We start from the raw sequence: 72,089 nt of genomic DNA on the forward strand, positions 1-72,089 counted from the left end.
CTTGAGAATGGACTTGAGTTTATGGGGAGGGGGAAGGGTAAGCTGTGACAAAGCGAAAGAGAGGCATGGACATATATACACTACCAAACGTAAGGTAGATAGATAGTGGGAAGCAGCCGCATAGCACAGGGAGATCAGCTCGGTGCTTTGTGACCGCCTGGAGGGGTGGGATGGGGAAGGTGGGAGGGAGGGAGATGCATGATGCAAGGAATGTGGGAACAGATGTATATGTATGACTGATTCACTTTGTTATAAAGCAGAAACTATTAAAAAAAAAAAGAAACCCCAACTAAACAAATTAAAAAAATAAAAAAATAAAAAAACAAAAAAACCATATGATCATTTCAATAGACACAGGAAAAGAATTAGACAAAATTCAACATCCATCTATGATAAAAACTCTCAGCAAAGTGGTCATAGAGAAAACATATATCAATATAATAAAAGCCATTTATGACAAACCCACAGCCAGTATAATACTCAATGGTGAAAAGCTGAAATGCTTCCTGCTAAATTCAGGGAAAAGACAAGGCTGCTCACTCTCACCACTTCTATTCAACATAGTATTGGAAATCCTAGCCACAGCAATCAGACAAGAAAAAGAAATAAAAGGTATCCAAATTGGACGGGAAGATGTAAAATTGTCATAATATGCAGATGACATGATACTCTATATAGGAAACCCTAAAGACTCCACACAAAACTTACTAGGGCTGATAAACAAATTCAGCAAGGTAGCAGGATACAAGATTAATATACAGAAATCTGTTGCATTTCTTTACACTAACAATAAAATATCAGAAAGAGAAAGTTTAAAAAAAAATCCTGTTTAAAATTGTGTTGGAAAAAACCCTAGGAATAAACCTGACTAAGGAGGTGAGGTTTACATGCTGAGAACTATAAAACATTGATAAAGTCAATTGAAGATGATGAAAGAAATGGAAAGATATCTCATGCTCTTGAATTAGAAGAATTAATATTGTTAAAATGGTTATACTACCAAAAGCAATCTACAGATTTGGTGTGATCCCTATCAGAATACACATGACATTTTCTACAAAACCAGTAAAAATAATCCTAAAATTTATATGGCCCCGAAATGCCAAAGCAATCCTGAGGAAAAAGAACAAAGCCAGAGGGGGCTTCCCTGGTGGCACAGTGGTTGAGAGTCCACTTGCCAATGCAAGGGACACGTGTTTGTGCCCTGGTCCGGGAAGATTCCACATGCCACGGAGTGGCTGGGCCCGTGAGCCAAGGCTGCTGAGCCTGCATGTCCGGAGCCTGTGCTCCACAATGAGAGAGGCCACAACAGTAAGAGGCCCACGTTTCGCAAAAAAAAAAAAGAACAAAGCCAGAGGCAAAACAACTCCCACACCTTAGACTATACTACAAAGCTACAGTAGTCAAAACAGCATGATATTGGCACAGAAACAGCCATACAGATCAAGGGAACAGAGTAGAGAGCCCAGAGATAAACCACACACCTATGGCCAATTAATCTACAACAAAGGAGGCAAGAATATACAATGGAGAAAAGACAGTCTCTTCAACAAGTGGTGTTGGGAAAGCTGGACACCTATATGTAAATCAATAAAATTAGAACACTCCTTCACATCATATACAAAAATAAACTCAAAATGACTTAAACACTTAAATATAAGTCATGACACCATAAAATTCCTAGAAGAGAACACAGGCAAAACATTCTCAGACATAAATCGTAGCAATATTTTCTTAGATCAGTCTCCCAAGGCAAAAGAACTAAAAGCAAAAACAAACAGGACATAGTCAAACTCAGAAGCTTTTGCACAGCAAAGGAAACCATCAACAAAATGAAAAGACAGCCTCCGGAACGGGAGAAAATATTTGCAAATAATGTAACCAACAAGGGGTTAATATTAAAAAATATACAAACAACTTATACAACTCAATATTAGAAAAAAATCAAACAATGGGCAGAAGACCTAAATAGAGTTTTTTCCAAAGAAGATAAATAGATGGCCAACAGGCACATGAAAAGATACTCAACATTGCTAATTATTAGAAAAGTGCAAATCAAAACCACAATGAGGTACCACCTCACACTGGTCAGAATGGCTATCATCAAAAAGTCTACAAATAATAAATGCTGGAGAGGGTGTGGAGAAAAGGGAACCCTCATGCACTGTTGGTGGGAATGTGAATTGGTACAGCCACTATGGAGAACAGTATGGAGGTTCCTTAAAATAAAAATAGAGCTACAATATGTTCCAGGATTCCCACTCCTCAGTATATATCTGGAAAAAACAAAAATTTCTAATTTGAAAAGATACATGCATCCCAGTGTTCATAGCAGCACTATTTACAATAGCCAAGACATGGAAGCAACTCAGGTACCTATCAAGAGGATTGGCTTGAGAAGATGTGGTATATACACACAATGGAATATTACTCAGACATTAAAAAATGAAATATTGCCACTTGCAGCAACATAGATGGACCTAGAGAATATTATACTTAGTGAAGTAAGTCAAACAGAGAAAGGCAAGTAATATATGATATCACTTATATATGGAATCTAAAAATAACACAAATGAATCTGTATATAAAACAGAAACAGACTCACAGATATAGAAAACAAACTTATGGTTATGAAAGGGAAGAGGGAGGGAGAGACAAATTAGGAGTATGGCATTAGCAGATGCAAACTACAATACATAAAACAGATAAACAAAAAGATGTACTGTATAGCACAGGGAATTATATTCAATATCTTGTAATAATCTATAATAGAATATAATCTGAGAAAAATACTTGAATAACTTTGCTGTACACCTAAAACTAACACAATATTGTAAATCAACTATACCTCAAAAATTTTTTTTTAATTAGAAAACCTGAATAGTCATATATAATTTATGTTTTGCTACTAAAAACTTGATATACCCTACACAATTATATTTTATTCTATACAGAAATAAACAGTTTTCTGCAAATAAGCTCTAGGCCCCAATGTCTTCATAATAAAAAATAAAGAAATTGTCTAACTTGTTTTGTAAAGCTGGCATAACTCTGACATCATATTCCCTGAATATACTACATATGTCTATAATAAAGTATACTTTATTTAAAGTATATATAGTTTTTATATATAAATATTTTATATACATTAAAGTTTATATATGGTTTATTTATATAAATATATTATATACATTTGTATATATGTATATTTGTGTGTAAATAATATATAAGTAGCAGAGCTGATATCTGACAAGGTTATTTCAAGAAAAGGAAATTATAAGTCAATTCCACCCATACAAATAGATGCAAATAAAAAGAAAGCAAAAAGAATCCAGCAATATTTTAAAAGAATAGTACATCACAACCAAATCTCATTTATTACAGGAATGTGAAGTTGGTTTAACATTTGAGATCTGATTATTATAACTGACCATATTAAAAATCCAAGGAGGAAGAGCACATAATTGTCAATAAGGAAAGACAAAAAGCATGTAATAAAATTCTGTTTTATTCATTATTTTTAAAAAAACAAATGACACTTCACAAACTAGGAAATAAAGTTACTTAATATGATAAAGTACATCTAAAAAATATAAGATAATTATCGTATTTTATGCTGAATTGTTAAGCCCTTTATCCCAAGTTTGGGATCAAGAAAGGATACTAGCTATCACTATTTCTATTATATATAGGAATAAAGGCTCTACTCAGGGATGAAAAATAATAAACTATAAAAAAAGATTAGAAAGGAAGCAATAAAAGTATCGTGATTTTTAGACAATGTAATTGTGTGTGAAGAAAATCCAAAGATATCTTGAGATAAACATTATTTTAAATATACAAATTTAGCAAGGTCACTGTGTACAAGATCAATACATGCACACCCATGTATATGAAACAAAGATACATCAAATTAAAATAGAAAATGAAATATCTTTTAAAATGCAAAATAAAAGTCAAATATCTAGGCATAACCCTACAAAAGTTAACACAATACTTCTACACAGAAAACCCTATATCATTTTTGAGAGAAACTAAAAGATCTATAATAGAGAAATAAATCTTGTTTATGAATTGGAAAATCCAATACTGTAAAGATGTAAATTCTCCCCAAATTGATCCATAGGTTAAAAACAACTGCAATACACACAACTGTCTGTGTGTGTGTGTGTGCGCACGTGTAAATTGAAAAGCTGATTTAAAATTTCATGTGAAATGCAAAGGCCTCAAAATATTCAAGAACTATAATTTCCCAAAAGAAGTCAAAGAACCTATGCAATCATATATACAAACTTATAAAGATACAGTAATTAAGACATGGCAGTGTGGAAGGAAAGATAAGAAGACCAATGAAAAAAAATAGGTTATCCAAAAATAGATCCAAATACAAATGAAGAAAAGATCAGGTTTTCAGTAAATGGTATTGGGTCCACTGGATAGCCATAAGGAAAAAGAAATGAATCTTGACTATTATGTCATATAAAATTAATTTCATTTAGATTGCAGATAATAAATAAAAGTAAAATAGTAAAGCTTCCAAATGTTAACATAAGAAAATATCTTTTTAACTCTTGGGCAGGAAAGCATTTATCAAACAGAACCACTCTAAGCACCAATCATGAAAAATAAGATTGAAAATTGGTTTCTCTTCATCAACAGCCACCATTAACAGAATAAAACGGTGTTAGAGGTTGTTTAATGTTACTGTGGCAATCAAATTGCAATATAAATGTATCAAATTAATATGTTGTACCCCTTAAACTTATACAATGTTGTATGTCAAATATAACTCAATATACAAAAAGGAAAAAAAAGAAAGAAAACAAAGAAAAAGCAAGCTGCAAAGTGGGAAAGTTCATGTAACTGACAAGGGACATTTGTCCAGTTGCTATTGCTGTGTAACAAATTACCCCATAATTATTTAAATTGTATAAAATAGCCATTTTAATATACTAATGTATTTGGCTGTTAAAAATTTAGGAGTAACACAGTGGGAATGGCCTGTGCCTGATCCTCAGAGTCTGGGACCACGTCTGGGAAGACTCAAAGGCAGAAAGTGACTTGTGACCTCTCCACGCTTATAGATGTCTCCTACAGCATCTGATCAAGACAGCAGAACTTCTTACACGGTGGCTCAGGGCTTCAGCATCAATGTTCCAGCAAACAAAGTGGAAGCTGTATCATTATTTATAACCTAGCCTTGGAAGTCACATGGTATTATTTTTTAGCATATTATATTGGTTGAAGCAAGTACAAGCTCACCTAGAATCAAGGGTAGAAAACAAAGATCTCATCTCAAGAGAGGAGAAATGTCGATGAATTTTGTGGTCATTCATTTAAGTCATCCCAGACTCATATAGAGAATGTATAAAATGCTTCTTGTATATCATTATGACAAAGACAGACAATCCAGTAGAAAGAAAATAGCCCAAAGACTTGAAATTATAAGAGGGAAAATTAATGTTATACTCTGTCTGAACTCTATTAACCTACTTCTATATTCAGATATTTTTGAAAAGATATTAGACAATAAATAATTTTAAAGTGTTAATGGAGGAGACTGTTAAGTGAGCTGGACCTTAAGAATGAATAGAATTTGGAGAGGTTGGAAAACGGAACTAATTTAATGTCTAACCTCTCCTCCCAGTAAAGATGGGTCTTTGCAGCTATGACTGGTGCTTGGGAATTAAGGTTGAGTGAGTACTGATAACAATAAAGGACATCTATTAAGCCGTGCAACTAGACTTCATGATTTCCCCTTTCTGGAAAAGGCTCCATTTTGGGGGGTGGGGATACCCCATATATACAGTTATAGCAGAAGCAGTCATGTCCATATAACACTACTGTCCCCTACTAAAAATGCTAGATTTAAAGTGGGCCCAATATTTAAACTAGGACAATCATCTCTTCCTCTAGCTGGACCAAATGGCTCTTCTGAATTGGGCTTGTATGTAATCTTCCTTTGTCTGGTTGAGCAGACTGGGAGCCAGGAAACTCACAGGCTACTAACAGCCATATATTTCCCACTCTGTAGATTCAGAAGCAGAGAAAGTCAGCCTGAAAATATGAAGAATAGTGAAGCAGATGTAAATAATGGAGCAAAAAATGAAAGACATGGAAAGAAAATTGAAAGCCATCAAATCTGTGGGTCCATCTTTTGCTTCATCACAGAATATTTTCCTACTGAGCGAAAGATTATTGTATACTTATAATACATTGTCCTTCTTGTTTAATTGGGTTTCTGAAACTATAATCCAAATCAGTTTGACTAATGCAAGAACAAAGGGGAACTGAATACTCCATCCCAGGCAATGGTAGGCTCCATAGGAAAGCATATTGGTGGCAACATTTATTGAGGATTTACCTTGTCAGTTGCTACTTCATTTGATCCTCCCAAATGATCATCCATGTAAGCAATATCCCATATTAGAGATGAGAAAACTGAAGTTTAGGGAACTTAGGTAATAGGTTAGGCTCCAAAGCCACTGCTTTCACTAGTATGCTCTACTGCCTTCATCAAAGCCAAAAGAATAAATAACAAACAAGAACTAGATTTGAAATGAAAGATAGAACAAGTTGTAGCCTGGAGAGATTCTTGAATCCAAACATACACTTTATAAGAGAGCTGTGAACAAGACCTGGGGCAGAAGGAGCTATTAAACATGCCAGTCCTGATTAGATGTTTCAAATCAATGACTCTAAAAGTATTTTTAGGCAGGGCAAAAGACTTACTCTGCCTGTTACCACTTTTGTGGGAAAAAATAATTATGTACCAATGTACAATTTTAAAGTTTGTATGCACTTGACTTGGAAATAGGGGTATGTGGATTCATATTTTAACTGCAACTCATATAATGTCTTAAAACTTAGTAATTTAATAACTATAAGCCAACATTTTTGGTGATATCAAAATACATCACTACATACTGTAGGGTTAATGAATCCACTAACAACAAGCTAAATTAAGTAGGATAGAGCTAAATTAACACTGATTTAGAGGTAAAAGCAAACATTCCTGCAATTGAAAATGAAAACCATGAGAAAATAACATTCATGTTATACGTAAAACAACAACCACCAAATTCTTCTGTAATATTCTGAGCATTACTACACTCTGTTTCATATGAAGTAGAAACTTTACAATGTTGACATATGTAGCATTCTTAATAAAATAATAAACAATAATAAAATAATGTATAATTATTCCTAGCAAACTACAGTAAGTTTCTCATTTTTTGTTTAGGAATTCAAATTACAGTAATTCTGGATAGCTCAACTATTTTGTAGTGACTCTAAGTAAGATGAAAATTAAAGAAAAAAATGTCTGGAAATGGGCATCATTTATCCAAAAGAAACAAAGAAAGGACTTACATTTTGGGGAAATCATAGGCTATCAGATGATTATGAGTAGACCTTGGTTTGAAACTCAAGTATTGCTATGTCAGATGTAGATACTGTTATGACTAAGGCACAAGGTAGAAATAAACATGAAGGTGGCCTAACTAAAGTAGACACTGTGTATTGGAAATGAGTGGGGAATTAAATTGTTTTGGTAAAAAGGGAACCGATCATGAAAGGGCTAACTATAGTTGGATGAGCTTTGATTTGATGCATTGGGCTTTGGCAACCATAGAGAGTTCTTAATCAGAAAAGTAATGGGATGGAAGTTGTATGTTAAGGAGACATGTAGGGGCAGCAGAGTGCAGGCTGAGTGGGAACAGGACAGAGTTAAGGCACTGAGACCATGTAGAAAGCCTTCCAGTGGAATGGCCACAGTGTGAGAAGTATCTGGAGCACATGACCACACAGGGCCTGGGGAGATGCAGTCTAATCTGAGGGGCTTGACAGAAATAAATGAGGGAAAAGAAAAACGAAAGGGTCAAGATCTAGCAGAGGGAGAGAACAGTGGTTCTATTCATCTATACATGTAAACGAAGTAAGAAAATGATTACAAATGGAATCGTGCTTTCAGGCAAAGTGTTACATTTGAGGCAACTATGGAAAACCAAATAAACATATACTTTAAGCTAGTAAGATAAGTAACTGAATGAGGACTAGGTAAGGGTTCAAGGCTGGAGATATAGACTGGAGAATTAGATAATGATAGAGATGTTCATTGAATACCTGAAAAGTAAATATAATAGATTGAATGTAGACAGGAAAGAAGAGATTGGAGCACATACATTTGGGGGCCTTTATTCTTAGTAGATAGGAGAAAAGCAGGGGCTCTTGAAAAAGAGACTTAGAAAGAAGGGCCAGGGTTGCAAAGAGAAAGGAGAAAGGATGTACGTGTAGAAGCCTAAAGAGAAAAGCATTTCAGAAAAGAGGTGGATGGTCACTGATGCCAAATGTTAGAGTTCAAGGAAAATAAAGTCTGAGGAAAAGACACTGCATCAATAGAAAGGACATTTTTAATATCTTGTAAGTGAAATATTTGAGCAAAGTGTGGAAACAGGAGATTGAATATAGGGTCTTCAGGAAATAAGTAGGTAGGAGATGGAGGCAGAGGTATAGCTGGAAAGTTCAAGGGGTTGGCAATAAAAAGAGGCAGTCTAAACAGGAGTGATAGAGATGGAGCAGTACCAAACAAATACTGTATTAAGAAAAGTTATCCTCTAAACACAAAGAGTGCTTCAGTAGAAAGAAGTGCTTTGGTAATTATGCTATGTAGTGTCCTATTTTTGTCAATAAGAGTTTTCATGAAACAATTGATGAATAGCATCTTGACATTTTAAAGTTCAGAAACTGATGCTTTCTCTTTAAGACAAGATAAAAATATTATCTGCTGGAAAAGATATTCCTTCATGACATACTTAGTAAAATGTTATCTTATTAACAGCTTCATTAATCTATGCATCCAACCATCCTGCAGAATCTATCTCAGTTTTTGTCATTCTAAATGAGGGCATCTGTTAATTTCTGCCATCACCGAAACATTTTATATTGGTACTATATGGATTTTATCTTCTTGGTTTTAACTAATTTCTCAAATTTAATCAGGGTATAATGTATGTTGATTCAAACTCACATCATGTTACAAGGCCCTTATACTTGTTCCATCTGTAAATTATGCTTTTCATATTCCTTTACTTGATTCTATGAGTTGTTAATGAAGTATTCATTAATATTATATTTAGAGGTATCTGATTAGAGACAATAAAACATGTCCCTCCAGATTGACAGTGGCCTATCAACGGTTCCTAGAAGGGGTATGTTAAATTATTTTTCAGTGGTACAATTCAAATGGCTGTCATTTCTTTCCAATCAGCATTGTTACTTTCCTTCTGTTAATTCTGTTAGACCTGCATCTCATTTATTCATTAGATTTCCATTTTTGGCACTGGGAAAACTATCACCTTATTTGGCCTAATTTATTTGCCTCACACATATTTGGCTTCACCATGATAGCAGATGGGTATAAAAATACATGCATGTATACACTTTGGCTCTCTTCCTGGCAAGTGAATTAGTCCACAACATTTTCTGTAGCCTATCTCACATTTAATGTCACAGAAGAGATTCGTCTTTTGGCAATGAGCATTAGTAGCCTGAAGAAAGGGGGTCATAAATCCCATTTTCATTTTTTATTAAAATCATACAATGTCAGGGTGTAATTTTCATTTTTTGATACAGTGTAATTTATTCAGTGACCTTGGACTGTGTTCCTCTGCTAATCTGAAATGCTGAATCAGTGTACTAACGATTTCTGCAACTTCACACAGTTTCCTCTAATATAAGACTTTAAAAAGCTTAGTTTTTAGCTGAACACTCACTGATGGAAAGAACAATGTTGGTGACTTTTAAGAGGAAAAGCAGAGGCCAGTGCAAATTTTTAAAAAATGAAACAAAATCCATGAGTTACCCAGAAAAATAAATGTTTAAGTTTTACCTTTTATGACTCCACTGTCTTCCAACTGAATTATCATTCTAGTACAACCTCATTTAATATCTTAAGCCTCTCACATTTAATCATCAATCATTTTACTGTAACTAATTCCTGAACAAACATGAAAAACAGATTCAGGCCAATGTATAAATAAGTAAAATGGTTAAACCTAATAGTTTTAGGTAATAATTTCAGTCTTCTTTCTAAACATTTAACCATTACCAATATTTTTTTTTCCTAAACCCATCCTTTTAACATAGGTTCTGATAGAAAATAGTTTGAACGGATGAAGAGAAATGGTAGCCACTTTGGTGGCTGAGGGTGATAGTTGTAATGGCTCCAAACTGTGTCCATCTTCTGCTACACGTTTGTTGCCACTAATACTTTCTACCACATCCAGCCCTGATTAAATTCAAAGTTCAACCACCTTCAGTCAATCCCTTGCTTTGTTTTATGTCATTCTTATCTATTTGGCAATACCCCAAAACCAGATTAATCCTTCAGCCAGCTTTCCCTTCTAATCTCAAGCAACTGATCCCTGGTAGAGAAAATTATATACACTACACCATAGATCTATAGTCTCATTATAAAAATAAACCAAAAACCTAAAATTAGATACTTGTGTGGGTATGTATATATGTTATCAAAGTTATGTTTTTAAAGTTATAGGTCAAACTATTAGTATGTTATGCAATTAGTTTAGTAGTTAAGACATGCATTTTTATTTTTAGCAAAATATATGAGGAAAGGAGAAATCATACTGTCTTATTTGTAGTAAACCAAAGTATTATTTCCTAAAACATGTTTCAGTTATGTGTGTGCATCATGAGCTGTACTGTAAAATGAAACTCTTACTGTGGTTCATAATCAAAATAGTTCACTGATCTAGAACTACCTAGGATATTGGTGAGAATGTGAAGTAAATGAAATGCTCATTCACTGCTGGTGGAAATGTAAAACAGTTTTGCCTCTTTGGAGAAAACTATAGTTTCTTATAAAGTTAAACATAGACTTGCCATATGACCTAGTAATTCCACTTCTAAGTATTTACACAAGGAAAATGAAACCATATGATGACAAAAAGATTTGTACTTGAATGCTCATAGGTGCCTTATTCGTAACAGCCAAAGCACTGGAAATGACCCAAATGTCCATTGACTGATGAACTGATAAACAATTGTAGTAGATCCATACAGTGGAATACCTTTTGGCAATTAACATTCTAACTACTGATACATGCAACAAAATAGTTGAATCTGTAAAGCATCATGCTACGTGAAAAAAGACAGCCAAAACCCACAATATGTTGTATTACTTCACTTATATGAAATTCTAGAAAAGGCAAACAACATAGTGACAGAAACATCAGTGGTTGTCAGGAACTGGGGGTGAGAGAAGGTTTCTGTCTACAAAAGGGCATAAGGCTACTTTCAGGTTAATGGAAATGTTGTATATCATGATTGTGGTTGAGAATATACAACTGTATAGCTTGTTTTTGTTGTGGCCTTCTCCCGTTGCGGAGCACAGGCTCCGGAAGCTCAGGCTCAGCGGCCATGGCTCACAGTCCCAGCCGCTTCGCGGCATGTGGGATCTTCCCAGACCGGGGCACAAACCCATGTCCCCTGCATCGGCAGGCAGACTCTCAACCACTGCGCCACCAGGGAAGCCTAGCTTTCTTAATACTCATCAAAATGTACAGTTAAAATGAGTAAAATTTATTGTAAGCCATGTGTACCTCAATAAAGCTGAGTTGTACAAAAACTAAGAAAAAAACTTTTTAATAGATCTTTTTCAATGCATAAAATGGTCCAAAATATATTCCCTGGTAACTATAATACTATACTTTATATTTTCCTCTACTTCAGATCTCCTTAATTCATCTTTCATTTTTATAAATATAAGTATACAGCATAAGATTAAACCTTAACCATTTCTGAATGTGGTAAATGGAAGTCATTTAAATTTTTCCTATAAGGTATATATATATATATTTTTTTTTTTTCTAAAAAGCAAGAAAATCATTGTTTTCCCTTGCTTTTTGGAGTGATGTTTGTGGCCTTCTTTTACTTGTGTTAAAAAGTTGCCCTAGCCGGTATCAATATGAGTCAATTTAAAAATTAGTCTTTTGGAGAGAAAATATTATTGAATAGATTTCCTATGACAATGAGTTCAAAGGGTAATTTTCTAGTTATTGATCTTTTCCAGAACGAATTTCTTTGTAATTATTAGCCCCCATTACAATGAAAAATTGCTTCAACCTTTTTTTTAAAGTGTTCCTTTGAGTCTATTCATCTTCCACCCACTCCTCTTCCCATAACAACTGTTTCCAGGAGAGTCTGAAAAGCTGACTAAGCAATAATCATCCTTTAACAGTGGACATTTTTTTCCAGGGGAAGATCAGATTGTATTGCAAGCTGCACATTCAAGTAAGCAGGTAAAACCAAGCAACATCTGCCCTTGAACAAGAAAATTTTTGTGAAAACCAGTCAACTAAGACTCATAATTATAGACGACTTGGCAAAAATCTAGGTACAATAAAATAAAACTAAACTATCTAATGACTTGTATGTCTTAAAATTAAGCATAAAAATATGTGTGTGTACTATTTAGCTTCCCTTTCTTTGATCTTTAGTGTGGAATCCCATAGGCACAGACTGTGATGTTAACTGCAGTTGTACCAAAGTTTGTACATTAAGGAGTTTCATCTCTCAGTCATAAGAAAGATGACATATAATACTTACGATAGAAAGTTTGATTATTTTAATATGTAGTTTACTTTCTGAGTCAATGCCTTTGTGTAATATTTTCAACAAGACTATAAGAACACATATGTCTACAAAATACTGAATAGAATTTCTGTGTTTCTTTTCATTGCTTATACAAGCCTTAAAACACCAGATGACACAAAGTTGTTGAATTATGGTGCTAGCAACAAATGGCCATGATGGGACATAGGTGCCCTTTAATGATGGGTAGGTCATCCTGTCTTATGGTCTCTGATAAACATGCCTGAATCTGTCAAGATGCCACATTCTTGTTTTTTTTGTTTGTTTTTTATTTTTAATTTTTTGGCTGTGCCACACAGCATGTGGTATTTTAGTTCCCCGACCAGGGATCAAACCTGAACCCCCCGTAGTGGAAGCACGGCGTCCTAACCACTGGACAACCAGGGAATTCCCAAGATGCCACATTCTTTGTATATAATAGGATCTCTTGTTTGGTAGTAGCTGTGTTCTAAAGTAAGCAGCTGAATTCTTGTAAAGTTGAAATCAACTCATCCATAAAGTACATTCATGGTTGAGGGAATTCAATCCATTATGAGCGTTCTGATGAGAGGAAAGAATGGAGGTCTGGACAGATATCTAGGCACTTAAACTATTTGTGCCAGTAAGATACCATCACATCCTTAGGATGGAAGTAGTAGAGAGATTTCTGAAGGGTTTACTGCATATTCTTTAAATATTATGCCTTCCTAACTGTAACACATTTAAATAGATATATTTGTTGCTATGAGGAATAAATGAAACATTAAATTCCACTTTATAAGAAGTTAGACACTAAAGTCTAGACAACCTAAGAAAAATTGTACACGTGGTTCTGTTCTACTATATTTCTCTTTAATTACATGGAAGGGAAAGTAGCTTGTGTAATTAAGAACACCAAAGGATTTATATCATTGCATTTTCAGTCATAAACAGTCTTGAGCAGGATGACCTAAAAATGAATGTCTCATAGGCAGGAAACTTTTTTATAGAGTCAAGACTCTAATATAGAATCAAAAGATTTCAGAAGCTTACTATAAAGCACAGCCTAGGATCAATATTACATTTATCAAAAGTCATAGTCAGATTCTAATAGCACACTACCTCTAGTGTTATATGTCCCATTATAGGATAGTAAGTATGTGAAAAACCTATTTGAATGTTTATAGATTTTCTGCAATCTTGAGTTTGGGATTTTATAAGAAACCCCATCTGTGGATTGTGAGAAAGTAGGTCTGATACTCCAGAAAAAATTCATCGGAGTGAAGGCAACAGATGCCAATGTACAGCTGATCAAAGCACAGATAAGAAATGTCAGGATGGTGGACAAACCACTTCCCAGTTTGATGCGTCTGCTATTGTACCTCATCTGTCTAAGAAGCCCCAAACTTTGGACACACACATGGTCAGATATTCAATCCTGGTGGCTTTAAATCTTAGCTGATGGGACACAGAACACTTTAAACTGGTCCTATGTTAGCTATGTAGGGGCTGGTTTAGAGAACTCCTTTCTCTGCTAGAGTACTGAAGCTCACCAAGGTGTATCTACACATGCCATGAGAGCAACACTGATTTAGGCAGACTTACTATAGAAGTATTATTCCTATCACCCATTTCCCAATTCAGGTTATTCTCCTGCTTCCTTCTCTTATTGGGATTTCCCAAAGTCTTCCTAAAATACTTCAATATCAATGATATTCAGAAATAATTTTATAAAATACATGACACCTACATCTTCAGGCATGTACATGTACTCTTGGTATTTCTTTGTATGGTAACATATGTTATTGTTTACATGTGAATACATTAACATAAATTATCAAGAACTGGAAACATCTTTAATATATTCTGAACATGAAACATTCATGTGGTTAATTTTTTTTACATATAAAAAGCTGTATTCTGTAAAGTAACTTTTCTATACCTGTCACCCATCCAACCTCTCCTCAGCCCCCACTGCCTATGGGTATCCACTCTTGCTAGTTTCTTAAGTATCCCGCCAGAGTTCACTTAGAGAAATACAACTGCATTTCAGTATGTTCATATCCCCGTGTTAAATGTAAAAATAGCATTCTGTTCTCAACTGTTCCCATTGTTCTATGCATCCTGCCTTTTATTTATTTATTTGGTTAACAGGAGATCTTGTCATATTAGTACATAATATGTACTTTTTTTCCAGCTACATAATAGGCCATTATATGGTTGTCAATATAAATGATATTATATCATTTCATATGTGTGCACCTGATTTGTAGGATAAATGTTCAAAAATTTAATTTCTGTCAACAATTATACAAATTTTTAATATTAATAAATATTGCTAAATTTCTTCCATACAGGTTATATCAATGTACACTTTCTTCAGCAACTTATAATAAAACCTTGCCTTTGCTTGACCACTACCATCCTATTATAACATAGTATAGTAGAAAGAGTACTAGGTTTGGAATTTTACTAATTTTGCTGGTTGGGAAAGTTACCTCTTTAAATCTCAGTTTTCTCATCTATTAAAATATATATATATATTGCAAAGTTATTATGAGAATTAAATAAAATTATTATATAAAGTGTTGAGTATAGTTACATACCACGTCGTTAATACCAAGTAAATAGAAACAATTGCTTTTTCCCTAATTTTCAAATCATGATGTATATTATACTTATCTTAATTTAAAAAAAACTACTTTTTACATGATTTCATTTTCATTAGCTATAATTATTATATTAGCTTACCAACTAATAGTATGTAGTTAACCTACTAACGCAAATGTGCACCAAGCACTCACTCACTGCCTTCCTTTATGGAGTAAACAGAAACTGAAACACAGCACATGAATAAGAGAATAACAAATGTAGGCTTGAGAAACTGACACAGAAAGACTTGGCATTTCTGTTTAAACACAGAATATGAAATCCATGCAGCTATCTCTGTTCTCTCTAAAACTACATGACAACAAGAGTAAAGGGACAAAAAAATAATTTTTAACAAAAGATAAAAGGACAAAGAGTATGGTATAGGAAACCTCAGCAAATAATAGTTATTGTTATTAATCATTAATGATATTAATAACTTAATATTAATATGTAATATAATATCTAATAATTATCAGTTATATAGGTGAATGAATATTATTAACAAATATGTCATATTAAGAATATTAATACATGAACAAATTTGAACATAATAAAAATAAATATTAACAATTATACTTACTATTAGTGAAAGTAATGCTATTTTTAAGTTAGAAAGCAGAGAAAAGAGTAATAAGTTACTCAGCAGGTAGGAGAAAGTTGAAACTGATGATATTAATGGAAAAAGAGAAGCAGCAAGCTAATTTGCACCACAGAACCCCAAAAAGGACCTTTCTATTAGGCCAAGATAGGAAATGAAATTCAAGTAGACTATATGGCTTGATAGTGATTGGCTACACAGTCCACATTACACAAACACAGTGCATGAATGCACTGACTACTGATCTAATCCCATATTATATTATACCTATATAAAAAGAAGGGAACTGTGTGTAACGAATCACTGTCAATAGTAGGGGGGGGTCAATAAATTATATAATAAATTGAAAAAATAAATAGTAGTGTAAGCATGTCATCTAGAGACAAGCACACAGCTAAAGTGCTGAAAGTCATTGCCTCTGGGGAATGTAAGTGGAAGGATTTAGGGGGAAAGATAGGGTGCTATTTTTATCATTAAGCTTAAAGTATTATTTGAATTTTTCAACTATATGTATAAGTCATTTCTGAAGACAAAAATAAATTGAAATAAACAGGAAAAAAATGAAGGTTAAGCTAAATGTAGAGAGAGAATGATGCACCTTTTCTTTAAGTAAGTTTAGAAAGAGCTGTGTGCTGGGCAAGTTAGTTCTTTAGAGGTACTAGTCTTTTGTACAGGAATTTGGCAGTACACACTGTTTAACATACTTAACTAAGATTTAAGGTAACAATGATTAGTTCCTTGATTGTGTTTTTAGAGATGTTAAAATTTTTTGTAACCAATTGGCTTCCAGGATACTTCTCTACCCATCCCCACCCCCAACATAAAAATGATTCACTAGCATATCTTCCCAGATAGCTTAGAAGAGTAGGGAAGGAAAACAGTGAAAAGACCAGGCATTAAGTCTAAAAAATAATAGTCCTCATACTTCACCCTATCACACAGATACAGATACACTCACACATCACACATCACCTCCGCACTCCACACTCCAACCTCCACCCCCAACGATTAAACACTGAGACCTCCAATTGATCTGAAACTACTTTACAGCCCAGAACAATACCAGGTCATCGTTTTGCAATCAAAATTCTCCAGTGCTTGAGAAACTGTCTGTATTTAATATACTCAACTATGGCCCATATGGGGCCTCAGAGGGCAGCTAGAATCAATACAGCAATGTTATACATTCTTGACCTTTAAAATGTGTTCTCATCTCTTCTTCCAATGGGCATATCCTTTCCTAAATTATTGCCTTGGAATCTTGAACATTCACTTGAAAGAGACTGTTTCTAAATTTAAATTAAGCAGCATCCAAGGCACTCCTTTCTATTTTCTGATTAATAAAAATATTCACATGTTTAAGTTGGAAAGTAGCTGAGGAATGTTGCATTTTGAATATCATCATAGGACCTACCCATGGCAGGATCTCAGGACTTGGTCGTGGTCACTCAGATATTTAGTGATAAATTCAGGCATGGGACCTAGTTGGGGATTATTGTCACTATATTGGCTGCCTCTCAGGAGAGAATTTTTACCATGAATTCAACACAGGTAATATGTTCCAAGGAGAACTGCAAATAGAATCTATATCATCCATTTTTAAGCCTGTTTCATAAAAAATATTCTCTTTCACTTTTCTCTGTCTTTTTAAGGGGAGGTTTACCTTGATTCACCATTTTTTTTTCTTCCCAAGCACTCACATTCTATTTCTTGGGTGGATCTCTCTTCCCTTTATTTCCACTTGACCTATATTTCTATATTCCTTGAATTACCTTTAATTATCTTTCAGTTTCCATCCCTTGTTTGTATTTGATTTTCATTGTTGGTACTAATTTTAAAACAAAATTAGTTTTGGATCACTAGAAGTCTAACATAGGTAGTTTCTGCCCTGAACTTCTTTCCTGACCTACACTGATACTGCTCTGTAAAGTAGAGGCTGCCAAGAATAGGAATGGGAGCTTGCAAAGTGTTCAGAGGAATTTAAGAAACATATTTTTTCTCATGTCTGGGGAGCTCATTACTTCATCTTCCTTAATGAAAATGATGATGATGATGATAATGACAAGAAGAGTGATTGGTAATGTGATAATCATGAAGATAACAAGTAGAAACTGCTGTGATAGTAGTAGTATTACTACTATTGCAGTATTGTAGTAGTAGTGGTGGCGGTAGTAGTAGTAGTGCTAGTGGTGGTAGTAGTGATAGTAGTAGTACTACTACTAGTGGTGATGGTGGTGGTAGTAGTAGTGTTAGTGGTGGTGGTAGTAGTAGTTAACAGTAGTACTAGTGGCAATAGTAGTACTACTAGTAGTAGTATAGTACTAGTAGCATAGTATAGTCATATAGTAGTAGTATACTACTACTACTACTAGTGGTGGTGGTGGTGGTAGTAGTAGTGGTGGTGGTGGTGGTGGTAGTAGTACTAATGGTAGTGGTGGTAACAGAAGCAACAGCAGTCCCAGCAGTAGCAAGTACTCAATACTGGGCATTCAGTCATGTCTTTCCCACCATCCTATAAACATCCTTTTTATTAAGTTGAGTCATACATTAACTTGTTAATATTCAACCAATTTTGAACCACTAAATGGAATTTTATACACAGATGAGAAAGTGAAGTTTCAGGAAATTAAATAATTTATCTGAAGATAAGTTATTAAATTAAATAACTTATCTAAATACCCGGGGAAATAACTGGCAGAATTCAGACCTTGGTATATCTGATTCAAAAATCCATGCCCTTATATTATTCTCTGTACCTTAAGTTATCATGTTTAACAAACTTTTCTACCAAGATTTTCCATTTGTATAAAGATAGGAAGAGTTATGGCTTCCTTTTCTCCAATGTTCCTTAAAGATCCCAATATTCTAAATGAGACTGTTTTGGGGTATATCATACATCAAGTTGTATTTAATAAAAGTTTAAAATGGGAAATCCATGTTATTCATTTTTATATGCTTCAAGATACCTGTGGAACACCATGCACAATAAGTGGTCACAAAATCGGACTGGATTAGATGACTGGGAAAACTAAATTCCTCCTAAGGTCCACCTGTTGGAAAGTTGTGTTGCTAATGTTCAGTGAGTTGCTCCCCACATCTCAAATAAGGTGAGTAGACAGTGTTAATGTCACAGTAGTAAATGTGTACAGTCTATACATTTTGTTTTGATATGTAACAATGGCAAGTGATATAATCTGCTCACTTTGGTAAGATATTGGTTTCATTTTTGTAATTAAACATTTTGTTGTTGTTGTTTCCTTGCTTATTTTGTTACCAGTGATGAGTTATGAGGTTTGGGAATTTTCACAGAGAAAGTAACAGTTCCCAAGAGGGCAGTCAAGTTCAAGTAAAGTAAGAAAGATGAAGTTCATCTGTCCATAGCAAAGCAGCGCAGAATTAAGTCTACTTCCCCAGCTGTAAAAGGCAAACCAGCCACAGGGACACATGTAGGCAATGCAACGATTACTGTGCCTTGCTGTGCTTTTGCCAGGGGATACTAATGTGATAGACAAGTATCCATCACTTATGGTATATATAACAGCAGTATCCAGAGACATGTATGCTAGATCCCTGTCCATTTCACACATGGGAAAACTAGTACAATACAGAGTGATCAAACTCTGCAGCAGTCAGGAGAAAAGTCTAAAAGAGATCTAGACGAGCTCCTGGTCATAAAATAATGGTGCACGTATGCAACCCTTCATTAGTTACATCCGTTAAAATTGCTTTCAGTACACTGTCTCTGGCAGGAGATGGAAGGAAAAAGAAAAAGGCAGCCAGCAGGAAATAGAAAGCCTTCCAATTTGATGGCATTTTCTTGAAAATAAAAAGGAGTTATAATAGGCAAACTTGAAAAAAAATTATACGACACAAAAAGCAATTTTCTTAGCTACTTATTTTCAGTCTTGCCCCTGTTATTTTAGTACTGAGTTAGAAAACAGCTTCTTTCTTTACTCTCTACTTTTGTTTTGAGTGGGATACTAAAATCAAGGTGTTATGATGTGGAGGAGAGGCGAACCTATTTTTATAAAAAACACCATGTGGCCCTAAAACTCTAACCATTGATCACCAGGTAAAAACATACAGAGAGTGGAGTCCTATCTTGAAGTCAATCTAGTCCCAGGGCCTCACTTTCTAGGTGATGGAATTGAGGTTCAAAAAAATTAAATGATTGCTAATTATTGTGCAAGCCAGATAAATGCTGTGCATTACACGGATATTCCAAGCTGCTGGACATCAACCTAAAGAATTATTTAAAGCCATAGCTCAGAAAAGGGTCCAGGGTTACAAAAATACTCCATTCAGCACAGTTCTGCTCCTGACAGAAGCACAAAATATGGTTTCTTGCAAATCATGGTGGTAGTCCTAACAGCTACCAACCACTGAAGCCTATGTTCTCTCCTTCAGTCACTACAAATAAACCATATCCTGAACCTAATTAAAATTTTGACTTCTCTGCCTTTTGAGGTAGTCATATGGTTATGTTTAGTGTCCTAGGAACCAGATGCTAGGTGAACAAAGTTGAATAATCAATCTTCGGTCCTTAATCTCAAAGAATCCATGCTATGATCTGAAGACATTTTTATAATACAGTGCATTATGGGAGTTGAAAAGAGAGCAGTAACCTAGCCTGAAGAGAGAGGGCAGATCTAGGGGAAGATGGCGGAACAGTAAGACGCAGAGATCACCTTCCTTCCCACAGATATATAAGAAATACATCTACACGTGGAACTGCTCCTACAGAACACCTACTGAACGCTGGCAGAAGACCTCAGACCTCCAAAAAGGCAAGAAACTCCCCATGTACCTGGGTAGGGCAAAAGAAAAAAGAAAAAACAGAGACAAAAGAATAGGGACGGGACCTACACAGTGGGAGGGAGCTGTGAAGGAGGAAAGGTTTCCACACACTAGGAAGCCCCTTCGTGGGCAGAGACTGTGGTGGTGGAGAGGGGGAACTTCGGAGCCGCGGAGGAGAGCGGAGCAACAGGGGCACGGAGGGCAAAGCGGAGAGATTCCCGCACAGAGGATCGGTGCCCTCAGGCACACACCAGCCTGAGAGGCTTGTCTGCTCGGCCGCCGGGGCGGGAGGGGCTGGGAGCTGAGGCTCGGGCTTCGATCGGAGCGGAGCGCAGAGAGAGGCCTGGGGTTGGCGGCGTGATCACAGCCTGAAGGGGTTAGTGCACCACGGCTAGCCGGGAGGGAGTCCGGGGACAAATCTGGACCTGCCGAAGAGGCAAGAGACTTTTTCTTCCCTCTTTGTTTCCTGGTATGTGAGGAGAGGGGATTAAGAGCTCTGCTTAAAGGAGCTCCAGAGACGGGCGCGAGCCGCGGCTAACAGCGCGGACCCCAGAGACGGGCATGAGATGCTAAGGCTGCTGCTGCCGCCACCAAGAAACCTGTGTGCGAACACAGGTCACTATCCACACACCAATTCCGGGGAACCTGTGCAGCCCGCCACTGCCAGGGTCCCGGGATCCAGGGACAACTTCCTCGGGAGAACACACGGCGCGCCTCAGGCTGGGGCTACGTCACGCCGGCCTCTGTCGCCGCAGGCTCGTCCCGCACTCCGTACCCCTCCCTCCCCCGGCATGAGTGAGCCAGAGTCCCCGAATCAGTGGCTCCTTTAACCCGACCTGTCTGAGCGAAGAACAGACGCCGTCTGGCGACCTAAACGCTGAGGCAGGGCCAAATTCAAGGCGGAACCCCGGGAGCTGTGCGAACAAAGAAAAGAAAGGGAAATCTCCCCCAGCAGCCTCAGGAGCAGCGGATTAAATCTCCACAATCAACTTGATGTACCCTGCATCTGTGGAATACCTGAATAGACAATGAATCATCCCAAATTGAGGAGGTGGACTTTGAGAGCAAGATTTATTATTTTTTCCCCTTTTCCTCTTCTTGTGAGTGTGTATATGTATGCTTCTGTGTGAGATTTTGTCTGTATAGCTTTGCTTTCACCATTTTCCTAGGGTTCTATCTGTCCGTGTTTTTTTTTTTTTTTTTACTTAAAAAATTTTTTTTCTTAATAATTATTTTTTATTTTAATAACTTTATTTATTTTATTTTATCCTCTTTCTTTCTTCCTTCCTTCCTTCCTCCTTTCTTTCTTTCTTTCTTTCTTTCTTTCTTTCTTTCTTTCTTTCTTTCTTTCTCTCTTTCTTTCTACTTTTTCTCCCTTTTATTCTGAGCCGTGTGGATGAAAGGCTCTTAGTGCTGCAGCCAGGAGTCAGGGCTGTGCCTCTGAGGTGGGAGAGCCAACTTCAGGACACTGGTCCACAAGAGACCTCCCAGCTCCACGTAATATCAAACGGCGAAAACCTCCCAGAGATCTCCATCTTAACACCAACACCCAGCTTCACTCAACAACCTGCAAGCTACAGTGCTGGACACCCTATGCCAAACAACTAGCAAGACAGGAACACAACCCCACCCATTAGCAGAGAGGCTGCCTAAAATCATAATAAGTCCACAGACACCCCAAAACACACCACCAGATGTGGACCTGCCCACCAGAAAGATAAGATCCAGCCTCATCCACCAGAACACAGGCACTAGTCCCCTCCACCAGGAAACCTACACAACCCACCGAACCAACTTTAGCCACTGGGGACAGACACCAAAAACAATGGGAACTACGAACCTGCAGGCTGAAAAAAGGAGAGGCCAAACACAGTAAGTTAAGCAAAATGAGAAAACAGAAAAACACACAGCAGATGAAGGAGCAGGATAAAAACCCACCAGACCTAACAAATGAAGAGGAAATAGGCAGTCTACCTGAAAAGAATTCAGAATAATGATAGTAAAGATGTTCCAAAATCTTGGAAATAGAATAGAGAAAATGCAAGAAACATTTAATAAGGACCTGGAAGAACTAAAGAGGAAAAGAGCAATGATGAATAACACAATAAATGAAATTAAAAATACTCTAGAAGGGATCAATAGCAGAATAATTGAGGCAGGAGAACGGATAAGTGACCTCGAGGATAAAATAGTGGAAATAACTACTGCAGAGCAGAATAAAGAAAAAAGAATGAAAAGAACTGAGGACAGTCTCAGAGACCTCTGGGACAACATTAAACACACCAACATTCGAATTATAGGGGTTCCAGAAGAAGAAGAGAAAAAGAAAGGGACTGAGAAAATATTTGAAGAGATTATAGTTGAAAATTTGCCTAACATGGGAAAGGAAATAGTTAATCAAGTCCAGGAAGCACAGAGAGTCCCATACAGGATAAATCCAAGGAGAAACACGCCAAGACACATATTAATCAAACAGTCAAAAATTAAATACAAAGAAATCATATTAAAAGCAGCAAGGCAAAAACAACAAATAACACACAAGGGAATCCCCATAAGCTTAACAGCTGATCTTTCAGCAGAAACTCTACAAGCCAGAAGGGAGTGGCAAGACACACTTAAAGTGATGAAGGAGAAAAACCTACAACCAAGATTACTCTACCCAGCAAGGATCTCATTCAGATTTAATGGAGAAATTAAAATGTTTACAGACAAGCAAAAGCTGAGAGAGTTCAGCACCACCAAACCAGCTTCACAACAAATGCTAAAGGATCTTCTCTAGGCAAGAAACACAAGAAAAGGAAAAGACCTACAATAACAAACCCAAAACAATTAAGAAAATGGTAATAGGAACATACATATTGATGATTACCTTAAATGTAAATGGATTAAATGCTCCCAACCAAAAGACACAGACTGGCTGAATGGATACAAAAAAAGACCCATATATATGCTGTCTACAAGAGACCCACTTCAGACCTAGAGACACATACAGACTGAAAGTGAGGGGATGGAAAAAGATATTCCATGCAAATGGAAACCAAAAGAAAGCTGGAGTAGCAATTCTCATATCAGACAACATAGACTTTAAAATAAAGACTATTAGAAGGGACAAAGAAGGACACTACATAATGATCAAAGGGATCAATCCAAGAAGAAGATATAACAATTGTAAATAATTATGCACCCAACATAGGAGCACCTCAATACATAAGGCAAATACTAACAGCCATAAAAGGGGAAATCGACAGTAACACATTCATAGTAGGGGACTTTAACACCCCGCTTTCACCAATGGACAGATTATCCAAACAGAAAATTAATAAGGAAACACAAGCTTTAAATTATACATTAAACAAGATGGACTTAATTGATATTTATAGGACATTCCATCCAAAAACAACAGAACACACATTTTTCTCAAGTGCTCATGGAACATTCTCCAGGATAGATCATATCTTGGGTCACAAATTAAGCCTTGGAAAATTTAAGAAAATTGAAATTGTATACGTATCTTTTCCAACCACAACGCTATGAGACTAGACATCAATTACAGGAAAAGATCTGTAAAAAATACAAACACATGGAGGCTAAACAATACACTACTTAGTAACGAAGTGATCACTGAAGAAATCAAAGAGGAAATCAAAAAATACCTAGAAACAAATGACAATGGACACATAATGAGCCAAAACCTATGGGATGCAACAAAAGCAGTTCTAAGAGGGAAGTTTATAGCAATACAATCCTACCTTAAGAAACAGGAAACATCTCGAGTAAACAACCTGACCCTGCACCTAAAGCAATTAGAGAAAGAAGAACAAAAAAACCCCAAAGTTAGCAGAAGGAAAGAAATCATAAAGATCAGATCAGAAATAAATGAAAAAGAAATGAAGGAAATGATAGCAAAGATCAATAAAACTAAAAGCTGGTACTTTGAGAAGATAAACAAAATTGATAAACCATTAGCCAGACTCATAAAGAAAAAAAGGGAGAAGACTCAAATCAATAGAATTAGAAATGAAAAAGGAGAAGTAAACAACTGACACTGAAGAAATACAAAAGATCATGAGAAATTACTACAAGCAACTCGATGCCAATAAAATAGACAACCTGGAGGAAATGGACAAATTCTTAGAAATGCACAACCTGCCAAGACTGAATCAGGAAGAAGTAGAACATATGAACAAAGCAATCACAAGCACTGAAATTGAAACTGAGATAAAAAATCTTCCAACAAACAAAAGCCCAGGACCAGATGGCTTCACAGGTGAGTTATACCAAACATTTAGAGAAGAGCTAACACTTATCCTTCTCAAACTCTTCCAAAATACAGCAGAGGGAGGAACACTCCCAAACTCATTCTACGAGGCCTCCATCACCCTGATACCGAATCCAGACAAGGATGTCACAAAGAAAGAAAACTACAGGCCAATATCACTGATGAACATAGATGCAAAAATCCTCAACAAAATACTAGCAAACAGAATCCAACAGCACATTAAAAGGGTCATACACCAAGATCAAGTGCGTTTTATCCCAGGAATGCAAGGATTCTTCGATATACACAAATCAATCAATGTGATACACCATATTAACATATTGAAGGAGAAAAACCATATGATCCTCTCAATAGATGCAGAGAAAGCTTTCGCCAAAATTCAACACCCATTTATGATAAAAAACCCTGCCGAAAGTAGGCATAGAGGGAACTTTCCTCAACGTAATAAATGCCATATATGACAAACCCACAGCCAAGATCATCCTCAATGGTGAAAAACTGAAAGCATTTCCACTAAGATCAGGAACAAGGTAAGGTTGCCCACTCTCACCACTCTTATTCAACATAGTTATGGAAGTTTTAGCCACAGCAATCAGAGAAGAAAAGGAAATAAAAGGAATCCAAATCAGAAAAGGAGAAGGAAAGCTGTCACTGTTTGCAGATGACATGATACTATACATAGAGAATCCTAAAGATGCTACCAGAAAACTACTAGAGCTAATCAATGAATTTGGTAAAGTAGCACGATACAAAATTAATGCACAGAAATCTCTGGCATTCCTATACACTAATGATGAAAAATCTTTAAGTGAAATCAAGAAAAAACTCCCATTTACCACTGCAACAAAAAGAATAAAATATCTAGGAATAAACCCACCTAAGGAGACAAAAGACCTCTATGCAGAAAATTATAAGACACTGATGAAAGAAATTAAAGATGATACAAATAGATGGAGAGATATACCATGTTCTTGGATTGGAAGAATCAGCATTGTGAAAATGACTCTACTACCCAAAGCAATCTACAGATTCAATGCAATCCCTATCCAGCTACCACTGGCATTTTTCACAGAACTAGAACAAAAAATTTCACAATTTGTATTGAAACACAAAGACCCTGAATATCCAAAGCAATCTTGAGAACGAAAAATGGAGCTGGAGGAATCAGGCTCCCTGACTTCAGACTATCCTACAAGACTACAGTAATCAAGACAGTATGGTACTGGCACAAAAACAGAAATATAGATCAATGAAACAGGATAGAAAGCCCAGAGATAAACCCACGCACATATGGTCACCTCGTCTTTGATAAAGGAGGCAGCAATGTACAGTGGAGAAAGGACAGCCTCTTCAATAAGTGGTGCTGGGAAAACTGGACAGGTACATGTAAAAGTATGAGATTAGATCACTCCCTAATACCATACACAAAAATAAACTCCAAATGGATTAAAGACCTATATGTAAGGCCACACACTGTAAAACTCTTACAGGAAAATATAGACAGAACACTCTATGACATAAATCACAGCAAGATCCTTTTTGACCCACCTCCTAGAGAAATGGAAATAAAAACAAAAATAAACACATGGGACCTAATGAAACTTCAAAGCCTGTGCACAGCAAAGGAAACCATAAGACCAAAAGACAACCCTCAGAATGGGAGAAAATATTTGCAAATGAAGCAACTGACAAAGGACTAATCTCCAAGATTTACGAACAGCTCATGCAGCTCAATAACAAAAAAAACAACCCAATCCAAAAATGGGCAGAAGACCTAAATAGACATTTCTCCAAAGAAGATATACAGACTGCCAACAAACACATGAAAGAATGCTCAAAATCATTAATCATTAGAGAAATGAAAATCAAAACTACAATGAGATATCATCTCATACCAGTCAGAATGGCCATGATCAAAAAATCTACAAACAATAAATGCTGGAGAGGGTGTGGAGAAAAGGGAACACTCTTGCATTGCTGGTGGGAATGTGAATTGGTACAGCCACTATGGAGAACAGTATGGAGGTTCCTTAAAAAACTACAAATAGAACTACCATGTGATCCAGCAATCCCACTACTGGGCATATACCCTGAGAAAACCATAATTCAAAAAGAGTCATGTACCAAAATATTCATTGCAGCTCTACTTACAATAGCCAGGAGATGGAAACAACCTACGTGTCCATCATCGGATGAATGGATAAAGTAGATGTGGCACATATTTACAATGGAATATTACTCAGCCATAAAAGGAAACGAAATTGAGCTATTTGTAATGAGGTGGATGGACCTAATGTCTGTCATACAGTGTGAGGTAAGTCAGAAAGAGAAAGACAAATACCGTATGCTAACACATTTATATGGAATTCAAGAAAAGAGTAAATGTCATGAAGAACCTAGGGGTAAGACAGGAATAAAGACACAGACCTACTAGAGAATGGACTTGAGATATGGGGAGGGGGAATGGTAAGCTGTGACAAAGTGAGAGAGTGTCATGGACATATATACACTACCAAACATAAAATAGATAGCTAGTGGGAAGCAGCCACATAGCACAGGGAGATCATCTCGGTGCTTTGTGACCACCTAGACGGGTGGGATAGGGAGGGTGGGAGGGAGGGAGATTCAAGAAGGAAGAGATATGGGAACATATGTATATGTATAACTGATTCAGTTTGTTATAAAGCAGAAACTAACACACCATTGTAAAGCAATTATACTCCAATAAAGATGTAAAAAAAGGGGGGGGAGGCAGATTACAAATGTTACACAATAGCTTTTCCTTTGTCTTAAATTCACCTGTTAGAAGCTTCAAGAAGCTAGTTCTAACATTGGCTAGTTTGAACATCTATGTTCTCCCTATGTAAAATCCTCATTATTTAACAAGCCAAGATTATTTAACCCCATGCAAGTGTCATAGTCTTTAAAATCGATCCTCACATATCCGAGATTGCCAATTCTGGCGAGCCAGAGGTTTGTTTCAAAATTCTTGCCTGTTCTCTGAGTGGACCTCACAGAGGTAAGGATAGGTTAAATATTTCCCTGTAAGAGAGAGAGCTGTATACCTTTATAATAAAGATGAGAAAAAGCCTTTACCTTACATGGTTTCAAAAAGCCTTTAATTGCACCCTTTTAGTAAGTTGGAGGGTTTTTCTAAACCTATTGACAATGAGGCTAAGATAGATGTGTAAGACATATAAATTATGTAGAAATCTGACCATATTTTAATCATTCTTTTGATTACCTGTTTGTTTTTCTTCACTGCACCTTTATACTAAACCTTACAGTCAGGATGGGAACACAAGACGTACTCAAAATACAGACCCAGCATTTTAGACGTGCTTTATAGAAGGATGGAGAAGAGAATGACAAAGCTCACAAGTGATCTATTCAAATATTTAAGTGTTGAATGCACCGTGACTGACATTTCATCTAGTCTAAAGACTTTAGTCCCAAATTCCACTGCCTTTCACCAAAAGGAATCAATTCACAAAATGTTCATTGTGTTCTCAGGATACCTGCAACTCTATCACAAAGCCCCATCGGCAGAAAGTTCACCTACTACAGGCATCATGCAAAACCTGCTTTCATTATGAATTAAGTTTGAATATATGAAATCATTTCTTTTAAAGACAAGAAAAGAAACTCCCTGTTGACTGAGATTTCATCTAGAATGGCCTAAATGTTGCAGAGTACTATTCTTAGGCATATTCTTTCATTGGGCTTTTCTTTGAAAAAAGAAATTATCGGTAAATCAGGTATGGCCTCAAGATACGTGTGGATAACTACTTTTCTTGAAAGCTTAATACGTACCAGGTTCTGAGCAAAGCACTTGCTTTATATGCTTTTTCTCATTTAGTCCTCTCTAGAATATTATAAGGGAAAGTTTTCTTACCTCCACTTTATGGGTGAAGAAACCAAGATTTAGGAAGGGTAAGCAACTTGTCCCAGGTCAAATATTCAATAGCTATTTGGAGGCGGAGGGATGATTTAAAACAAGCCATCTGACTCTAAAAGACAGTGTTTGTAATTTCCTCTTGCAGTCATGAAAATAAAGAGGAAAACCTTCTCCTTCCTAGTAATATTGTAATGAATGACTGATTTTGAATGATCAAAGGAGGCCCAGAGGTGATTTTAACCAATGTCCTCATTTTACAGATAAGAAACTGCCTTTAAACATCCATTTTTATTTGTATGGACATAACATAAGTTATAAGAATCTATGTCTGGTAAGGTAAAAGTTTATTTCAATAAATACTGTATTTTTAATGAAGTATAGTTGATTTACAATGTTGTATTAGTTTCAGGTGTACAGCACAGTGATTCAGTTATACATATTCTCTTTCAGATTCTTGTCCCATATAGGTTATTACAAAATACTGAGTATAATTCCCTGTGCTATACAGTAGGTCCTTGTTGGTTATCTATTTTATATATACTAGTGTGTATATGTTAATCCCAACCTAAACACTCTTGCTTTAAAAAAAATTCAAATATGAAAAAAAATACAGTAGCTTCCTAGGAAAACAGCTGTTTATACTGCTCTGTGGCCTCTTCCAAGCTTTACATATAACAAACAATGCACACAATGGATATGATCATATCATCACACTGTGTATTACTTTTCTCACAGTATATTGTTTTTCATGTACCTGGATAGTCTGTCTGCACATTCATCATTTTAATGGCTATGTAATATTCCATCAAGCAGATGAAACATAAAACCAATTCACTGTTTTTATAAAACGTCTGACTTTATTTACTAAATGCAAACTAAGTTTGTGTGAGCATGTATTAGAAATTGCTACACACATTTCCAATGAAAAAAAAACATTGCAGGAATAGGTAGATTGTTATCTATGTTCCTCAAACCAGATTTGAGAGAAATGTTTTAATGAAATGCATAGAGATTTATTTATTCTGATTTGAGATTTTGAGGTATGGAATAGCAATTCTATATCTGTCATTTGTAATACAGATTATTGTTATTATGATTATATATGAAGCTTTGTGAATGCACCCTGCACTTTATGAATATATCATAGAGATAAAGTAGGACTCTGCCCCCAATGCTTATGAAAAAAGAAAAAAATGGGTAAAGTACAGATAATTGTGAACATTGAACAGAGATGCATATTAGTAGAGGAAGACTTCATAGAAAATGTAAGATTTGAGAATGATTTTAAATGGGAAAGGAAAGATCCTATATAAAAAATAAATTTATAGTGATGACATCTCTAGGTTTATTTTTAACCAGCTGACGGACTTGATTGACTGCATCTCTCAAGCACATAATTTAACTTCTGTAATTCTCTATTATCTGAGAGGAGCTTATCTACCTTTTGTGGACAGTTTAACTCTCAGAAGACTAGCTTTTCTGTTTATTTAACCCCAATTAGACTTGTTTCTACCTTCCCTGAGATATTAGCACCTGTCATGTTGAAGTCAACTTTTGCTGAAGGTATGTATCCTGTATTAATCCTTTATAGAATACACTTCATTTTACACTTTATTAAATTCAAAAGATCAAGGGAATAAGGAGGAGGTTTGATGGCAATGTAGCCACTAGGATTGAGTGATAGGGAAGTGTTTCATAAAGAAACTAATTGATCCAAGTACTGAAGGAAAATTAGGATATAGTAAAGCCATCAAGGGGGGATAGGGCATCTCACACAGGGAAGCATGGAACATCATGGGCATTATTCATGGTGTCCATAACGTCTGTAAACATTGAAAAATATACATATAAATGTTTACAAATGAATTATTGATATTACATTAAAATACATGGCATATTCAAAAACATCACATGGTACGTTCTATGTGGTACTCCTTACTAATGGTGCAGTTAAATGGGCTGCACAAAATTACAATGAATACAGTGCATTAGTGAAGTATTTCCATCAATCTTTGCATATGCATCTATGATTCATTGCTTTAGATGAATTATACCTCTGATTTTCACTGAATAAATCTTCACATTTAACGTAACCCATAAAAAAGTAAGCCTGGGTAATCAGAAGTAAATACAAATAATAAAAAAATAAACATCTATGTTTCTAGATTTTATGGCAATGCTGTAGGATCTGGTGGCAGTTCAGTATGGCTAGAGGGTAGGATGTACATTGAGGAGGGAAGGCAGGAAGGAAGAACATGTATTTGGAGAGGGGCCACAGTCATTCCAGCTATCTCAGCTGTATTAGTTTCCTTTTGCTGCTATAACAAATTTACCACAAATTTAGTGGCTTAAAACTACAAAAAAAATATTATCTTATAATTCTGAAGGTAAGAAGTCCAAAATCAGATTTGCTAAGTTAAAACCAAGGTGTCAGGAGTTCTGGTTCCTTCTTGAGGCTCTGAGGAGAGGCTTTTTCAGCTTCTAGTGTCTGACTATATACCCTGCCTTATGGGCTCTTCCTCCATCTCCAAAGTTCATCATTGCAATCTATGCTTCTGTCATCACAGCACCTTCTTCTCTTCTGTAGAAGCATCTCCCTCTACCTCCCTCTTATGAGAACACTTGTGATGATATCACTGGACCCACCTGGATAATCCACTATACTCCCCCATCTCTAGATCTTTAACTTAATCACACCTGCAAAATCCCTTTTGCTATATAAAATAATATATTCACAGGTTCCAGGGACCAGGAAGTGAGCATTTTTGTAGTGGGAGGGGGGGCATTATTCAGTCTACCACACCAGCAAAGTCCCTTCTAGACCAATCAGCCCCCAGACAACTGCCAGATAACTTCAGCCACATGAGTGAAATCAGCTGATCCCAGCAAGATGAGAACTGCACAGTTTAGCCCAAGCTAAATTACCCACCAGCAGGATACTGAGCTAAAAAAATATGATTGTTGTTTTAAGCTACTGTGTTTTGAAGAGGTTTGCTATGTTCAACAGGTAAAAAAAGAATCAATCTGCAAAATTTCTGTATGAGGAAACTATGGGTTCATCCAGGTGGCCAAATTGGCAAGTAAAATTATGAATTTTGACTTGAGCTAGAAATTTAGGGTCACCTAACTGAATTTTAAACCAACAAGCAAAATGCACAGACTTGATTCCTATACTATGAGTTCATATTGGTAGCACCATGCTTACCATCCAATGGGGAGAGCATAGGACTTTGAGATTCTCCTATTCATAAACACTTAACTATAATTTCTCTTTTTTGAAAGGGTAAGTCTAATACTTTTAGAAGAATACATTTCTCAGTAGGGATTCTAGCTTCAGCTTTTGTCTTCCAACTCAGAGCCCTGCCTTGAGAAGTTGTTGTGAGGACACAGTGAGGTAAAGTACACAAAAACCTACAATAGAGCCAGACACTCAGTAAAATGCCCAGTGTGTGTTATCTATTATCATTATCATCTCTTCACAGGGCCTGCACACAGTTAAGGGCTCATCATCACCCAGGAAACCATGGGTTACTTCTACTGAGTAAGGCTTAGGAGTGCCTTGACTTTCTAAAACCAACAGGCAGTCTTCTTATTTCATCTTTGCTGTGAGACCTTTCTTTGTGAAATGCTAATTCTACAAAGACTAGAATAGGTGAAAAAGAAATGAACTAGGTTTCTAGTCTTAGATCTGCTGCAAACTGTGTCATTTTATATTTTTTAATTTTATTTTTTTAAATAAACTATTTTTATTTTTATGCAGTATACATTTTATTACTTTGTACTAATACATCCTCATATTACAAAAGCAATTTAGTGGAAGAATGTTTCTTTTGATATTTGAATAATTTGAAAGAACACAAACAGAATTATACATAAAAAATACTCATTTGGATAACAGTAACAACAAAAAAAGACAAGTTAAACAACAAAAAAATTTTCCTTTCTTACAGGTGGACATTGAAGTGGACCTAATTCGGTTTTCTTTTTAAAAGCCTCCAAAGACAAAAGCAGCTTAAAATCTAATTAAAATGAATAAAAAATGTTTACTAAATTACTGGTCTCCGGCACCATTTTCTGTTGTTTTGATGCAGGTTCTTCTTTGTCTGTTTCTTCTCTTGCTCTTTTTACTGGTCTAGATGCACCATTTTCATCATGTTCATCATCACTATCAAATTTAGTTTTCTTGCCCTGAAACTGTACTTTTCCTTTAGCAGACCCAGTCTGGGCAGCTTTATTTCCCTTTCCTTTTCCTTTAAATCTGCGACCTTTTGACTTCCATTTGTTTAGGGATTCTTGTGGATCTTCTATTATTTTTTTCAATGCTTCTTTTTCCACATCTCCTTCTAGTACTTCCCAGGTGACCTCTTTGTTCCTTAATTGTAGGTTACCATTATTTGCATCTTTTGCTTTATCCAGTGCTTCCTTAGCTTTTCCTTTAAATAGAATTATTCCCTCTTTGGCTCCTCTGACAAAGTCTATCCATTTTATTTCACCATGATTTGAGAAAAGGATATGCAAATCTTCTCTACACGTCTGATCATCTAAGTCCCCCAAGAATTTCAGCAAGCAATCTTTTCTTCTAGAGATTTCATTTCAGCATTTTCTGCTAACTTTTGTTTTTCTTCTTGCTCTTGTTTAGCTCGTAATTTAGCATCTATTTTATTTTCCTTTCTTTCTTCATCTTCTTCTTTTTTTTTTTTTCTGCAAAGTAATCTTCCTTGAAAAGTATTAGCAGGTCTGTGTCTCTGTACTTCTGGGGGCCTCGACAAACTTCTTAGCAGATTCAATGGTATCAAATACAGCAAATATTGATCCCTTAAATGCTTTGTGCAATGTTCTTCTCATCTGAATATTTAGTACCTGACCTTTATCTTCCAACCACTCTTTTATGTCATCAAGGGTTGCATCAATTGGGAAGCCTTTAATATAAACATCCGTTTTTTACATCATTTTTATACTCATCAGTCACTTCAGGGAGGGGTTTGCTTGGAGATCTTCTAATTTTAGTTTTATCTTCACTTATTTCCTTGATTTCCGCCTTTGATTTGCTCAATGCTTCTACTATTACATTAAAGTCTGTTGTTAGACGGTTTAACCCATTAAATTTTATCATTATCTCCAAAGGTACCCAGCCTTCATCCAGTTTGATCTGTTCCTTTAAAAATTTGTTGCATGGCAAATTGAAGTCACCAAAATAATACTCGATTTGATGACAGATTTTGGCCTCCAGAGCAGCCATTTTTTCATTATCACCATTTTCTGCCATTCTGGCTATCTTTAAGTTCCTGGTCCCACAGAAACATGCCACAAGTCACTAACAGCGACAGCAACGTCTCCTCTCTCCAGAGCCTGGCGGCTTGCCCAACGCGCCTAAAGAAGATGGGGGTTCTCCCGGCAACCCTTGCAGCCAGGGTGGGCGGGGCTTCAGGCCTAACTGAGTCATTTTAAACAAGTCACTTAACCTCTCTGTGCCTCACTTTCCCTGTGTTCTAATATTTATTTAGTCAGCTTCAGGGAGCAATTGTAAGTATCAGCTGAACCAATTAATCAATCAGATGAACTGAGCACTAATGATGGCCTTGGCAATGTGCTAGCTATCCTGAAAACTTAGAAGTAAGTTATTGCCAGACCCAGCTTTATAAGCTGTACCCTTTGTCTTAGTCCACTAGAGCTGCTTTAACAGAATGCCATGGACTGGGTGGTTTATAAACAACAAAAATTTATTTCTTACAGTTCTGGAGGCTGTGAAGTCCAAGATCAAGGTGCTGGCAGATCCAGTGTCTGGTGTGGGCTCACTTCCTGGTTTATAGACCCTTATTTTTACTGTGTCCTCACACGGCAGAAGGGGTGAGGGATCTCTCTTATGAAGTTACTAATCCCATTTATGAAAGGCTCAGTCCTCATGACCTAATCACCTCTGAAAGACACCCCCACCAAATACCACCACATAGGCGATCCAGGTTTCAACATGTGAGTTTTGGAAAGACATAAGCACCCCTTTTCATGCACATACAAGGGATTCCTGTTCCTGGATTAATAATAATACTCTAGAAAAAATAAAATGTACCTTCCAAGTTCTGTGTACATAACCATAAACACAGACATTATATTAAGGTTTGCATTTAATATTGAAAAATCATGCAAAAACATGACAGAGAACACATGTATAAATTGTTCTCTTCAAATTTACAAGAATTAGAGTAAAGGGGTTAAAAAAATTCCTCTCAACTCTCAAGCGCAAAGAGGATGGGAGTGGAAATAACTATAGTTAAGACACATCAAGAAAATTTTTGAAGCTGAAAGCAGATGGACAATTCTTTATGACTTTGCAGATGAAAGAAGAGTAAGAATCTTTATTATGGAAGCCAAGAAACAAGTGGTTTCTTGTCACAGAACCCAGTAAAATTCCTGGAATTATAGGTAGCAGATATCTCAAGATTCAGTGGGGATCAAGATGTAAAGATTGCATCTAGTTAGATCCTTAGATCTGTATAGCATGACAAATAACACTCTCTTCCTAATCTTTCATATGCATACACAGACACATAGCAGAAAAAGACAAGTCACTTATTCTCTGGAGTGTTTGAATAAGAGGGCTTCCCTAAGAACAGTGGTTCTCAAACAGGTTCAGTTTGCCTCCAAGGGGAGATGTTTTTTGTCCCCAATTGGGGGGTGGGGGTGATGTTATTGGCATCTAGTGGGTAGATGTCAGAGATGCTGCTAACATCCTACAATTACAGGATGGTCCAAACAAAAAAGAATTACTCAATCCTAAGCATCAATAATGCAGAGGTTCAGAAATCCTGCTCTAGAATATCAGAAAAAGTTGAGGATGGGATTAAATATTAAAACCAGAAGAATTAAATGTGTATCTACACACTAAATGGTGAGAGCTATGTCTTTAATTATGAGTCTCCTTTATCCTCTTTACTTACCTAGCTCAGTTCTACAAAACCTGACACTTTGTTTTATAACCTCCAGGCAGGAGATCAGAGGTTTCCTTTCTTGGGAAAACACTGTCTGGAAGAAAAAACCTGTGGATTCCAATAGCAGGAGCCTCCCTCCAGCTGACCACTATAAAGTAAAGCCTGCCATTTTCAATCAGAGTTGTGACACATTGTGCTTAAATATAAATGGACAGGAAAGGATCAGCAGACATTGAGAAGAGTTATAACCTGAATGATATAGACCAAAACAGAGGAAGGAAGGAAGGAAGGAGAGAGGGAGGGAGGGAGGAAGGAAGGAAGGAGAGCGAGGGAGGGAGGGAGAGAGGAAAGAAAGAAAGGAAGGAAGAAAGAAAGGAGGGAGGGAGGGAGGAAGGAAGGAAGGAAAGAAAGAAGGAAAGAAAGAAAGAAAAGAAAGAAAGAAAGAAGAAAAGAAAAGAAAAAGAAAGAAAGAAAGAAAGGAATCAAAACAAGAAAAAGAAGAGAAAGAAAGAAAAAAAGAAACTTGAAGGAAACAGAGATAAGGCAGGAAGTAAAAGGAAAAAAATGCTTAATATCATCACAGATTTAAGTGAGGCTATGAAATAGGAAAAAGATGCTATAAGAAAGGCATATTAAGAGAACCAAGAAAAGGAACTCTAAACAATCATAGATAATATGAAGGAAATTTCCTAGGAAGATTGAAGATTAAAGACAGTAAGGTTTTTTTTGTTTTTGTTTCTGTTTTTTTTTTGTGTGTGTGTGGTACACGGGCCTCTCACTGTTGTGGCCTCTCCCGTTGCGGAGCACAGGCTCCGGACACACAGGCTCAGCGGCCATGGCTCACGGGCCCAGCTGCTCAGCAGCATGTGGGATCCTCCTGGACCGGGGCACGAACCCGTGTCCCCTGCATCAGCAGATGGACTCTCAACCACTGCGCCACCAGGGAAGCCCGACAGTGAGGTTTTTGATACTACCACAAACATTCACCAGGGCTTGCTCTTGTGAATTGGCAGCTGCTGGTTTTGTCTTATTTTCTACATAAATATGATTGATATTATGTTTATTTACATCTCACGTTATTCCACAATGTATGTCACACAAATAATTCATACAAATACTCTGTATAAATAATACTAATAAAATGTAGGTGGGCAGCAAATAAACAGAAAGAAAATCAGTTCAAAGGAAAATAAAAATACTTTGACCACAAGTCAACAGAGAGGTTATAGTTTAACTTCAAACTTACTTCAGTAAATTTGTTAAAAAATGAATGAAAGGGTAGTGATATAAATCACCCTTGTTTGTGAAAACACAGTGACAGGGAGTTTCTCTTCTATTTTTTCTTATTATATTTACTTAGAAAAATAGAAATCCCAGTTACCATAGATTTTTGATTGGCATAGGGCTGAATAATAAAAACTTGTCTGGGGTAGTTAAAATCTGCTTTACTTTACACTGATTCCATTCTCATGCAGCTTTTCAGGTCAGCTGTGACATACAGCAAGCTACCCCTCTACCTAGGTGTTTCCTTTAGTTTAGTGTTGGACAACATAGTTCTTACAAAGCTCTCATAAAGGGGTTATGATACATACATACCTCCGTTTGTCTGATGCTTTTATTAGATGAGGGCCATCTACTACTAATCTTAGACATTCTCAAGGAGCCAGTAAGTTTGAAAAAGACTGCTGTTAAGGACCGATTTTATTAATAATGAACCTAAGCTCTGTACTTCAGTAATACTTTTCATCTAAGAGTCCTGAACTATCAATACTTTGCGATTTAAATGGATTAAGGGCTATAAGACCCTTCGAGCTAGAGAAGACATGTTTTTGAAGTAGAAGATCTAAGGAAGAGAGATATAGAGTTAGTTTTACATTTAAAAAGTGAAATGAAAAATCACCTTTCCTAGACCACCACCCCGCACGGCCCGTGGTCGTATAGTGAGGCTACAGAGCTGAGGGGAGGGCCCCTTCCTGTCTTCTTGTCCCAGCCCTCCTCCAGCCCCTCAGCTTCCCAGACCCTCATGCAGTTGGTTGTAAATTCTTCCAGGAGATCTTTTACTGTCTACCTTTCAGGATTTAAAAAGAAAAAAATCAAAAACTTAAAAACACACACACACACACAAGTTTAAAAAAGCAAAATGCAGAGGGAGGAAGCAGTGACAATGTTTTTTTTTGTAATTATGCTTTTTCTTAATTTTTAGTATTTGTCAGTTTTTACTGTGGGTCGGCTGTTGATATTTCATCAGGATAACCATTTCTTTGCTGAGTTCAGGTGACTGAGGGAGAGCCATACCCGCAAAACAAAACACACAAAACAAAACCACAGAATCACCCTTAACCTAACTTTGTATACAATGTCTCTGTTTCCCGTAACTTTGCACACAAGCTTCTGTGTTGAGTTGTGTTGTACCTGCTTTCTTTATTTGCAGAGAGTGTGACTATTGAACTTGAAACCTTTTACAAAAAGTCACCTTTCTTCCCTTTTCTCTCACTTACTGTGTTATGTCCCACCTTGCTCTCTATACCCCTCTTCTCTTTTCCCTTGTTCCTCCTTCCCCTGCTTCCTCCATAGTCTTTTTCTTTTCCTATCTTACCAACAGTCTCATATTCTCAGGTCTCCAACCGAACATGATGGGGGTCTTTCTGTATGAATCTGAACAAGTCACTGAATCAATGTCGGGTTGGAATTAGGAGAGGGGCTCCCTTTCTACTTGACTTTGTTTAATCCATTTAGGAAGGTGGCTACATAATCCTTTCCTTCTGCTAAGCTCCCTCTTCTGCCCACAGTCTCATTTGTTAGGGGAGAAAGCAGTGTCCCACTATGAGTTCTGGCTTCCCCTTTCTCCCCACTGTGTCCTATTTGGATATGAAGCTAAGGCCAAGTGGCCTTCCCATTCTCAGTGATGGGAGAAAGAGGTCTGGGGATAACCAAACCCAATCTCAGGTCCTTCTAGTCTCCCTGCTCTGGTCCTTAAGCCTTGGGATTTGGCAGAGTACACAATGACTAATTCATAATACCTTGGAATCAGAGTACCATTGCTTTTGGAAAAAAGATCTCCACCACTTTAGTCTGAGCAGAAAGAATTCTCTCTCTAGTTCAGGGGTAGGCAAACTATAGTGGGCCAAATCTGGCTGAGGCCTTGTGATGGTTGACTTTATGTGCCCACTTGAAGGATGTTTTGGGGTTAGATTTATATTAAAATCAGTGGACGCTGAGTAAAGCAGATCACCCTCCACAGTGTGGGTGGGTCTCATATATTGTTCTGAATAGAACAAAAAGCAGGAGGGAAGTTCTGCAGCATATGGCCTTCAGGCTTGAGCAGCACTTTGGCTCTTTTCTCAGGGTCTCCAACCTGACAGCTCGAGGACTTGAACTGCAACTTCAGCTTCTCCCTGGGGCTCTGGCCTGATGGTCTACCCTGCAGATTTTGGACTTGCCAGCCTCCATAATTGTATGAGTCAATTCCTTAACATCTCTTTCTGTATATGGACACATCCTAGTGGTTCTGTTTCTCTGAAGAACCCTGGATAGTAAAGACCTGTTTTTGTAAATAGAATGTTATTGGAAGACAGCCACGTCCATTCATCCATGTATGGTCTATATAGCTGCAGGGTTGAGTAACTGCAACAGAGACACTGAATGACCCACAAAGCTGAAAATATTTATTATCTGGCCCTTTACAGAAAAAAGGTTGCCAAGCTTTGCTCCAGCTGATGCCCTATCTCTCTTCCCACTAAGTAAACATTGCATGATTGGAAGTTTCTCCTGCCACCCTGGGCTGCTAGCTTTCCCTTATTCATTTTGCCTCAGTACTCTGGGCATGCCTGCCTCTATTTGAGCACTTAGGATATAAACGTATCCATCTCTGTGTCTCACACAAGAGGGTGGGCTCCTAGAGGTCCAGGGCTGTCTTACTGTTTTATTTATTTTTGTTTGGAATTTTGTTCATGTTCAGAATCCAATAGATATCTTTTGAGGAAATAAATTACTAAAACAACAGTAGATGACATTTGCTAACTGAGCTCCTGTGATGTGCCTATCTCTATGTTAAGCTATTTACATACATTATCTCACTGAATTCAGGCAACAGCTCCGTAATTATCCCCATTTTGCACATGTAGAAACTGAGACCCAGGGAAGATGTGACTTGCCCATGGTTATACAGCCAGGAAAGTGCCGATGTGGGATTTGAGTGCAGACAATCTGACTCCCAAGCCCAGACTCTGACCTACTCAACCCCTCCTCACTGCAATGAATAAAGCTGCAGCTCGGGGCCCACCTTAGACTTTCTGTTTCTGTGATATCTGAAAGCTATTATTTTAACAAAATCAGTTTACAATATATTTTAAAGTTCAGGGTGTCTGATTAGTCATATATATATATATTGGAAAACAGGCAATCTATTAGCTTTCATCTTTATAAAAAAACTACAGTAAAAAAATATTTAAAAGGAAATCGAAACATCCACTTTGATGCCGTTGCTAGGATCCCCTTTTTTTATTATGCAGCTCAGCACCTGTGCCCTGTGATCTGGGGACCACCAGTGTCTCTCAGGCATAGCTGATGATCACAGGTACCTCATGAATGGAAAAGACCCAGCAACAATACAAATGATCACAAGCCTCATTTCTTTTCTATCTGCTTTATGACACCGTGGTGCTGCAAACAAAGCACGCGAAAAATTATTTACTTTTTGGTTCAGGTATATTCATTTGATTTCAGCACATCAGAAAAATCTTCTGATCACTGGACTCATCAGACATGGAAAAAGGCATTTACGGTACCATGTGAGCCAGCTGATGGTCCTGAAATTTCCAGGGGATGCTCTTACAGTAATAAGGAATTACCAGATCACATAAAAGCATTTATACCAATGCATGAAAGGATTATACAATAGGATAGTTTCTTTATGTGGCCCTTAGTCTGCTGCTGTTATTGTGGTGGGAGGCATTGGGTAGACACCTGGGGGAATGCACACAACCTTCTTGGAGACTATGTAATACAGCCTCTAATGTTAATTCCCACCTACCTTTAGGGCAAGCTCTTCAAAGGCTGGTGGCAGCAACAAGATGATTTACAAGACCTAGTGCAGAAATAGCAGTAGTGACTATGTTCTGCTGAGCATTCTAGGAAGTCCCTATGATAGTCTCTTTACATATATTTCCTGCAATCTAAGAAGAAGGGAATCTCTAATTCAAGGAAATTCTATCATCCATTATACAAATGCATAGTTGAGATTCAATGACTGAATGATTCTTCTGAGACCACACAGCTAATAAATGGAGGAAATGGGATATGAACTCGATTCTGTCTATTTCCTAAGCTTGTACTCATTTCACTATTCACAGTATTCCAGAAAGGAAGAAACTGTCAAGCTCTGTTTCCTGGAAACAGAAGACATTGTAGGATTGACAAATGAATATGTTTGATGCTTCATGGTGATCTCTTCCCAAAGCTTAAAGGTTTTGAAGGGATAAAAAATCTGTCTAGTCCTCTATATACCCCAAATATCCTAAAAGCAAAAGGTTACTGGATTACCAGAGTCAAGGACTTATCTTTTAACTTTCTCTTCTGGAGACAGTTTACAGCTCAGATAAAGAGAAATTGTTTTCTGCCTGGGGAATTCTAAAGAAAGGACCAAAGATATCCAATTTAGAGGTACAATTTGAACAGCTATAGAGAAAACAGAAAAACAAAACAAAACAAAAACATGGAATGGTAGCAAGAAAAGTTCCTAGTCTCAGTTTCTTTACTTACTATATACCTCTGGAAACTTTCTGAGCATCTATATTTCGTATTGTACAATGAAAATGAAAATAATAATATTGGCTCACAAGATGGTTAATAAGTGAGATGTGGTAGTATAATTTGATAACAATAAAGTGTAATACAAATGTTAGTTACTGCTATTTTAATTTCGATACCATTTTATTGTATTAATATAACATCTGTCTTATGGCTAGGCATGAAAGTGTCAAGGAGACCAAAGAGAGCAGAGTTGATGAAGAAAACATTGCTGTAGAAGAATATAAAATTCTAACTCATCTCATTAACAACTTAAATAATATAATTAATTTGGTTTTCCATAAACCAGATTGATGTGGCAAATATCACATTTCACCAGGAAAATATCAGTAACTTCCTGGGTCTGAAACAGTGCCATGAATGTTCAGCGTTGCTATGGTCTCTTGAAAAAAGTATATTATTTATGAAATGTTCTTTAAGCAGAGAAGAATATCATTAGCATTTTTATACCTGGGGTTCCTGCTCCTTTCAAAAGAAATACATATTCTTTAAAGCATGTTTCTAGAAAATACTTCCAATGTAAATAGAATTTTAGGTTTGTTTCTCTTCAGTACCCCTTTCTACTGTTCTCTGATGGAAAACTCTATAAGATAATCCTTTTTTTTTTTTTTTTTTTTGTGGTACGCGGGCCTCTCACTGTCGTGGCCTCTCCCGTTGCGGAGCACAGGCTCCGGACGCGCAGGCTCAGCGGCCAAGCCTCGCGGGCCCAGCTGCTCTGCGGCATGTGGGATCCTCCCAGACCGGGGCACGAACCCGTGTCCCCTGCATCGGCAGGCGGACTCTCAACCACTGCGCCACCAGGGAAGCCCGATAATCCTTTTAAGTTGAAAAAAAGATATTCCCTGAGAAAGCAAAGCTTTCTCTAGTAAAAGCTTTAATTTAGGACAGGAAACTGTTGCTTTCCTAGGTAAGTTTTAGAGAGAGCTAAAGCACACATTCATTTGGAACATGGATGTGGTTTTTTATGTATGGGGGCTTTGTCTCAGATAGAATGTACTCTTGGGCTGGCCTCGATCTACTAATTCTTAGATTCAGAGTATCTCAGAATTTTAGAATCTACTGCTCAGCGGATTTAGAGGCCACATTGTTCTTCCTTTCATCTGAAATTTAAACTCCCTCTACAGTATCTGACCAGTGACTGGCCAATTTATGCTCAAACTCACCCAGAGATAGGACACTGGTCCATACATGTATCCATTCATTCATACTAGATGCACCCTTTGCCACATACCTAACATTAATGTGAGACTATAGGGAATACAAAATAAGGAGAGGATATGTTCTTTGAATTACAGTCAGTTGGATTCTAGTTCCATATAAACAATTAAAAATGACTCAAAGACAAAGCGAAAGAGTGTCATGGACATATATACACTACCAAACGTAAGGTAGATAGCTAGTGGGAAGCAGCCACATAGCACAGGGAGATCAGCTCGGTGTTTTGTGACTGCCTGGGCGGGTGGGATAGGGAGGGTGGGAGGGAGACGCAAAAGGGAGGGGATATGGGAACGTATGTATATGTATAACTGATTAAATTTGTTATAAAGCATAAAAAAATAAAAAATAAAATAAAATAAAATAAAATAAAATAAAATAAACCTCTCCAGTTTAAAAAAAAAAAAGACTCAAAGACTTCCTTCAATTTCATGTGATTTGAAATTCACATGAATATAATTCAAAAAATAGAAGTGATCCTATTATTTCCTTCTAATTCAGCATACACTTAGACTTACACTTAACAATTGCCTTCTACCTGCCTACAACCATGCTTTAAGCTCTCGCATGCATTTTCATAAGTATATCTTTCATCAGACATACTAATTTTATCTGAATAACTACAAAATATTCTGTCCCTACTTCTACTATACTCCCAGAAATTGTCAACACCAATGTGGTTGAGCAATAAAGCAATATTGTCTCATGGTTTCTCCTGCTTTCACTGATATCTGCACTCCTCACTCACCAAGGGGTTTACACATCATCAACATAAGATTTGGGGGCCTGATATCTGTTCCCTTCCTTACCTGCCACATCTCTCACTACAGTTTAACCCTTTCTCAATGGTCAGTCTCATCCATTGTACTCAAGCCTCCAAATCCTCTCTAGTCACCAAGTGTTCTCTTCTGACCATCTCCTTCATGGTTAGTGACCCTAATTCTCTTCTTCCCACCATCCTGGAAGTTACTGCCTTCCCACACTTACCAAGAACCCAGCTACCCTTCTCAAACTAGCCCTCTACTCACTGGGACCACTTTCACTATCAAAGCTGAAGACCACTTGCCTCTCAGGAACTGAGTCGAAGTTTAGCCCCAGGGGGAGGGCCTCTGGCTCTGTTGTCAGAGACATATTGCCCAGCAATTAAATAAGACTTCAGGTGCATCATTTAACACCTTTGATCTCCCCTTTAAATTATCTTTTTACCTTTGATAACACACATACACATAATCCTTTTGCTGGAAAAAGTCTTCACTTGAACTGCCCCCTGCCCTTTAAAACTACTCAAATTCTCTCCTTTTTACATGTTTGTTTTCTGCCATCATAGCAAGGAAGTTCTCTGGAATTGCCTCACAAACACAGTGGCCACTCTCAGTGCCCATTCTTATTTGCTTCTGATATGCATTTTAAAGAGCTAATTACCCATACTTATTGAACCTTTCCATTGAATTTCCCAAACAACATTTCTTCCTCTGTTTTTCAGTCTCCCACTTCCATTTTTTCTGTCTCTTCAGTACAAAACAGAAATACTCATATGATTACAATAACCACCATGTATTTAGCTTTTATGATTTGCATTGCATTTTACAAATAAACATGATTTCATTTGATCAACACACAACTTTAAGAGTGTGTAATATTTCCACTTACAGATGACAGGATTAAGTTTCAAGGGGTTAAGTAATTTTCTTAACATCTACGCCAAGGCTTGAGTGTATATTTTCTCCTCTACCTCTACACTTTCTTCCTAGTCATTCCCATATAATATTAAGTACCATTTATATGCTGATGAAAAAAAAAAGTTATTATCTCTAGCACAGATCTCTGTGTTAAAGACAAAGCTTACATACAATTTGCCCAGTTGACATTTCTGCTTAATGCCTCAAGGGATCTCAACTTTATAATACTAAATTCTTGATTCTTCTCCTTTGTCTCATCTTAACTTTTTTCACACACAAGAATGCAAACTTGTTTCTTCCTCCATTTTCTCTCTCAGCAAATGGCACCACTATTTGCCCATTTGTCTGCTCAAGCCAACAACCTAGAAGTCATTTTGATTTTTTCTTTTCCTTCACTCCTCTATCCCCAATAGTTATCAAGTTTTATTAATTCTTTCTTCAAATGAAATCTGTCATTTTGCTCCATCTCTAATGCTTTCACCTTAGCTAGGATAGATTTGCAACTGATCTACCCACTTTCTTTCTTGTATTTCCCCATCTGTTCTCTACACAGAAGCCAGAATGAGGCTTTTACAAGTACAATGGATCCTATAATTTCTTTTTTTAAAGTCCCTAAATGGTTTCCATCTGGATAACTGCATGATGTGGCCTCGATATACTTCTAATTTATCTTTTACCCTTCGTCCTTGACTCACCAGGATAGAGATGTTTCCCTTTTTTAGTTCTTGGTGTATTCTAAATTCTCCCTGGTCTCTGGGTGTACACAGGTGCTATCTCTCCTACTTCAACCTCCCAACCCCAAAACTCTTTGAATGGAAGGTCTCCGTTTAGATGTTTAGATCCTGATTGAGAAAACTTTCCTACTATTACTCTCTGAGGTAACCACTGGTCCCCATCACCAATGTTCTCTCATAGCATCCTCTTTGTTTCTTTCCTAAGAAAGTTTATAGTTATTTTTTATTTATTATTTCATACTAGATTGTAAGTACTATGAGAGCAGGTACTATGTCTGTATTTTTTTCACTTCTCTATGTATAGCTTTTAGCATGACACAGAGCACATGTATGAGTTGTTTAGGGATGCAGTAACAAAGTACCAAAAACAGGGTGGCTTAAACACCAGAAGTGTATTGTCTCACAGTTCTGGAGGCTGAAAGTCTGAGATCAAGGTCTTGGAAGGGTTGGTTCCTTCTGAGGGCTGTGAGGAACAATCTATTCTATGCCTCTCCCTTAAGAGGTTTTCTAGCAATTTGGCATTCTTTGGCTTGTAGAAGAATCACCCTGATCCCTGCCTTCATCTTCACATGGCATTCTCCCTATGTATATATCTGTGTTTCCAATGCCCTCTTTTTATAAAGACACCAGTCAAAATTGATTAGGGTCCATCCTAATGACCTCATCTTAATTTAGCTAATTACATGTGCAATGACCCTATTTCCAAATGAGGTCACATTCTGAGGTACTATATGTTAGAATATCAACATATAAATTTTCATGAGGGGGGAGGGGGGATACAGTTCAACACATAACAGCACATGAAGGTGTTTGATAAATACTGAAAGCTAGGAAGTGATAAAAGTAGCATCTGAACCCATGTCTATCTATCAAACATTAAGTCCATCTTCTATCCCCTGATTTCTACAGGTCCTCTTTTCCCTCCTCTGATGATCTGCATCTTGGGCATTAATTCTCAAATCTCATCCATGTCAAACAGAATCTGAACACAGTACTAAAACCATGATATCTAGATCTGCCTGGAATCCAGAATCAAAGATTTCCTCTAAATAAGTCAGTAGCTTATACTCTTTATGTATTGTATTGGTCACAGTCATTGTAAGAAACAGTGAAAATGATAGCAATAGTAATGTATTATGTCAAGTCGATTTCTAAAGCTGCAGAGAGTTAGCGATTATGAATATTATTTGACAGTGTTTTCAATTATAGGAAGATGAACATAACAGTTTTAAGATGGCTGTCCCTGCTGCTGTGCCTGAGAGGAGGCTACTGTGTAGACTGACCTCTGCCAGATTTCTCACACTTAAAGAGCTCACATGGACAGCTAACCAATTTTCAAATATATTTGCCGTCTGTTAATACAATTTTGCTTCACAGTTACTTTAATTGCAAAAATTCAGAGTTGACGTGCAAGTATTCTAAACTTTTCTCTTAACCCAGGTTTTCTAGAAAACAAATCCTGTAGCTTGTATGCTACTATCTGTTGAAGAATCAAATCTCAGAGAAGCAGAAATGAGGGGAAAAGGAGCAAGGGAAGGAAGGAGGAGAAACAAATAAGAAAAAGGACACTAGTGGGCTTGCGATCCGGACTATCTTTAGAGAGGGGATAAGAGAAGACTTCATCTCAGAGAAGGCTCTCCAAGAGGAGAGTGTGAGATGCATTTTTTTTGTAGGCTCCCTCCCTGACCCTGCTCTCCCTTCCAGCAAAGTTCATCCCATGAATCATTAACTTTCCTGCATTGAGTCACCTGGTCTCTCCAAGTAGCTGGCTCTAGAGCCCCAGTCCAGCTGGAGCTGACAAAGTTTGAGTTGACAAAGTTTGAGCTCTTAGCCAGTACAACCTAGAGGTCAACAGTCTATAATGGTGAGGTTAGCTGGACTTAGAACCAAGGGAAAAGGACAAGTTGCTGCTTATCAAGAACAGTGAAGGGTCTGAGATATTACTTAGTTAACCAGTTCGCTGCCTCACGGATGTTGGCAGAAAATATGAGACTGCTGGGACTTTATTACTGGCAGTGATAACATTAACCAGAATGCCAGCATTTGTGCATTTCCCTGAGCCCCAATTCCCACAGTGTGACTTGAACAGGGTCAGGTTACACTTGATACACGTAGGTGCCACTTTAGGAGAATAACTCAAAGCTTAGGAAACTCAAATCTTTTATAATGGGCAATAAGCTTGCCTGACCTTTGCCCTGGAGAGAGACATATCCTTACTTATAATGGACACTAAGCAAACTGGCCTTTTGCTCTGCAGGGAGACACTGTCTCCATCTCTGGAATAAAGGCAGTCAGTGTCTCTGCTCACAAGACTTGATGAATTGTGAGAGACCCACAGATGATAGTCTTCTAATACTGTTCAACCAGAAAACAAGGGAAATGTGTATCTGGGGTAGCTTATAAACTAAGTCTAGTACATCTTCCTATTTTCAGATATTTACCTTTTGCAAATATTATGGCAAAGGACTAAAATATGCAAAAATAATCTTTTACACTCTGTTTCCTTTTGCCTTTCTCCCAAGTAATTGTAGGTAGGTTAATACATTTTCTGAAGTTTTGACACCCCGTGTGACTATGAGAATATCTTGCTTAGTTACAGTCTTTTTCTTAGCCTAATTTTTCTATTAGCATATTTAGGTAATCAGAGCTATAGAAATTCTGAGATAAATATTACCTTCATTCTATGGCTCTAAAAACTGTGCCATCTGCGTTTAAAAACTGCTATATATGCATATGTTATGGAGGAGAAGGGTGATGTGAGAAACATAACTAAACTGCAGAAAAGAGCATAAATATCTATAATTTCATTTGTAACTAAGGATCTGAAAGCACCCTCATTCCATTTCATAGATTAGGAAGAGGAAGCTCAGGAACATTAAGAAGCTTAAATAAAGAAGGAACCCACTATTAACCCCTGAGGTTTAAATTACACCCAATTTTATGTTCTGTGCTTATAGCTCTCCTTTTAAAGGGTGTCTAACAGATAAATAAGAAAAAAAAGACATTATAAAATAAACACTATAAGCCCTCTCCATTTTTGTATTTCAGGATAGACCCTGACATCTGCATGAGATTGAAGAGAAAAATTAACACTTGGTTTTAATATCATGTACAAAATAATCTTCGAAGGATTTCTCTGTGAATTCTGTGTTGTCTTTAAGACCTGATTATTCTAAGTGGCTCCTTGGAGTAATTCAATATGAAGAGCTCTATGTCCTAGTGTGATCTGAACCAGGATGCCTTCCTGTGGGTGTCTATTGTAATTTTCCAGCTCCAAATAGCAATCTTTTTTCATAACAGATACACACTTCACTGAGTGGAGCTCAGCTATAAACATTTTATTGTCTGAGCGATTCATAGGCACCGAGACATACAGTGTTTAGAATCCTGAGTATTGGGGATGAGAGAAAGGAAAGAAAAAGAGAGGACTAGTTGTTGTCATGTTTCCCCCCACCCCAATTTATCACAATGCTAAAAAAATATTCAAAAATCCGAAACTGTAATTCAAATCAATGGATTTTTCCCAAAATCATAAAAAAAGATCTGCTTCTTAAATTAATCAATATATCACCAGATGCAGTCAACACAAAGAGGAGTCCAAGTGGTTTTGTAAACGGTTAAATCTATGCAGCACTGTTCAGAAAGCAAACTATGTTGCTGTATTACCAGACTGAAAGCATGGAATACATTTATCTGAAAGGAGTATAAATTATACAAGTGCAGAACTGCCGTGCAAAAAAGGTAGAGACCCCTGACCCATATCTTAACCTGTATCACTATCTTCCCAAATCCCCAACCTTCTTCCTTTTCTCTGTGGTCGCCTTGGTAATGCTGTGATCCATAACGTTTCCCCACCCCCAGCTCTCCCCTGGCTGCCAGTGGAAAGAAAGAAGACGAATGATTTTAATTCTTACTACTGTGCTGTCTGATGCAACTCTGCTGCCAGCTGGTCCTGCTGCAGCCCTGCTTATAGGAACTTGGGTTCATGTGAAATTTTTTTTTTTTTTTTTTTTGCGGTACGCCGGCCTCTCACTGTTGTGGCCTCTCCCGTTGCAGAGCACAGGCTCCGGACGCGCAGGCTGAGCGGCCATGGCTCACAGACCCAGCCGCTACGCGGCATGTGGGATCTTCCAGGACCGGGGCACGACCCCGTGTCCCCTGCATCGGTAGGTGGACTCTCAACCACTGCGCCACCAGGGAAGCCCCCCATGTGAAATTTTACACAGAGATTACAGGGGTGAAGGAGGGAAGCCTAGCATGGAGAAAGTCTTGCTGCTCATGGAGTAAGATTAAGGTAGCACAGTAGGGCAGCAAGCATGGCACATATGGTTCTACTTCTGAGCGTTCCATAGCCACAAGGTGATGAGGGGGTGATGCTAGCCCAAGACAAAGGCCTAATGAAATGCAATGTATAAAAGGTAACATACATACATTAGCCTATTTAAAAATGAAACAGTGTGTAGAATAATGTGGCATGGCTTGATGAAAAGGATTGTTCTGGACTTGATCTTGTTAATGGCTTTCTCAAACATTAGGAGAGTCAAATGCTGAGCTATTTTGGTAGGAAACTGCAAATGCAGAATCCAAGGACAGTTATAGGAGGAGAAGGAGAAGAAAAAGTCACTGTAGGGAACAGCAACAGACCGGTGACTCTTCTTTTTTTTTGTTTTTTTGCATTATAACAAATTTAATCAGTTATACATATACATATGTTCCCATATCCCCTCCCTTTTGCGTCTCCCTCCCACCCTCCCTATCCCACCCCTCCAGGCGGTCACAAAGCACCGAGCTGATCTCCCTGTGCTATGCGGCTGCTTCCTACTAGCTATCTACCTTACGTTTGGTAGTGTATATATGTCCATGCCGCTCTTTCACTTTGTCACAGCTTACCCTTCCCCCTCCCCATATCCTCAAGTCCATTCTCTAGTAGGTCTGTGTCTGTATTCCTGTCTTACCCCTATGTTCTTCATGACATTTTTTTCCTTAAATTCCATATATATGTGTCAGTATACAGTATTTGTCTTTCTCTTTCTGACTTACTTCACTCTGTATGACAGACTCTAGGTCCATCCACCTCATTACAAATAGCTCAATTTCATTTCTTTTTATGGCTGAGTAATATTCCATTGTATATATGTGCCACATCTTCTTTACCCATTCATCCGAAGATGGACACTTAGGTTGTTTCCATCTCCGGGCTATTGTAAATAGGGCTGCTATGAACATTTTGGTACATGTCTCTTTTGGAATTATGGTTTTCTCAGGGTATATGCCTAGTAGTGGGATTTCTGGGTCATATGGTAGTTCTATTTGTAGTTTTTTAAGGAACCTCCATACCGTTCTCCATAGTGGCTGTACCAATTCACATTCCCACCAGCAGTGCAAGAGTGTTCCTTTTTTTCCACACCCTCTCCAGCATTTATTGTTTCTAGATTTTTTGATGATGGCCATTCTGACTGGTGTGAGATGATATCTCATTGTAGTTTTGATTTGCATTTCTCTAATGAGTAAAGATGTTGAGCATCCTTTCATGTGTTTGTTGGCAGTCTGTATATCTTCTGTGGAGAAATGTCTATTTAGGTCTTCTGCCCATTTTTGGATTGGGTTGTTTGTTTTTTTGTTATTGAGCTGCATGAGCTGCTTATAAATTTTGGAGATTAATCCTTTGTCAGTTCCTTCATTTGCAAATATTTTCTCCCATTCTGAGGGTTGTCTTTTGGTCTTGTTTATGGTTTCCTTTGCTGTGCAAACGCTTTTCAGTTTCATTAGGTCCCATGTGTTTATTTTTGTCTTTATTTCCATTACTCTAGGAGGTGGGTCAAAAAGGATCTTGCTGTGATTTATGTCATAGAGTGTTCTGCCTATGTTTTCCTCTAAGAGTTTGATAGTGTCTGGACTTACATTTAGGTCTTTAATCCATTTTGAGCTTATTTTTGTGTATGGTGTTAGGGAGGGATCTAATCTCATACTTTTACATGTCCCTATCCAGTTTTCCCAGCACCACTTATTGAAGAGACTGTCCTTTCTCCACTGTACATTCCTGCCTCCTTTATCAAAGATAAGGTGACCATATGTCCGTGGGTTTATCTCTGGGCTTTCTATCCTGTTCCATTGATCTATCTTTCTGTTTTTGTGCCAATACCATACTGTCTTGATTACTGTAGCTTTGTAGTATAGTCTGAAGTCAGGGAGCCTGATTCCTCCAGCTCCATTTTTCGTTCTCAAGATTGCTTTGGCTATTCGGGGTCTTTTGCGTTTCCATACAAATTGTGAAATGTTTTGTTCTAGTTCTGTGAAAAATGACAGTGGTAGTTTGATAGGGATTGCATTGAATCTGTAGATTGCTTTGGGTAGTAGAGTCATTTTCACAATGTTGATTCTTCCAATCCAAGAACATGGTACATCTCTCCATCTATTTGTATCATCTTTAATTTCTTTCATTAGTGTCTTATAATTTTCTGCATACAGGTCTTTTGTCTCCTTAGGTAGGTTTATTCCTAGATATTATATTCTTTTTGTTGCAATGGTAAATGGGAGTGTTTCCTTGATTTCACTTTCAGATTTTTCATCATTAGTATATAGGAATGCCAGAGATTTCTGTGCATTAATTTTGTATCCGGCAACTTTACCAAATTCATTGATTAGCTCTAGTAGTTTTCTGGTAGCATGTTTAGGATTCTCTATGTATAGTATCATGTCATCTGCAAACAGTGACAGCTTTACTTCTTCTTTTCCAATTTGGATTCCTTTTATTTCCTTTTCTTCTCTGATTGCTGTGGCTAAAACTTCCAAAACTATGTTGAATAAGAGTGGTGCGTGTGGGCAACCTTGTCTTGTTCCTGATCTTAGTGGAAATGGTTTTAGTTTTTCACCATTGAGGACGATGCTGGCTGTGGGTTTGTCATATATGGCCTTTATTATGTTGAGGAAAGTTCCCTCTATGCCTACTTTCTGCAGGGTTTTTATCATAAGTGGGTGTTGAATTTTGTCAAAAGCTTTCTCTGCATCTATTGAGATGATCATATGGTTTTTCTCCTTCAACTTGTTAATATGGTGTATCACATTGATTGATTTGCATATATTGAAGAATCCTTGCATTCCTGGAATAAACCCCACTTGATCATGGTGTATGATCCTTTTAATGTGTTGTTGGATTCTGTTTGCTAGTATTTTGTTGAGGATTTTTGCATCTATGTTCATCAGTGATATTGGCCTGTAGTTTTCTTTCTTTGTGACATCCTTGTCTGGTTTTGGTATCAAGGTGATGGTGGCCTCGTAGAATGAGTTAGGGAGTGTTCCTCCCTCTGCTATATTTTGGAAGAGTTTGAGAAGGATAGGTGTTAGCTCTTCTTTAAATGCTTGATAGAATTCACCTGTGAAGCCATCTGGTCCTGGGCTTTTGTTTGTTGGAAGATTTTTTATCACAGTTTCAATTTCAGTGCTTGTGATTGGTCTGTTCATATTTTCTACTTCTTCCTGATGCAGTCTTGGCAGGTTGTGCATTTCTAAGAATTTGTCTATTTCTTCCAGGTTGTCCATTTTATTGGCATAGAGTTGCTTGTAGTAATCTCTCATGATCTTTTGTATTTCTGCAGTGTCAGTTGTTACTTCTTTTTCATTTCTAAATCTATTGATTTGAGTCTTCTCCCTTTTTTTCTTGATGAGTCTGGCTAATGGTTTATCAATTTTGTTTATCTTCTCAAAGAACCAGCTTTTAGTTTTATTGATCTTTGCTATCATTTCCTTCATTTCTTTTTCATTTATTTCTGATCTGATTTTTATGATTTCTTTCCTTCTGCTAACTTTGGGATGTTTTTGTTCTTCTTTCTCTAATTGCTTTAGGTGCAAGGTTAGGTTGTTTATTCGAGATGTTTCCTGTTTCTTAAGGTGGGATTGTATTGCTATAAACTGCCCCCTTAGAACTGCTTTTGCTGAATCCCATAGGTTTTGGGTCGTCGTGTCTCCATTGTCATTTGTTTGTAGGTATTTTTTAATTTCCCCTTTGATTTCTTCAGTGATCACTTTGTTATTGAGTAGTGTATTGTTTAGCCTCCATGTGTTTGTATTTTTTACAGATCTTTTCCTGTAATTGATATCTAGTCTCATAGCATCGTGGTCAGAAAAGATACTTGATACAATTTCAATTTTCTTAAATTTACCAAGGCTTGATTTGTGACCCAAGATATGATCTATCCTGAAGAATGTTCCATGAGCACTTGAGAAAAATGTGTATTCTGTTGTTTTTGGATGGAATGTCCTATAAATATCAATTAAGTCCATCTTGTTTAATGTGTCATTTAAAGCTTGTGTTTCCTTATTTATTTTCATTTTGAATGATCTGTCCATTGGTGAAAGTGGGGTGTTAAAGTCCCCTACTATGATGGTGTTACTGTCGATTTCTCCTTTTATGGCTGTTAGTATTTGCCTTATGTATTGAGGTGCTCCTATGTTGGGTGCATAAATATTTACAATTGTTATATCTTCTTCTTGGATCGATCCCTTGATCATTATGTAGTGTCCTTCTTCGTCTCTTCTAGTAGTCTTTATTTTAAAGTCTATTTTGTCTGATATGAGAATTGCTACTCCAGCTTTCTTTTGGTTTCCATTTGCATGGAATATCTTTTTCCATCCCCTTACTTTCAGTCTGTATGTGTCTCTAGGTCTGAAGTGGGTCTCTTGTAGACAGCATATATATGGGTCTTGTTTTTGTATCCATTCAGCCAATCTGTGTCTTTTGGTGGGAGCATTTAGTCCATTTACATTTAAGCTAATTATGGATATGTATGTTCCTATTCCCATTTTCTTAATTGTTTTGGGTTCGTTATTGTAGGTCTTTTCCTTCTGTTGTGTTTCTTTCCTAGAGAAGTTCCTTTAGCATTTGTTGTAAAGCTGGTTTGGTGGTGCTGAACTCTCTCAGCTTTTGCTTGTCTGTAAACGTTGTAATTTCTCCATCAAATCTGAATGAGATCCTTGCTGGGTAGAGTAATCTTGGTTGCAGGTTTTTCTCCTTCATCACTTTAATTATGTCCTGCCACTCCCTTCTGGCTTGTAGAGTTTCTGCTGAGAGATCAGCTGTTATCTTGATGGGGATTCCCTTGTGTGTTATTTGTTGTTTTTGCCTTGCTGCTTTTAATATGATTTCCTTGTGTTTAATTTTTGACAGTTTGATTAATATGTGTCTTGGCGTATTTCTCCTTGGATTTATTCTGTATGGGACTCTCTGTGCCTCCTGGACTTGATTAACTATTTCCTTTCCCATATTTGGGAAGTTTTCAACTATAATCTCTTCAAATATTTTCTCAGTCCCTTTTTTTTTCTCTTCTTCTTCTGGAACCCCTATAATTCGAATGTTGGTACTTTTAATGTTGTCCCAGAGGTCTCTCAGACTGTCCTCTGTCCTTTTCATTCTTTTTTCTTTATTTTGCTCTGCAGCAGTTATTTCCACTATTTTATCTTCCACCTCACTTATCCGTTCTTCTGCCTCAGTTATTCTGCTATTGATCCCATCTAGAGTATTTTTTATTTCATTTATTGTGTTTTTAATCGATGCTTGATTCATCTTTAGTTCTTCTAGGTCCTTGTTAACTGTTTCTTGCATTTTGTCTATTCTATTTCCAAGAGTTTGGATCTGGGAAATAGAATCTTGGATCATCTTTACCATCATTATTCTGAATTCTTTTTCAGGTAGACTGCCTATTACCTCTTCATTTGTTAGGTCTGGTGGGTTTTTATCTTGCTCCTTCTCCTGCTGTGTGTTTTTCTGTCTTCTCATTTTGCTTATGTTACTGTGTTTGGGGTCTCCTTTTTGCAGGCTGCAGGTTCGTAGTTCCCGTTGTTTTTGGTGTCTGTCCCCAGTGGCTAAGGTTGGTTTAGTGGGTTGTGTAGGCTTCCTGGTGGAGGGGACTAGTGCCTGTGTTCTGGTGGATGAGGCTGGATCTTGTCTTTCTGGTGGGCAGGTCCACGTCTGGTGGTGTGTTTTGGGGTGTCTGCGGACTTTTTATGATTTTAGGCCACCTCTCTGCTAATGGGTGGCGTTGTGTTCCTGTCTTGCTAGTTTTTTGGCATAGGGCGTCCAGCACTGTAGCTTGCTGGTCGTTGAGTGAAGCTGGGTGCTGGTGTTGAGATGGAGATCTCTGGAAGATTTTTGCCGTTTGATATTATGTGGAGCTGGGAGGTCTCTTGTGGACCAGTGTCCTGAAGTTGGCTCTCCCACCTCAGAGGCACAGCACTGACTTCTGTCTCCTCAATTTGGGATGATTCGTTGTCTATTCAGGTATTCCACAGATGCAGGGCACCTCAAGTTGATTGTGGAGCTTTAATCCGCTGCTTCTGAGGCTGCTGGGAGAGGTTTCCCTTTCTCTTCTTTGTTCTCACAGCTCCTGGGTCTCAGCTTTGGATTTGGCCCCGCCTCTGCGTGTAGGTCGCCGGAGGGCATCTGTTCTTCGCTCAGACAGGACCGGGATAAAGGAGCAGCCTCTTCGGGGACTCTGGCTCACTCAGGCGGGCGGGAGGGAGGGGCACGGAGTGCGGGGCGAGCCTGCAGCGGCAGAGGTTGGCGTGACGTTGCACCAGTCCAAGGCGTGCCGTGCGTTCTCCCAGGGAAGCCGCCGCTGGATCCCGGGACCCCGGCAGTGGCAGGCTGCACACGCTCCCGGAAGGGCGGTGTGGACAGTGACCTGCGCTCGCACACATGCTTCTTGGCGGCGGCAGCAGCAGCCCCAGCGTCCCACGCCCGTCACTGGGCTCCGCGCTTTCAGTCGTGACTCGCGCCCATCTGTGGAGCCCCTTTAAGCAGCGCTCTTAATCCCCTCTCCTCGCGCACCAGGAAACCAAGAGGGAAGAAAACCTCTCTTGCCTCTTCGGCAGCTCCAGAGTTTTCCCGGACTCCCTGCCGGCTAGCTGTGGCACATTAGCCCCCTTCAGGCTGAGTTCTCGCCGCCAGCCCCAGTCCTCTCCCTGCGGTCTGACCGAAGCCCGAGCCTCAGTTTCCAGCGCCTCCCGCCCCGGCGGGCGAGCAGACAAGCCCCTCGGGCTGGTGAGTGCTGCTCGGCACCGATCCTCTGTGCGGGAATCTCTCCGCTTTGCCCTACCCAGGTATGTGGGGAGTTTCTTGCCTTTTGGGAGGTCTGGGGTCTTCTGCCAGCGTTCAGTAGGTGTTCTGTAGGAGTTGTTCCACGTGTAGCTGTATTTCTGGTGTATCCGTGGAGAGGAAGGTGATCTCCGCATCTTACTCTTCCGCCATCTTACCCGGAAGTCCGCCCGGTGACTCTTTACCTGAATTCTGTCCCTGACTGGACTCTTACTATGGGAATTTGCCAGGTCTTGGGAGTAGAAGCAGTTCTTCCTTCATGGCTGCCCAAGAAACAGACATACTTGCAACACATATTATGAGAAGCAGGAGATATGAATGTTAGTAATTAAAGTTAAGAGGATGTTTATCCTGAAGGAAGTGTAGAAAGGAGAAAAGCAAGAAAAAGAAGGCAGCCACCCAGGAAGGAAGTCAGACAGTGACAAATTGGCGGTTCGGTGTGGGGTTGTTACTGGTAAGAAAACACCATAGGAATCAGGACCTGGACAATTTCTTTCAGATGTATAAACATTTCCCTAAAGCAAGCCTTTAAAGACTTGAAACATCAAACTGTCACAGCAGAGGGCAGCAGGGAGAAACAGTGCTCTCAAACACAGCTCAAAGCACCATGTAAGATCAGCTTTTTGAAAAGTCTTTGCCAGAAACCTAGATGCACAAAGGGCATATTTCTGTGATCTCTGCAAAATCTTGAGAACAGGTATTTTCCAGGAGTTCAGAACCTCTAAGTCCCTTTAGACAAGATCAATAATAACTGAACCTGAACACCTGTCTATCTTCCATTCATGCATCACACACATAAAAACTAACGAAGCACACAAAACACATTTCAAACCCAAGAAATGCACATCAGAAGAAAAAAAAAATCATGTCTTGACCAAGAAATGCTGGTTCTAGGCAGTATGCTTAGGAAGTTGCAGGAGTCTTCTGCATTCAGCCAAAATAGTGAAGATAGGTGAGAGATGAGAGAGAATGATAAGAAAGAGAGGGTGGAGGAAGAGAGAGTGAGAAGGAGGAGGGGGAGAGGAGAGAAGGAGGAAGAGGAGGAGGAGGAGGGGGAAGGAGAGAGGAGGGGGAGGGAGAGATGAGGGGGAGGGGGAGATAAGGGGGAGGGAGAGAGGAGGGGGAGGGAGAGAGGAGGGGGGAGGGAGAGAGGAGGGGGAGGGAGAGAGGAGGGGGAGGGAGAGGGGAAGAGGAGAAGAGGAGGGGAAGAGGAGAGAAAGATCTTGAAATGTTCTTCCTCCTTGACGTCTCAAATATTTACATTTTCCCTCCTTGTTCCTGCCTATGCCATTTCCTCTCCTGCCCTTTTCATTCATTTCCCTACATCCTCTCTGCCCCCACCACCCCCACTCCTCACAAACGATTCGATTCTTTGGTGATTTGTTGTTACCTCCTGCACAAGTCCACCTGCGTTTTTTTTTTTTTATTTTTTCCCACGTTCTGCAGGCTCCCTCCCACCCTCCCTTTCCTTCTCTCCATCCTGAAGTAGAATATCTGTGCATGCACAGCATACACACAAATACACAACTGTCCTGACTTCTCTCTGGCACTTTCCAGTGACAGACATTCCAAACATTTAGCACAGCACGCCAAAATATTGAAGTAAAAATGAGAAGCTCCTCAGTTGCAATGCTAATTATTCATAAATGAGCTCTTTTCAAGGTGGGAGTTCTGGCAATGACGCCTGGTGTAGGAGACACTGGGATTCTATTGTTAGAAGACAACAAAGATCGCCTTCAAATGCTAGATGGCAGTGTTACCTCACTAACAGGCACATATCTAAGACTTGCCAAGTCACACATGTAATTTAGCTTGAGTAAGACACACATAAAAGTGGAGAACTCATAGAGACGGGCTGAAGTCAGAAAAATAAGTTGACGTGATGGTCCATGAAGGAGTTCATAAACATGGAAAGCTGGGAGTCATTTCTTTAAAAAGGCTCAGCCAAAGACAGTTGTTATTTTAAGAGCCTGCCTTATGATCTCAGCATCAAGATTTCAAAGCCATACTGTCTTTTAAAAATATGACACTGGAAGCAGAGATACATCAGATGTTTAATATTTTTTCCAATTCCATCTGAATTTCCTATCTGAATAACAGTAATCAATATTCATATCAACAAGAAAATATCTGAACACCAAACATTGCTCTGATCAGGAAGGGATTTCATGAGCAGGTTGTCTTTCTCTTTCTCCATGTGATCACTGCCACAATACCTTCAGTCCCAAATCATGCTAGATAGACTCCTCAAGGACATCTTTTACTGCTTCTTTCTCTCACATCTGAATCAGTCATCTAGACCAGTGGATTCACTCATATAAATATTACTCAAGTCCACACTCACCTCTCAATCCCCATTGATCCTGGTTTATTTAGATTTAAAAAATTTTTCCTTTCTTAGAAGATTGTGGTAGACTTTTGATTGGACATCCTTCCTTTTGTGTCTTCCCCACCATATACTAACCTAATCAAAGTTACAAGAGATCTCAAAAGCAAATACAGATCACTTAAAGGCGCAGAAACTCACATAATCTGTTATCAAAAGCAGCATTCTAAGGACACTTTGTCCTCTTAATAGAGAGAGAAAACCAGATCTAGTCTTGCACCAGCTTGCTTTTAACAAAATTCACTTATTTAATTAACTTCGATCTAAACCCAGCCAATCTTGACCATCCACAAACGCTACATCACCTTCTGTGTCGATATTAGTTCATTCCTTATATTCTCCCATCCAGAGACAAACAGCTCTAAGACAGACTTACTCTTTTCCCTTAATAAAATGTAATTCCATTCCTCATACCTTCTTTACTGAAAGCACACATCCTACTTTCCTACTGTATACTGAAATGTTTCCTTTATTATTTTTATTAGCTTTAATTACCTGTTTAAATTAGAGTCCTCAACTCTTAAAAACCTTGATTTCTAGTGAAAACTAAGAAGTAAGCAATTATGAACCATCTTTTACATTAGCATTCTGTAGATTGGTGAACATAAATACCAGTGATAATTTTTAAAAACATTTGCTTTCTTATAGAGAACATCTCAGGGTGGCACCAAACATATTCATTAATAGTCCTAAATACCTTCTTTTTCTGTTTAGTAATTGATGTCTCAGTATCTTATTTTATTTGGAAATGACCCAGCTATTCCACAAACTTCCATCATTTAACTTAGCACAACTCTAAAATTTCATGTTACCAAATATCTGGAGAGATGATCCTCAAGTAGACTTTTCTAAAACATAACTATTCCTATAGAGTTTACCTAAAAGCCCTTATCTCATTTACATTTACTTTTTCTTAAAGTTTTTTTTTTAAATTTTGAGTTACTTTCCTTGTTGACAGATTTGTAGCAGATATAATAAGGCTTTATTTGACTTCTATTAAACCTAGGTACAATAAATGTATTATACTTAATGTTGATGACTCTAAAGACATGTCTATATTAATTACATTAACAAATTTTAATACCAGATATTAATTTAATACTGAATATTTCCCAGTTCACATGACCTGAAATTAATTCTGATCAGTTACCTTCTGTATTTTTAAGAATTTATATAAGCACTTAACTTCCTTTAAGCAATTAATTAGAGCTCATTGACAAATTAATTTTGATAATACCATCCAAAGGTAAGGACATATCTATAATGCACACAGATATACAGACAAACATGACCAGAGATCTCATAGCTTCATTTTCTAAACTTAGTCATGAATCAGGTATTACAATATAAAACTGACTAGCTTATAAATAACAGTTGGAATAAGTAAAATTTAAAAAGATTTCTTACCCAGTTTTGCTTGTTTGTTTTGTTTCTTTATTTTTTTTCCTCCTCAGTCTCAGGAATTAGAGATGGTCTAGATAAAATAAGTGCTCCTGAGAGCCCTGGTCTCAAGGCACAGGGAGAGAAAAGCAAGTTCTTCTAGAAAGATTTGTCCCTCAATGTCAGAATTCTGAAAAGACATTTCATCAAGCTTGCCTTTTCTAACTGTATATGCAAAAAAGAGCCAGTTGTGGAATTTTCAAGAGTTTCACCTAAACCAATTTTCTCTGGAGTATAAAGAATATTGTGGCCACACAGTGTTATGATAAAATATCATCTTTTTCTTAGTCATAGGCTCATAGCTAAAATCTTTCCAGTCAGACAAAATTCTCCCATGAGGGCTCCACAGTGGAACAGAACCAGAATATCCATTTCATAAGGCAGAATGGTCATCACAAATCACAACACAGAACACAAAGTATAAAACACACACAGGCAAGGCTGTCCTAATCAGACACTCCTTTAAATACAAGATTGCATTCTCTCAGAAAACTTCCTTCAGAGACACAGAACTTCAGATCTGAGTACTGACAGAGTAAACAGAAATATTTCAGGTATTCAAAGATTTCAAAGGGAGGAAAGGAGGTCAGGTTGAAAGAAGAGGAAAAGGAGAAGGGACAAAAGTGGTGGCCTTACAGACATCTCCTGCCACCTGCAGACCAGATGCCTAGGCATTATGAAACTTCCCTGGGCTTCCAGGAAGGTAGGAGCAGAACTTGCCCTATCAGAAACCAGAAACCAGATACCAGGTAATTTGAGTTCTCCGCTCACCAGAGCTGACCAGGCTCCAGCCCTCAGATAACTAAGGCCGTTCAACCAGACTCCTGCATCCAGCATCAGGATAGAAGAAAGGAGGGTAGGGTAGAAAGGGTTGAAAAGAGGGAAGTGAAAAGAGGTCAACAAAGTCGCTTGTTCCTTACCCGGTCAGGGCATTCTGGCCAGTCATCCACATCAGGAGGGAGAACAGGGACAAAAGGTCCTGGTAGGAGCCTCTAGGTCTGGTCTGTCAGTGGCAAGCTAGTCCCTGAGTACCCCGAGTGGTCAGGATATCAGTCATAGTGAAAAAGAGGTCCCACCAGAGTCACCAGTTGTTGCAGGAAGGGGGACCTCTTCCAGGGCCAGAGAGTGGGCTCTTGTCTAACACTCAAAAATGAATTGCCTGAGGTGACACACACACTGATAAAGTAAGAGATCTTATTGGGAAGGTGTGCCCAGGTGGAGATCAGGAGGGTAAAGGAACCCAGGAGGACTGCTCTGCCACGTGGCTCACAGTACCAGGTTTTATGGTAATGGGGTTAGTTTCCAAGTTGTCTCTGGCCAATCATCTTTCTTGGCCCATGGTCTGACTCAGGGTTCTTCCTGGTGGCACGTGCATCTCTCAGTAAAGATGGATCCCAGTGAGAAGGATTCTGGGAGGTTGGTCAGCTTCTCCCACTTTTGGCCCCTCCCTAATTCTCCTGGTTAGTAGCAGCATCAACCATGTTCCTTATTGGGACTTCCTGTTGTGAGACAACTCAGATAAGTGGGCCTGGCCAAGGCAGGTGGTTTCAGTCAATAGTTCCCTAACAGTTTGGCTCTAAGAGAATCAAAAGCCTTGATTCAAGAAATGGGATCCTTTATATCCCAAGAGTTCAGCATGCCATCTTCCAGCATACCTGCTTATTTTATGTTCAACAACTAAAATCCCAGAACCTGCAGACATCTAACAAGAGAGGACAATTTTACTAAAAACAGTCTAGAATTACAATGACCATTATGAGGAACTTTCCCAATAGATAAGATCATTTAAAAAGTGCATTTAAAAGCAAGGGATCCCAAATCAAACAAAAAGAATGGAATACCTATTCTAATTAGAATGCAAAAGCCTTCATAAGTTTTTGAAACTCCAAGATAGCATCATTGAAAGATCTGTTGCTAAAGGCTAGTAAAAAATTAAAGAGAGAAAAGTTACCTAAGACAAAAACTATAACCCAAAATTGGGGAGGTGGGAACAAATATCTTTGTCTGGCAAATCTCTGCAGGGACAAACGTATGGCTCTAGAAGTTCAAAGTTCACCTGCTCTTTTTTTTTTTCCCAACCGCCCACATCTCACCTATTCCTCTCAAAATACTTGAAAACATCAGGACATTGGAAATAGAATTGTCCTGCACTTAATATGTGCCTTGGTGATATAGATTTCCTACCCCCATCTTCTCTAGGATTTAGAGCCATTCGTTGACATGCAAACTTCAAGGACGTAATTCATATCAGAAGGGGGAAAGTTCATTCAAAACTTAAGTCATTTAAAATTTATGAAAAATTGTGCATCTTATCCAAAAATACTAAAAAACAAAAAGAACACTTTAGTGGACAGCTTCATCCACCAGAGGGCAGACAGCAGAAGCAAGAAGAACTACAATCCTGCAGCCTCTGCAACAAAAACCACATTCACAGATAGACAAGATGAAAAGGCAGAGGACGTGTATCAGATGAAGGAACAAGATAAAACCCCAGAAAAAAAACTAAATGAAGTGGAGATAGGCAACCTCCCAGAAAAAGAATTGAGAATAATGATAGTGAAGATGATCCAGGACCTAGAAAAGAATGGAGGCAAAGATAGAGAAGATGCAAGAAATGTTTAACAAAGCCCTAGAAGAACTAAAGAACAAATACCTAGAAGAATTAAAGAACAAACAAACAGAGATGAACAATACAATAACTGAAATGAAAAATACACTAGAAGGAAGCAATAGCAGAATAACTAAGAAGAATGGAGAAGTGACCTGGAAGACATAATGGTGGAATTCACTGCTGCAGAACAGAATAAACAAAAAAGAATGAAAAGATGATGAAGGCAGCCTAAGAGACCTCTGGGACAACAATAAACACAAAAACATTTGCATTATAGGGGTCCCAGAAGGAGAAGAGACAGAGAGAAAGTACCCGAGAAAATATTTGAAGAGATTACAGTCGAAAATTTCCCTCACATTGGGAAAGGAAATAGTCACCAAAGTCCAGGAAGAGCAGAGAGTCCCAGGCAGCATAAACCCAAGGAGAAACACGCTGAGACACACAGTAATCAAACTGACAAAAATTAAGACAAAGAAAAATTATTGAAAGCAACAAGGGAAAAATGACAAGCAACATACAAGGGAACTCCCATAAAGTTAACAGCTGATTTCTCAGAAGAAACTCTACAAGCCAGAAGGGAGTGGCATGATATATTTAAAGTGATGAAAGGGAAGACTCTACAACCAAGATTACTCTACTCAGCAAGGATCTCATTCAGGTTCAAGGGAGAAATCAAAAGCTTTACAGACAAGCAAAAGCTAAGAGACTTCAGCACCACCAAACCAGCTCTACAACAAATGCTAAAGAAACTTCTCTAAGTGGGAAACACATGAGAAGAAAAGACCTAAAAAAACAAACCCATAACAATTAAGAAAATGGTAATAGGAATATACATATCGATAATTACCTTAAACGTGGATGGATTAAATGCTCCAGCCAAAAGACACAGATTTGCTGAATGGACACAAAAACAAGACCGATATATATGCTGTCTACAAGAGACCCACCTCAGACCTAGGGACACATACAGACTGAAAGTGAAGGCATGGAAAAAGATATTCCATGCAAATGGAAATCAAAAGAAAGCTTGGAGTAGCAATACTCATATCAGATAAAATAGACTTTAAAATAAAGAATGTGGGGCTTCCCTGGTGGTGCAGTGGTTGAGAATCTGCCTGCCAATGCAGGGGACACAGGTTGGAGCCCTGGTCTGGGAAGATCCCACATGCCGCGGAGCAACTGGGACCGTGAGCCACAACTAATGAGCCTGCGCGTCTGGAGCCTGTGCTCCACAACAAGAGAGTCCTCAACAGTGAGAGGCCTGTGCACCGCGATGAAGAGTGGCCCCCCGCTAGCCGCAACTACAGAAATCCCTCGCACAGAAATGAAGACCCAACAGAGCCAAAAATAAATTAATTTAAAAAAACCCTCACTTTAAAATAATTAATTAATTAATTAATTAAATTAAATAAAAAATGTTACAAGAGACAAGGAAGGACACTACATAATGATCAAGGGATCAATCCAAGAAGAAGATATAACAATTATACATATATATGCATCCAACATAGGAGCACCTCAATACATAAGGCAACTGCTAACAGCTATAAAAGAGGAGAGCAACAGTAACACAATAATAGTGTGGGACTTTAACACGTCACTTACAACAATGGACTGATCCATCCAAACAGAAAATTAATAAGGAAACACAAGCTTTAAATGACACAATACATAAGATAGATTTAATTGATATCTATAGGACATTACTTTCAAAACTAGCAGATTACACTTTCTTCTCAAGTGGGCATGGAACATTCTCCAGGATAGATCATATATTGGGTCACAAATCAAGCCTCAGTAAATTTAAGAAAATTGAAATCATATCAAGCATCTTTTCTGACCACAACGCTATGAGATTAGAAATCAATTACAGGGAAAAAAACGTAAAAAACACAAAAAAATGGAGGCTAAACAATAGGATACTAAAAAGCCAAGAAATCACTGAAGAAATCAAAGAGGGAATCAAAAAATACATAGAGACAAATGATATCAAAAACACGAGGATCCTAAAGCTATGGTATGCAGCAAAAGCAGTTCTAAGAAGGAAGTTTATAGCTATACAAGCCTACCTCAAGAAACAAGAAAAATCTCAAATAAACAAGCTAACTTTACACCTAAAGGAACTAGAGAAAGAAGAACAAACAAAACCCAAAATTAGCAGAAGGAAAGAAATCATAAAGATCAGAGCAGAAATAAATGAAATAGACACAAAGAAAACAATAGCAAAGATCAATAAAACTAAAAGCTGGTTCTTTGAGAAGATAAGCAAAATTGATAAACCATTAGCCAGACTCATCGAAAAAAGAGGGAGAGGACTAAAATCAATAAAATTAGAAATGAAAAAGGAGAAGTTACAACAGACACCTGAGAAATACGAAGCATCCTAAGAGACTACTACAAGCAACTCTATGCCAAAAATATGGACAACCTGGAAGAAATGGACAAATTCTTAGAAAGGTATAACCTTCCGAGACTGAACCAGGAAGAAATAGAAAATATGAACAGACTAATCACAAGTAATGAAAGTGAAACTGTGATTTAAAATCTTCCAACAAACAGGAGTCCAGGACCAGAAGGCTTCACTGGTGAATTCTATCAAATATTTAGACAAGAGCTAACACCCATCCTTCTCAAACTCTTCCAAAAAATTGCAGAAGAAGGAACACTCCCAAACTCATTCTATGAGGCCACCACCACCCTGATACCAAAACCAGACAAAGATACTACAAAAAATGAAAATTACAGACCAATATCACTGATGAATACAGATGCAAAAATCCTCAAGAAAATACTAGAAAACAGAATCCAAGAACACATTAAAAGGATCACACACCATGATCAAGTGGGATTTATCCCAGCGATGCCAGGATTCTTCAATATATGCAAATTAATCAATGTGATACACCATATTAACAAATTGAAGAATAAAAACCATATGATCATCTCAGTACATGCAGAAAAAGCTTTTGAAAAAATTCAACACATATTTATGGTAAAAACTCTCCAGAAAGTGGGCAAAGAGGGAAACTACCTCAACATAATAAAGGCCATATATGACAAACCCACAGCAAACATAATTCTCAATGGTGAAAAACTGAAAACATTTCCTCTAAGATCAGGAACAAGGATGTCCACTTTCAGCACTATTATTCAACATTGTTTTGGAAGTCCTAGCCATGGCAATCAGAGAAGAAAAGGAAATAAAAGGAATACAAATTGGAAAAGAAGAAGTAAAACTGTCACTGTTTGCAGATGACATGATACTATACATAGAGAATCCTAACGATGCTACCAGAAAACTTCTAGAGCTAATCAATGAATTTGGTAAAGTTGGATACAAAGTTAATGAACAGAAATCTATTGCATTCCTATACAGTAATGATGAAAAATCTGAAAGAGAAGTTAAGGAAACACTCCCATTTACCATTGCATCAAAAAGAATAAAATACCTAGGAATAAACCTACCTAAGGAGACAAAAGACTAGTATGCTGAAAATGGTGAAACTAATTAAAGAAATTAAAGATGATACAAACAGATGGAGAGATATACCATGTTCTTAGATTGGAAGAATCAATATTGTGAAAATGACTATACTACCCAAAGCAGTCTACAGATTCAGTGCAATCCCTATCAAATTACCAATGGAATTTTTTACATAACTAGAACAAAATATCTTAAAATTTGAATGGGGACACAAAAGACCCCGAATAGCCAAAGCAGTCTTGAGGGAAAGAAAAGGAGCTGGAGGAATCAGACTCCCTGACTTCAGACTATACTACAAAGCTACAGTAATTGAGACAGTATGGTACTGGCACAAAAACAGAAATATAGATCAATGGAACAAGATAGAAAGCCCAGAGATAAACCCACGCACCTATGGTCAACTAATCTATGACAAAGGAGGCAAGGATATACAGTGGAGAAAAGACAGTCTCTTCAATAACTGGTGCTGGGAAAACTGGAGAGCTACATGTAAAAGAATGAAATTAGAACACTCCCTAACACCATACACAAAAATAAACTCAAAATGGATTAAAGACTAAATGTAAGGCCAGACAGTATAAAACTCTTAGAGGAAAACATAGGCAGAACACTCTATGACATAAATCACAACAAGATCCTTTTTGATCCACCTCCTAGAGAAATGGAAATAAAAACAAAAGCAAACAAATGGAACCTAATGAAACTTAAGAGCTTTTTCAAAGCAAAGGAAACTACAAACAAGACGAAAAGACAACCCTCAGAATAGGAGAAAATATTTGCTAATGAATCATCAGAAAAAGGATTAATCTCCAAAATATATAGACAGCTCATGCAGCTCAATAGTAAAATAACAAACAACCCAATCAAAAATTGGGCAGAAGACTTAAATAGACATTTCTCCAAAGAAGACATACAGATGGCCAAGAGCACATGAAAAGCTCTCAACATCACTAATTATTAGAGAAACACAAATCAAAACTACAATGAGGTATCACCTCACACCAGTTAGAATGGGCATCATCAGAAAATCTACAAACAGCAAATGCTGGAGAGGATGTGGAGAAAAGGGAAGTTGGTGGGAATATAAATTGATATAGCCACTATGGAGAACAGTATGGAGGTTCCTTAAAAAACTAAAAATAGAATTACCATATGACCCAGCAATCCCACTACTGGGCATATACCCAGAGAAAACCATAATTCAAAAGGACACATGCACCCCAATGTTCTTTGCAGCACTATTTACCATAGCCAGGTCACTGAAGCAACCTAAATGCCCATCGACAGATGAGTTGATAAATAAGACGTGGTATATAAATACAATGGAATATTACTCAGCCATAAAAAGGAATGATATTGGGTCATTTGTAGAGATGGATCTAGAGACTGTTGTACAGAGTGAAGTAAGTCAGAAAGAGAAAAACAAATATTGTATATTAACACATATATGTGGAACCTAGAAAAATGGTACAGATGATCCGGTTTGCAGGGCAGAAAAAGAGACACAGATGTAGAGAACAAACGTATGGACACCAAGTGGCAAACGTGGCGGGGGTGGTGGTAGTGGGATGAATTGGGAGATTGGAATTGACATATATACACTAATATGTATAAAATGGATAAATAATAAGAACCTGCTGTATAAAAAAATTAAATTAAAAATTAAAAAAAGTTAAAAATTTTTAAAAATTAAAATAAAATTAAAAATCATCTTTGCAAAAAAAAAAAAAACTTTAGCCATAAGAGCAGGTAAACTTATTCCATCTGCCAGAGAAGCAGATTGGATCCAACTTTCCTCTTATAAACTAATGAGTTTTACATTGTCATACTTATTTCATGGTTTAAAATTTTTAAATGAAAGCAATTATGTCCCTGTGTCTGTCTATATACTCATGTCTGTCTATCTATGTATCTATCTATTTTCTATCTATGTTGTAGATGTGTGAGGTTTTTTATGTCCATATAGTATTGCCAAAATTAATTTATAGAAGAGATGTATTTAGTTGGTTTGAAGATAAGCACTTGTAAGGATTGAGTATTAACAGAACTAACCCAAATGCTTTTCAAATTCATGTGATTTGGAATAGTGTTTGGCAAATGAAAGCTAGTTTATGTTCACTGGTTAAATTAAAACAGGACTTTAAAGCTATTAACATTGAATATAATGCAGATAACCAACTTCTTTTCTACCTGGATTTACTAGTCAAATTCACATTATCTCTGTTACAAAGTTTGTCAGAAAAATAACTTAGAATGAGGGCGGGTTTTGTCTGACATCTCATAAATTTTTCATGGGTAATCTAAACATTGTTAAGAGTAAGTGAGAGTTGCAAACAGGATAAGAGTTTTCAGGTGAACAAATTATGTTTTATGTTATGTTGACTTAAAAATAGCCTCCAAAATCTTTCTGATAACTTGAAACTTAAGAGTTTTGCTAAGTTATTTCCCGATATGATAAAATAGTGGAACAATTACTGAATATAGGTTTATCTACTTCTGGCTTCCTATTTCAGAGAAACTAAAGATAAAATTGGGTTTCTTAGTAAACTTGTTTTGTGTCACACTGAGAAATTTTCTATGCAAAAGCATGTTTCTAGAAATTATAAAAAGTATTTATGGGTCCGCCAATCCATAGAATGTTAATATAAAAGACAGTTCATAATTGTTTGCTTCTTTACTTTTCACTAGAAATTTAGGTTTTTAGGTTAAAATTTTTAATATATGTAATTAAAGCTACTAGAAATAATAAAGAAAACAACTCTGAATACAAAGAATTTAGAATGTGTTTTTGGCTAAGAAAAGGTATGGCTAATGGAGATGCATTTTTGTTAAGGGAAATGAGATTATTTTTGTTTGAAATAGAACTTCTGGTTTTGAAGGAGAAACTAAATGTATACAAAAAGTTGAGAGAGAGGAAAGGAAAGAAGTTTACCTTGTGTAATCAAGCTGGCTAAAACTGAATAGACATTATAAGGGTGTTAAAAGTAAGCTTTAATATTAGTAATATACTTATGTAAAACTAAAACTTGGTTTTATTTCATCTGCTAAAGGGACACAGTATTTTGGATTGTTGGTCTGCTCTTATAAGAAATTGTAAACAAAGCTTTTCTTTACCTTTTAAGCAATCTGCCTAGAAAACAAATATTTGTGTTTTATCAAAATAATTTCCTGTGTTTGCTGCCTTCATCAGTTCTTTGATTACTTAGGAAAACTAAATTTGCTTAATATTAAAAGGGCTAAGTTTTGTTAACAGATAATTGAGTAGTAAGGTTCATAATGATTTGTAATCCTATTTAGGCAAGTGTTTGAAAACCTTTATATATATATGTATATATATATATATATATATATATATATATGTATATATATATATACACACACACATGTATATATATATGTACATATATATATAAATCAAATTCTAAGTGAAATCTTTTTGACTGGAAGCTAACTTTGAAATTTTCCAGAGGATCCCTGGAATATTTGAAAAGATTTGTTCTCTCTCTTTACAAAAAAAAGAAATATTAAACTAATTAGGCTTATTTGATATGTTAAATTACATGGGAAGTGTTGTCAATAAGTGATGCTAAACTTTCTTTGATTATATTTATGTAGATATATGCTATTAATACAATCTTGTAGAAATTGTTTTAAATTCCTAGAAATCTGGTTTATCCTGGTATAATGTTACCACTTGTAATTGTAGTTGTTATCTTACAATGTTGTATGACATCCTCTGGGACCCCAATAAAAAATAGGCAACAAGTAAACAATATTCTACTGCTCTTCTCTTACCTCCTAAAATTTCTGTCATCAAAACTGAGGCTTACACTGAAAGAACTGAACCTGAATTTCAGAGCAATGCTCTAGTTGACTTTCATGCAAAGGTAGCAGCAACAGAATGTACAAAGATTGTGGCACAAATGGATGAAGTCCATCCTGTATCCTTAAAAATGGCCCCTCATTGCCAGATTTGTGCCATCTTGATGCCCCTGTAACAGGGCAACATTCTGTTCCTGAATAAGACAAATTAAGATGGGTAAACAATGGCTGTAAATTAAACAAATAGTTGAGGCTATGAGAAACCAAAGCAACTTGGTTCTTCCTGGCTCCCTGACAAATGTCATTTTTATTTTTCTGCATTCCATCACTTACCATAGTACATTTAAGGAAAATTATTTTTGTTCCTAGAGGCCCCAGAACTCCTGACTCTGGACCCTTTGAACACCTGCAGCTGGACTTCTGTCAACTGTCACTTAGTATGAGTTATCAATATGTTTCTGTTATTATATGTATGCTTTCCTAATGGCTTGAAGCCTTTCCCTGCCACAAGACCAATGACCTCACAGTGACAAAGAAGCTGTTAGAAAATGTGTTTCCCCAATGACATATCATCTCACACCAGTCAGAATGGCCATCATCAAGAAATCTAGAAACAATAAATGCTGGAGAGGGTGTGGAGAAAAGGGAACACTCTTGCACTGCTGGTGGGAATGTGAATTGATACAGCCACTATGGAGAACAGTATGGAGGTTCCTTAAAAAACTAAAAATAGAACTACCATATGACCCAGCAATCCCACTACTAGGCATATACCCTGAGAAAACCATAATTCAAAAAGAGTCATGTACCAAAATGTTCATTGCAGCTCTATTCACAATAGCCCAGAGATGGGAACAACCTAAGTGTCCATCATCGGATGAATGGATAAAGAAGATGTGGCACATATATACAATGGAATATTACTCAGCCATAAAGAGAAACGAAACTGAGCTATTTGTAATGAGGTGGATAGACCTAGAGTCTGTCATACAGAGTGAAGTAAGTCAGAAAGAGAAAGACAAATACCGTATGCTAACACATATATATGGAATTTAAAAAAAAAATTGTCATGAAGAACCTAGGGGTAAAATGGGAATAAAGACACAGACCTACTTGAGAATGGACTTGAGGATATGGGGAGGGTGAAGGGTAAGCTGTGACAAAGCGAAAGAGAGGCATGGACATATATACACTACCAAACGTAAGGTAGATAGATAGTGGGAAGCAGCCGCAGAGCACAGGGAGATCAGCTCGGTGCTTTGTGACCGCCTGGAGGGGTGGGATGGGGAGGGTGGGAGGGAGGGAGATGCATGAGGGAAGGGATGTGGGAACAGATGTGAAAAAAAAATGTGTTTCCCACCTGGGGTATATCTTTCATAATCTCTAGTGATTGAAGCACCCACTTCACTGGGCAAATCTCATGAGCCTTAACAAAAACCTTGCACACTTCTTGGAATTATAACTGTCTCTATCACCCTCAATTAGTGAAGAGAACTAAAGGAAAATCTGGATTCGAGCAGAACAAAACAATAACATGGGAATGAATGAACTGGTGAGAATGATTATAATTTTCATGAATTTGTGTTTAAAATATTGCTGGTTCTTTAATTTTTTCCCCAGATTTGAAACAACCTTTTCTCTTAAGCTACCTACAACTTGGTAAGATACACGTTAGTGAACAAACATAAAACATTTACTTTTTCTCTGTACCTGGCCCTCTAGAATTCAGAAACTGTCAGTGAGTATTCTTATTTTCATGCTGCTTATAACAGGACACAATTGGAAACATTGGCTATATTACTAAGACTTTGACTGAAATGATATTCCAGGTAAAGTCTGAAACTCTTTATAAAATGTGCCCACAAAGCAGTCTTAAAAAGGACTTAAATTGTCAATCACTTTTCTTGCTGTATCTATATAAATGATAGTGGCAAGTTTTTATACAAACAAATTATTTTTACTATAATTATCTTTGGTTAAAAAATGGAGATAATTGTAGAGGATAAAATTATGTTTACACCTTTGTAGATGTTAGATTCTA

At 37.5% G+C, this 72,089-nt stretch overlaps 1 pseudogene across 1 annotated transcript; it reads right to left on the reverse strand.

The window, feature by feature from the left end:
- Positions 1-32,715: 32,715 nt before the first annotated feature.
- On the reverse strand, positions 32,716-34,157 carry LOC308618022 (lupus La protein homolog; annotated as a pseudogene). The gene has a single exon. The product of its transcript is annotated as a lupus La protein homolog (transcript).
- Positions 34,158-72,089: the final 37,932 nt, after the last annotated feature.

Source organism: Mesoplodon bidens (genome assembly GCF_964165515.1).
Source record: "Mesoplodon bidens genome assembly, chromosome: 5".
NCBI classification, from domain to species: domain Eukaryota; kingdom Metazoa; phylum Chordata; class Mammalia; order Artiodactyla; family Ziphiidae; genus Mesoplodon; species Mesoplodon bidens.